At 32.0% G+C, this 66,836-nt stretch overlaps 2 protein-coding genes across 3 annotated transcripts in view; one reads left to right on the top strand and one right to left on the bottom strand.

The window, feature by feature from the left end:
* The first annotated feature begins 38,613 nt into the window (after window positions 1-38,613).
* Window positions 38,614-61,988, top strand: LOC111027897 (flocculation protein FLO11). The gene is made up of 10 exons (XM_022306395.1): window positions 38,614-38,847; window positions 55,851-56,079; window positions 56,186-57,313; window positions 57,477-58,056; window positions 59,158-59,429; window positions 59,868-59,981; window positions 60,250-60,526; window positions 60,718-60,962; window positions 61,378-61,580; window positions 61,750-61,988. The coding sequence occupies exons 2-10, from the start codon at window positions 55,927-55,929 to the stop codon at window positions 61,940-61,942; spliced, it is 3,165 nt and encodes a 1,054-aa protein (XP_022162087.1). The 5' UTR covers window positions 38,614-38,847; window positions 55,851-55,926; the 3' UTR covers window positions 61,943-61,988.
* A 3,049-nt stretch (window positions 61,989-65,037) lies between these two features.
* The window catches only part of LOC111027901 (probable proline--tRNA ligase, mitochondrial), a 2,843-nt gene continuing 1,044 nt past the window's right edge, over window positions 65,038-66,836 (bottom strand). The window contains exons 3-5 of one of the 2 annotated variants that reach the window (XM_022306400.1): window positions 66,239-66,312; window positions 65,916-66,174; window positions 65,038-65,854 (exon numbers count right to left, since the gene is read on the bottom strand). In XM_022306400.1, the coding sequence (XP_022162092.1) occupies window positions 65,157-65,854; window positions 65,916-66,174; window positions 66,239-66,312 (1,031 nt within the window). In that variant the 3' untranslated portion in view covers window positions 65,038-65,156. The remainder of the gene's footprint in view (window positions 65,855-65,915; window positions 66,175-66,238; window positions 66,313-66,836) is intronic. The other variant, XM_022306398.1, reaches the window with a different exon arrangement.

The following is a 66,836-nucleotide window of genomic DNA, read 5'->3' as shown; positions in this document are numbered from 1 at the left end:
ATTCGCACGTGTAACGTGTGTGTGTGTGTGTGTGTGTGTGTGTGTGTGTGTGTGTGTGTGTGTGTGTGTGTGTGTGTGCGTGCGCGCGCGCGCGCGTGTGCGTGCGTGTGTTAAGAAATAGGTTATCCAATGAATTGTATTATTAAATAAATAAGAAACGGTATGGTATTACTATACCTGTCCTGTATTGTACCTTTATAATACTTATTCGAACATCATGGCGAGTCTTGCAAGCCACGCCGTGTACCTATTATTCGTAATAAGCGGTCGGCTTAGGCCCTAAACAATAAAATATTATATTATTTCAATAATAAAATGTATAAACTATGATTTGAACAATTTAATGCATGTATATATTATACTATATTACCCGATTGCCGTGCTCCTACTTTGATGGTACGGAAAGTATACGTATACGTCCCATACGGAATAATAAACTTATAAACACCAATATATATATACATATATATTATATCAGGTGATTTATTTAACATAAAACAACCATTATTTCAAAACTATTAACGATTTGCATAGTTTTAAAAATGTAAGAGCTAGTAAAATAACGTTTGTTTATTTTTAATTTTGTATCATTATCATTATGGACAAATGTTTACTTTTTACTTTTGCAATTTTAATTTCATATTCCTTGGCAGAATATTATTTGGAGTACTTATAGGTATTTTTATGTGAGTATAAAAATTAAATTTCGGACGACTTGTTAAATAGTTGACGAGTTATAAGTATTGAAAATCTACAAGAGCCGAGTATTGGATGGGCAAGGGTATCCTCATCTAAACTGTGAAAACTTATAGCTCATAAACTAATCGTTCAACATTTATGCGCATCGATTCATTACAAAAAACATGCTGCATGTTTTCAGTAAAAAAGTTAAGACTTAAAAACTACAACGATAAAATATAATAAAACATTACATTTTGTTTTACAACTTTAAATGATGTGAAAAAATATTGTGAAAAAAGTAAATAGTTTTTGAAATAATGAATGTAATTCTTATTTAATAAAATAATCACCGGGTATAATATTAACTATTGTGTAGCAGTGAAGTTAGGTGCATCAAATATTGGAAAATGACCAAATTACCAAATTACTTTGTGTACCTATAATGTCATAGATGAAGATTCTTCTACGCACTTTCTATAATTCATTTTTCGAATAATTGAACTCGCATGCCGTTTACGCTAAAAATTTAAAGAAAATGAGGAAGTGGAATATTTGTTTTCAGTCAAAACGATATTCACCATCAAAAAATTATTTAAAGTACTTTTCTATGCAGAAAATATGCATTAAGTCACAAATTATTTAATTTTTTCCAATTGTTTTTTAATGTCCAAGAGTGGTTGTTGTCAAATTATTATTGCAACCTACATTTTAAGCCCCACATTATTTGTTTATGAAAAGTATAGACTTTAGCCCCCCGAAGGTTACAATTATATGAAAATCAATGATAAATAAACTTAAATAAAAAATATTAATACAAAATAATAATAATGAAAAAATACAAGATAGTACTGCAGATACTAGAAACTGGTATTAAGCAGATAATAAAAATAGTTCTGCGCTGGCAATCCGTATCATCCTCAATGAAATGTGGTGATTAGCAGAACAGTTTGTCCTACTTCTTAGTTTGCGGGGAACAAAAAGAAGAATGTTATGGCGTGAAAAAAAAGAAGGAACTTTAAAATTAATCCAACGGGATAAGGAGACGCTAAGAGACAATTTAATCTAAAAGTAATTTGCCGAGAAACCTTAACTTTGCTAGAAATGTCCAATCGGCTAGAGAGGACATTGTTTCAGAGAAACAAGAACAGCAAAATAATCATGTGGCATATAACCTATTTTATTAAGATAGTGTACCCAAACGACAAGATTTGTCTGTTTGCACAGCTGTTCATGCTCTAAAAGATGACTGTTCTGGGCCGATATAGCTCCTACAACTCGGCGGTTGGCTATACCGACTCGAGGTGTATATAGGACGTACGGTTACCCAAGATTGAGTACAGGACTAGCTTAATTTTTTATGAGTACATATATTTCATATATTATTTATTTAAATAAGGCGAGCGCCCAAGGTTATATATTGACTGCATACGAACTGAGTCCCAGTATAACCTTTTATGACGAATTGAGTCCCGGGTTGTTTTAGGGTGTAAACCAATTGAGTCCAGTGAAATTGTAGGTATAATACTAATTGAGTCCATGTTTTAATACTAACAGAGTCCCGTTAAAAAATTATAATATAAAATAATTATTATATTAATATTTTAATTAATATATTATATCCAATATATATTTTTCGTTTGATACAATATATATTGATGGGACTTTTAAAAGCTGCTCCCCAATACAGTTTACTCAACTATTTACTATCTACGGAATGAGAAATAATAACTACATACCATTGGTATTTTGTGTACTTTTGGACAAAGCTTCAATAATATAATATGTAAATATAGGTATATTAACAACTAAATGATCTAAAATGGTCGCACAATAAATCCAATGACAAACAAATACAAAAATGACCTGGGCCGCGTAGCGTCCACGCTGCGTGACTACACAACCACTCCACTCCACACTCAAACCTCGCAGTCGTGGCTGGAAGTCTCTCCAAAATCAAGCAGTACACTTGGACGGCACACGGCGTTTTTGTTGCTGGCTACGGGATGTATTCACACGGCAAAAGGGTACACCAAAACCAAAAGTATCCAAACAATGGCACGTAGGCCGCACACAACTCGGGGCGGCGAGGGACGAGGAGTTTCGTCCAACTCGACCGCAAAAAAACAACAGTCAACAGCTGATGAAGGGGCCCGAGCTCGACCGTATTTGATTTGCTAATGGCGAGCGACAGCGGCGACAAGTGGGGGATGGAGGATGCCATAGAGCTTCGTCGCCGGTAGCGCGGCGAGAAGAACCGGTTTTGAGCTTGGGCGGCGCGACAACTGTTCCGTGTTCGAACAATGACTACGGAGTGGATCCCTCGATACAGATGCACATTCCTGCAAAACAAAGCTTATAGTGACTACGAGGACTCCAGTGATCGATGGCGACTTCATCGGTGCCTCGGATGATTTATATAATTGTGGGCTCAAATACACGGGCCCGACAAGAACCAAGAGTTTTTAGTGCCTATTGAGATTATAGTATAGAAGCGTACCGTCTACAGACCTCCCCCCTCCCCACCGGTATTTCAGTTTTTAAAGCGAGCACTGCAAGTGAGGAGTGATTTTGGGTTGAAACGATGTTTTCGAAAACCGTTTCGCCATCAGCGAATGCTATCGTCGCAGCTGCGGGTTCCCTATTTCTATCGTTTTTCACACGTTTTACGCACTTTATTTTACGCCTTTTTGGACCGACCGTATTGGCTAAAAGCTCGCACCGCCATGTAGATTTATGAGTGCTGCAGTATTGCCTATTCGGTTATTACTGATTGAAAAATCGCACCGCCGCCGCCGCTCGTATATCAGCACGTTTGTACCGCTACTCGCGTATAATATAGAACAGTCGTTCGGTGGCGCACAATACGAACGAATATAAATCATGTGAGCGAACGTTTAAATTAAAAAACAAAATAAAAAATACGCTAGAAAAAAGCGAGTTGCCGGCAAAAAGGTGAAAAAAAACGAGTTCGTACGCGACGAATATTGTAATACCGTATCATTGTCTAAGAAAGAAAATTTATCTATTTTATAAAACACACGCTCGCAATGACATCTATTATACGCACCGTATATACTATATAATATTACTAAACCTATATAGTGGTGGAGGGGGGGGGGATTTTAATTTAATGACGCAAGTTTACGTGTATATAATTTAATATAGATACGTGTGTACTGCAGTATTGCGGATTTCATACGTAGAGAGCACTAAATTTCTGCTGCTGTCGGTTACAATTTTTGAATTTTATTTTCCAGTAGAATTTAAATTTGGTTGTACACAATAAATTATTGTGCTTCGAGCATAATGAATGATATTATTATAGAAAAATAATATCAATATTATCTAATCGAAAAATATGCTACCGAATTACCCGAGAACTATAAAAAAAACTATAACTATAACCTCATCTTATAAAATATTAGGTACGTACGAAATTTAAACATGACTTTTTATAACGATGTGAAATATAAATAAATCTATTTCGCGAGTTTTCTCGAATTTCTGCAGTTTATAATTTGTTAATTTTTTTTAAATTTTATTTTATTTAGAGATAATTTGTACTCAGCTGTACTATATTGTATTGTAGGTAGGCATAATATACAAACATATAGTACCTACTTATTTATGTATCTACCTTTATGTATATTTTATTATAATATTTTTTTATTGATCTAAAGCCAATGTCGAACTATGGCCATAATCCGTCTGCAGGGGAGTAGGGTTGGTTGAGAACATATGTGTTTGTATGTGTGGCAAGGATTTTGTTGCTAAAAATCCTTGGTGATCACTGATCACCCATCTGAGAGCTAGGAACACCGACCGGTGCGTACACTCAGAGCGCGTACTCAACTGAGGGCCAAGTTCAGGTAGCCCACCCACTTTATCCAATCCACTCCAAAACTGTGCCAAAAAATAGCAAATAATTAGCAAGTAGTAGAAAGTTGGTTTTCAATATTAGCAAGTCAAGTTGCTATTAGCAAAATTAAATGTGCACCGGGTGGGCCAAGTTCAGGTAGCCCACCCACTTATCCTATACACTCCAAAACTATGCCAAAAAATAGCAAATATTTAGCAAGTATAATAGCAAGTTTTCAATATTAGCAAGTCATTATTACTTGAAAAAGTACACAATCGTCAAACATAGAGACTTTGATAAGTGAACATTAAATAAGTTAATAAGTCGGGCGCAGTTTACAAAAAAAAGGTCATTTGGGCACAGTTTACGTATGCCCCATATTTAATTTTATTGAAAATATGTTCTATCTTTAAACCTATACGTTATGCTCAAACCCTCTATACAATTTAATATACTATATATAACCATATAAGTAAAGAGTTTAATTATAGTTATAGTGTATTAATTACATTACTATAATTACATCATAGTAATAGGTTAAAATATAAAATATTATACTTATATATTCACGTATATATAATAGATTTTAAGTTATTAACATTAAGTCATACGTAGAGGTGATAGTATTTGAAATATTATATAATATGTAAATGAAACAGTTGAGTGTAATGAGAGTAATACGCGTGATATTCTACTAGTAATAAGTGTATAGTATTTTATAAATATTATAAAACTATGAATTTAGTGTAAAAATAATTTTAAGTGATATTATACAGTTCTTGGGTAGTGAAAAGAATATCAATATCGAGAATCTTGATATCATCATCATATCATTATCATCATTCTCGTCTTTACAACATAATAACTATCGTGATACGGAAATGGATATTACATATTATTATCCTTATCTATACATGACATAATTGTTTTCCATAACTACTATTGTGAGAACGTCGGAGTCGTTCTAAGGGAGTAAAAAAAAAAATACATTTTTTTTTCTATATTTTTGTTCATTGAAACGACCTCAAGGTCTTTGTCAATGCTAGCTCATCACAAGTGGGTAGTAGGGAAATCATGTGATCTATTTATCTATGTACATATATCACTATATGCATGATACTACCCCAGTACCCCCCTTCTCCAAGAGGAGACATGTACGGTCTTCACTCCCAGTGGAGTGGGACCTAGTTGGAAACCGGATGACGCAATCGGACGACAGCACGGGAAATTGGTGACTGCGTAGAATCACACACATTTTTTTGCACTTTGCTATGAATTGAACCGATAACTGTGTGAGTCGTAGTCAACTGCGTGACCACTGCGCCACTCCGGCCCCAAATAAATAAATAATATATCATTTCATATATGAATATATAATGAGGTTGACGTCGACGACGCGGTGGTAAAGTGTTATCCACATCCGATAGTCAAATATTAATCGAGTTATCATCGTATTTCCTATATCTATGTATACTGTTGGTTAATAAACAGATACATATATAGTTAGAAGATAATGTAAACATATATACTAGATACACACATTTAGTGGTGAACTATTGAAATTTTTCATAGAATTTTTTTTTTTTTTTGAAAATAATTCCTAAACCTAACCTAACCCCTAATAAAAACCATTGCACGGCCGCTCACGGAACGATATGGCCGCCTACCGTCAACTCAATAAGGATTCAATTTAATTTTAATTTATTTATATATATATATATATATGTATTTAACTAGCATGTGTACAATTATTTATATATATTCCATATATTACATATTTTTAAATTTGTATATTTACATTTACAAATGTAATTTTGTACCACCATAACAACAAAACAAACATTACGAACATTACTGATAATAACCATCCGAAAAATAAGAGGTGAAAATGTCACCTCTTATTTTTCGAATGGTTACAATTGTAATAATTATTAATAATATTATTAGTAATATTTGTTTTGTTGTTATGCTGGTTAATACTCGTATCTGATTGATTGGTATTATTAGTATTCACATCAGCAATTATCGGGGTACTTTGCAAACTTGTCCCGATCAGTGTATTTATTGCCTTCCATGCGTTATTATCGTTCGTATAATTCGTAGCATCTTTCAATCCCTATAAAAAAAAAAAAAACATAAAAACATTGAATATTAGATTTAAGAATTTAAAAACGGAGAGGTTCAACCGGGGAGGCAATTTATTTTACTATAAATATAGAGGGAGAAAAGAAAACAGTTTTTGCTATGTGTGTAAGTTTAAGTAGTTTAAATAAAGGGTTTTAAGTTTTTACGTCGTTACTTATATTTGGTGTCACCTTATACGTTTGAGTAGGATCTGAAATCGATTAATTTATGATCGTTGAGTACAAAGGTACTGTAATGGTATGGAACACCATTACAGTTTTTATATTTTTATAATTATAATATTACGAATAGTTATTGTATACTATACAAATATCATAATTGCGCGTGTCATCTTTTATCCATTCTGTAATATCACGGAGTAAAGCTATATATAATATATATGTATAACTATTTTGTATAGTAAACAAAATTTATAATAATCGTATAATCTTATATAATAATAATTCAGGTTACCATGTTCCTAATATTTGTTGTTAGCCAGTTAAATAAGGTTGTTTGAGCAATAATATTATTAACATATTTTTTAATGAGTGTATATTATTTTATATATATTTTTTTTTTCAATCAACATTTTCGAAGGACTTATAAGGTAAGGGTAATGAATAGGACTTGATACACAACGTTATTATTTGAATATATATACATATATATTTTATTTACAATTTAAAGCTTTAAACAAATTTTTATCTTCGTGTTAATAGAAGTTAATAGAAATCGTAGCAATGTGATTTAAATTTCATACTAAGGTGTTAAGAAACTGAGCATATCACTCATTCTCTAAAAGGTGTGATGCGGAGTAATATGTTATATAGTATACTATACACTCAATATATAGCATGTTTTCATGATATTTTAGAAATGATCAACACATATTACGTAATATAACGCTTAAAGTTTAATATTATTATTAACGGAATAGTTAATATATATCACGTTAAGATACGAGATTTAATTTGAGGGGGTGCATATAATTATCCAACAGACATACCTGTATATCGAACCTACACAGACTGAGAGAAAAATGGTATGTAATTTTTTTATTTTGTTTTGTTTCATGATAGGAAATAATTCTATCCCCATAATTAATGGTTTCTAACTACTTTCATAGTTGGAATAATTGACGGGTGACACCACTCCAGACATTTCAACGTGTTTCCTCCTGATTTTCCTAATCATGAATTCATCGTCAGAGAGTCGGGAGATAAGAAACTCCATAATATTCGATCTATAAACGTGTAATGGTAAACTATTTAATGGCTAAGAGGAGGGAACTATATCGTTGTAATAATTATCCCTTAAACTATATCAGGGAGTGGTATGTCAACGAATCGATGTGTGTATGAAAAAATGTGCACACGTACGCATACCGCTCCTGATAAGAGGTGGATTAATATCTATCGTGAGGAAATTAACCCTTTCACTGATATGTACTAAAATCTCATGCACACTCCATGTGCCGTGATATTGTGAATTCAATAATACATCACAGTTTGAGAACCCCTAGGAGGTTGGAAATAAATAATACATAATATCTCCTTGAATATTAGTGATAACGATATTCTGAACACACCGTTGAATTCAATAGTACATAAGATTACATAACAATCGATAATAATTTTCCCGCTTTTTTCTTTATACTTTAAATTTGATTGCCCGCGTATTTGCGGACATAGCGGTGAAAGGAAATAAAGAAATACATTTAAAACTGGGTCCTGCCTCTTCGATATTAACAGATTATCATTTTATTCGCGATACTCGGAGATTACTTGATGTTCAACTGGCTTTCACGCTAGCCGATGCACTTGTATATTCAAATAAGCGGTGAGGTTATTTATGTAATAAATGCTCCTTCACCCACCCTCAATATCCATTCGAATATATAATTTTTTTAGAAATATACCCATTAATTAACTATGTATCAAATAAGCTTATAATAAATAATTGCTTTAAAACATAATCTATTTGTTAATTAATTCATAAGTATTTAACATAATTTATTATATAGTTGAAATTTATTTATATATTTATAATTTATAACTTCTATTAATCCACATTATCTTAATAATCATCCTATTGTATACTTTTAATACCTTTAACATTGTTAAAAAAATAATATATTACGATATTTTTATATTTAGTTGATATACGATCCATAACATGGATTGTAAAATCGATTAAATTGTTTTAATTATATTTATATTATATTATATCTCGTGTATATAGTAAAACATATTTTATTTGAAATACTTCTTAGTATTTATACGATATGTTGGAAATAAAGGTCTAATATTGTTAAGTTAATATTATTTTATCAAGTATGAATGTTCTTCCTAAGTTGGAAGTGTAATATTTAGTATTTTCTATAACTTCTAATTGAAAATATTATAATAGTGAGTAGGTATTTACAATTATCGGACGGTGTTATTAATTCAATATGTCGACGAATCGACGTGTGTATGAAAAAATGCATACACGTACTCATACCGCTCCTGATAAGAGGTGCATTAATATCTATCGTCAAGAAATTAATAAAGAAATTAATTTAAAGGTGGACCCTACCTCTTCGATATTAGTAGATTATCATTTTATTCGCGATACTCGGAGATTACTTGATGTTCAACTGGCTGTCACGCTAGCCGATGAACTTGTATATTCAAATAAGCGACCTGTTCACGCGAACGTCGGCGTAAACTAGTGCACTAATAAACAATACGATATTATCGTGAATATATGCGTACCGTGGACCTGTATTATAATCTTATTATAAATTATAACATTGTTGCATTAAATGCATTTTACTGTCACAGTTTCAGGATTCCGTCGAAAACACGGTAATTAATAACATATAAAATAGAGAAAACCTAACCACAACAAGCGTTTATTAAAGTGTAACTATAATAATAATAATAATATAGTGTGGGAAAATCGAAATCCGTCGTGCTCACGCTCACTTACCTGTGGATAATTGTTACCTGTCTCGCGAAGAAAACTGCGACAAATCGAACGTATTTCTTTGGGTAGAAGCACATGCTTTCATTAGTTCTCCGTGTTCATTAAACACTAGTTGGGGTCGAATTCACTTTCGTATCACGAAAAGTAAAGTGCGCTGCAAAATGTTTACGATTGCGCCTCCCAAGCCGAAAAAATAACTTCGTTCTAGTGGCGAACAAAATAACACGGATCGTTATTTTTGACACAACTACTGTTGTGGTACCGTACTAAGCTGGGACACAAAAACCAAATAAAGACACCAGTCGAATGACCAAAAAAATATTGTTACCACAAAAACCTAGGGCTGCCCCTAATTAACTTTTGGGGGCTCATAATATTTGATATTTTTACTATCTCAGAGCATCATCGACTATTGTTTACTATCGACTCCTCGTAAAACAAACCTCGGCATTAAGAGGCAGTGTTAACTAATGCTGTTTATCACTTTAAAAATACTCCTCTGGATTATGGCTTTATTTTGTTAATTTTTCACGACGGATTTTCGAAGAAAATATTATAAAATATATACAATGTTATATTCACCTGAAAAAAAGTTAATGTTTTTTCATCTTAAAATTAAAACCATTTCTAAGATATTGCTGAGTACGTTGAAAAACCACTCTAAAATATTAATATTTCATAATTTTTTTTTTTTAATCAAGTCGTAAAACATTAAAAAGTATTTTTTTCAACTCTCAAATTCTGTTACTACTAAATTTATTAACATAACTACGCTGTTTTGTCCTGAATTTCACTAAAAAAAAATATATTATTAAATCATAAACGAATGCACATCATCGGACATATTTTGACATCCAGACAGATTTAGGACTAAAGTAATTTATTTTTATCATAATTATGTCGTCGAGTTGGTGGTACGAATTTAGACATTGCAGCTCTTACCAGTTGTAAGATCGATGTACACATACCATATATTATAGTTACATCGCACTGCTTTGAGCCTAGAACTCTGTTTATATTTGATTTAAAATTCCAAAATGACCGTTCATATTATAAGAGGTACTCGGCATAATGGAGTTTCGATGTCATCTATATACTAGTTCTCAAAAGGTATAAGTACACGTCCGTTGTTATACTTAAATTAAAAAAAAAAATCTATTTTAATTGAACAGATTGAAGTATCAAACTATTGTCAGTAATTATATTAGTTTACTTTGATATTATTGCAACGAAAAAATAACGTTTACTATTGCTTTTTATGTAATACAATAACGGATCCTCTTATGTGTATTATTATTGTTACACGCGCGCTTGTAAGTTTATATCATTACGACGTACACTAATCATAAGTAATAATTGTAATTGATAAATGTACACTTATTTACCGTTTTTGTAGCATATCCACTCCCTTCATTCAGAATTCAGATCCTTCAATAATTTCGCGGATTTATACATCCTTACTAGGTATTATATATCATTAAGTACTATTTGACATATGTTATTCAGAGTATTTGTAGGTATGTAGTATATTGTTATATTTTTGTTATAATATAATATTCAAGTCTGATAACTTTGTTTGTAATCTTATTGTCCTTAATCTTTATAGTATATAATACATTTTTTTTTAAAATCTTATAATGGAGACTGTGTGTGAAAAAACAACGTTTTTTAATTGTCTTCGCGACAGAAGAGAAATTATCAGTAATAAACGGTTTTGGTACTATAACTACGTATGTATCATATGTATACAGCATACCTAATAAAATAATATCTTTGCGCATGCGGAACATAAGTGCCGGAGTATTTTTGTTCCGCTTTTAAATGATTTATTTTTCTTTTGATTAATTTACACTGAACCGTAGATGAAAGTAATAATGTTATCTTAGTAATTAGTTGTTAGATATAGGCACCCACACTCAATTGACATTTATACCGACACAATATACTTCGTGCATTACGTAATAGGTACGTGTCTAAACGCCAAACTTTCTTCATATGCCTTCACCTATTTATAGTTTTGTCCAGAAATAGAGCGAGTTACCAGCAGAACTCCAACTTTAAGTCTGAATTTGACATTTGTAATGAAACATGAGGGGTGATCTCTCGGCGCAATCCTGATTCCTGGCACTGGGAATCGATAATGTTCATATATATTAGATTATTAGGAAATGTTTATCCAGCCCCTCACAAAACATAAATAACTATATTTGTAACGGAATTTATTTATTTTATTTAGCACGTAATTAGCATGCATTTTCACCACCAGATATACGAAATTCGCAAGTCTCACCTCCCGCGCATCTATATACCTATGTATAAATCAGGTTCCCGTTTTGTTGGGGGCTCAAAAACAAAAAACTGATTACAATTTACAAACACTTCGGTGCGAATACATTATAACAGCGTGATAACTATTAATCGTATATTAAAATTTTAAAATGTTTGAAGTGGTGGTGGGGTGAGAGTGACGGCAGAAAAATACAATACATACGTGGACACGTCTGCACTGAATATTATAGACGACACAGTAGTGGGCACAATACAATTATATGCACATTGTACAACTTACACGTGAAGAATAATTATTGTAATCTATGTTGTAATTTGTACATAAATATACATTGTGCGCGTTCTGCACGGTAATTACTAATTATACGTAGTAAGTAATATAAATTAAAGTTTAATAAATATCAATTTTACGCGATAATTAATAGTGGTAATAACTGTACATTTATAGGTATGGTACGTGTGGTTATACAATTCGACAGTCGTTGAGCATTAGCGCGACGCATCAATATCAATTCCGCGCCGTTTCGGGATTATGTCAGAAAGCTGTGCACACAAATGGCATAGACACTATTCTGCAACAGCGTTGTAATAATATATTATAATAATAATAATAGTATGTAATATGACGTATTGCGCTCGTGGAATATTTGTTTTTGTTTAACGCATAACACTCGTTGTGACGACTGTGTGTACAATAATAACTATAGGCAGGTAAACGAAATAATAAATACGAATTAAATCACGAGCGGATGGGAGTCGACGCACGGAAAATAAAAATAAAAGTGGGCCGTCGCGGGATGCCTGGCAGATGTGAAACATCGACGCTATTTTGTACAGTAAATACGCTTGAAAATTTGAAAGGATGGTTTAGTAAAGGAAATAAACGGGGCATGATCAAAAACAAAATATTCAGACTTTTTTAAGAAAAAATAATACTTTAAGGCGCATTATATGTCGCCATGCCAACAGGTGGGGTGTCGCCCACCGCATGAGATGTTTCGCATAAAATACTCGTCACCCAATTACGTATTATAATTATTATTACCATTGACCAGTGGGAAACATGCGCTGTTGACAATACTATCATTATTATACGTAGCTGATGGGGGAAATAAAGCCTACAACAATATTAGATGTTTTTATTTCACGTTTTCTGTCACCCCAGCCCGCGGTTATAATTGTTCGAAACATTAACATCGTGGTACCTACATTCTAGGGCCGGTACACGGTTCTAGGTATATATAATTAAAACACGGTTTCATTCAGCGGTTACGTGCAGCGGTTACGTTTGCGCACCACATGTGCACTCGCGGTCGTACATTATTATACTGCGCATAGGCCTCCGCGCAGCTATAAATGGTTATAAAACATCAGCTTTGAAAGAAAATGAGTTAAAAATACGTCGCGACCCTTCGACCGAAATATATATATAACCCCCCCCCCCCAAATACGTCCCCGCACTCCCACCAACCGTCTCCGACTTGACGAAATACGCATTCCGTGTCTGCTGCAGTTTATTTTCGCCGATTGCCTCGATGGGGTGAATCATAGATTTTCTGGGACCATATTATACCCACCATCCCCTGCACCCACAGCGGCCCACATCAAAATTCCATTCCAAACTTAAATTCAGCTTTTCGTTTGAGCGCTTTGTTTGCAGTTCTCGTAGTATCTGCGATATCAAACTTTTGCCGAGTGGTTGGTATACATAATTATTTCTGCATATTATGGATTTCGTTGACGGATTTCATTTAGTTTTGATGAATTTTCGCAGTGTACAAACCTCAAGTGTATATACAACGGTATATGTATAGAGTGGTTGACTTTGATGCATTCAGTATCTTTGAAACGCACAATTAATGCACAACACTGTGTCACCAAATGGCTGACATCTTTGATCTGTAGGTATGCGTACACATCGTGAATAGGATAAAAATTACACTACCTACCTGTACGATTGAATTGGAAAAAACACATCCTTAACGAAATGGCAAATACAATAAACATAATAATTATTATATTTTATTAATAAAAAATGTAAAAAACGGATACCCATATACTAATAATTAGTGCTAGGATTTTGGTGACTTTTGCATTTTTTTTCTCTCCAAGTGTTATACAATTCTAACCAAAAACTTAATTTGTTTCGTAGTATAACAATTTAAAATATGTAATTTTTATTTTGCATTTTTTGTGTTAAATGCATTTTATTGTATTTTTAAGGTCATTTTTACGTAATATTACGAATATTACGTTCATTTTGTGTATTTAAACTAATTTTTGTTTATTTTAAGCTTTTTTAATATGCGTTGTAAAGGTAATCCCAGTTATTAGTACCTATAGGCAATTACCTGCTCCAGTCCATTGATAGTAAAAAGTAACATAATTAATTATCGATTTATCCGATAAAATTAAATATCGAACGAACCCATAACTATTTAGGTATACAATAGTAGCTTTAGTAGTGAATTCGACACGTACCTATGTGGTTCTACCGATCTTAACTGTACAAAATGCTAAAAATTAAGTTAACAGTAGGAAGCCGTTTACATAGTTTTGTGAGCGAGTTTAGTGCCGATATTTTTTCTACGGACGGTATGGTGCTTTTTTGTAAAGTTTGTAATGTTTCAGACTGCAGTTGCCTCCGAAAAGAAATTTACAATTCAACAACACATCAGTCGAGATAAGCTCATGAAATTCAACGAAAACTGAATGAAGTGAAACAAAATTATCAAGTACTTTTATCTAATTTAACAAATAATATAGTGATCAATCGTCATTTAATTTAGAGCTTTGTGAAACATTATTAGCAGCTAATATTCCACTTGCTAGATTAAATAACACAAATTTTAGAAATTTTTTAGAAAAAAATATAAAATTTAAAATCCTAGACGAGTCTACTTCCTAGTGTCTATTGCGTAAAAAATATGTTGAAAAATGCTATTTAAATACAATACGAAATATTAGACACTATGTAGGCGATAAAAAAATTTGGGTTAGTGTAGATGAAAGGAAAAATATTTTTGTTGTATTCTGATGTCTTGGAAAAACAAATCATTCAACCTTTGCAAAAGCTTTCGATAAAGTCATGTTTACATCATGGCCTGAAGGAATAAAACACGATAATGTGCTCATTTTTGTATCTAATGCTGCCCCATATAATATGGTGAAAGCAGGAAGAGCCATTTGCACTCAGTATTCAAAAATGGTGCATGTTACCTGTGTGGCGCTTGCAATTCATAGTGTTGCGGAAGAAATAAGATCACATTTTCAAGATGTCAATAAACTTATTATAAGCAGAAAATTAATTTTTAAAAAATCACCATATCGTACACAAATGTTTTAAACTCTTGCTCCAGGAATTCCATTGCCACCCGAACCCGTAATCAAGAGATGGGGAACTTGGTAAATGCTGAAAATTATTATTGTGAGAATTTTTCTTATGTAAAAAAAGTTTTCCTTGAATTAAATCATAATGATTCGACTACTATAAAAGAAGCAAAAGAACTTAAGTATAAATCAAGTTTAGAGGCTAATCTAATTTATATAAAATCTGATTTTGGTTTCATTCCTTCAGAAATAAAAAACTGGAGGCTTCTAGAATCTATTAATAAAATAAAACAAATTGAGACTACATTGTCCCTTGCTCCTAATGTAATCGGAGAAACAATATCAAACAAACTAAGAAATGTTTTGATGAAAAATAATGGGTTCAAAGTTTAAAAAATATAGCTGCTATTCTGGACTGTGAAAATACATCAAGTAGAGATGGTATTCCGGAAGACCCATCTTTAAATGATATGGTTCATTTCAAATACGCCCTTGGTACTTCTGTGGACGTTGAACTAAGTTTTTCTTCATAAAAAAACATTTTATCTGACCACCGTCGCAGCTTCCTGTTTGAAAATCTTAAGAATCATCTAATTGTGCAATGCAATAATATGCGTAGGTACAGGTGAAAAAAAATATGATATATTTTTCATTAAATTATTTTAATTTATGCTTTTATTGATTTTTCAGAATAATTATGTCAGGAAGCGGTTACATTCGCAAGTCTATTATGTTCATAATTAATAATTACTAATAATATTTATTTTTAAAATACATTTTTTTTCACTCATTTTCGTACATTTTCCGGTCATTTTTTAAGTTCATTTCTTAGAATTTTCAGATCATTTTTGCATTTTTTTTTAGTACATTTTTGTGTATTTTTTAGGTCATTAAAATCCTGGCTCTACAAATAATATTATTATAGTTATGCGTTGCTACTGTATGGGCTTAATTTGTGAAAAAAAAAACAATTAATTTTGATTGCTGCTCGGTTAAAACGGAAATAAAATAATGGGTAATTTTTCGGGTTTTAGATCTCACCTTTTATATTCTGGTTTTGATCGGGTTAGGGTGCTCTATGAATTATGTCGGTTTATAAAGGTTTTATACGGATTACGTCCCGTAATATATTATATGAAGGTTACAAGGCTCGCAATTTTTTTCAATGATAATTACTACAATACTGTTTTTTTTCATTCGATTCAAATGTTTTATTTTTTGATTTATATTTCCTCTTACATATTGTGCAATGTCTTTTCTCCTTTAAACAACGACGACGGCGAAACACCGTTACCGTTTTTTTTTTTCAATTCGTTTTTACACGTTGTCAGGTCAGTCTCCGACTGCAAGCTATGTACCTACGTCGTAATGTGTGGACATGGAATAATTCTTTTTTCTCAACAATATCATTATCTGCAAAGCTATAAATTTATATATTTTACTAGAATTTCATTCTGAACAGTTCATATTAGAGTTGTAAATACGAAATATTAAGGAAGTGTGTTCGCTCAAACAGTTCGAAATTATTGTGGTTACTTAACTATTTTTTTTTTATTTATTGCATATTCGAGGAAAATATATTTAGGGTTTTGTCCTAAAAAATATGTCAAATCGGTCCAGCCATTCTCAAGTGATGCGGGGCAGCATTTCATTTTTGTCGTACAAATGAAATAGAAAATAAAACATTTAGGCCCCTAATTTTTTGTCTTTTGGTCAGATCGAAAATGTCAATAGCGCAAAACATGCCCCCGACAACTCAAATCGTTTCGCGAAAAATCGAGTAAAAATCTGTAATTGTTGAGTATATTAATCTCAAATATACCAACATTAATTTATATAATATATTCACTGTGTATACAGCAACATTTTCCAAAACTGCAGTAACAACTTTAATACAACCTCAAAAATGTGAAGGCAATATATTAATTATAGTACAATCCAATTACTAAAATGTTTGTAGACTCAAAGTAAATGCTTATTATACTAGCTATGTTACATGCGTATTATGTACCATACGGCGTTGGTGTGTATACATATAGGTCAGTCGGATGTACAAAGTAAACGTTTTATAATGATTAATATAATAATAATATTTTACTTTGTCAGATGTTTATAACATAATAATTATTATTATACGTATAACTATAGAATACAATATATGTATCCCAGTTGAAAATGTTCTAGTTCGTACGACTGCACAGCCGTAAGTTTAACAAACAATTTTTCAAAATTTGTTCATGTACCTTAAAGCGGTGTTTCACATATTTTATACGGTGCGCACTGTGCTCGTATACCGTAAAACCGTGCGCAGGCTTAAGTCTCAGGGGCAGTCGACATTAATAGGGTTGTACATTTTATAGATTTCCAGCAACTCACGCGGACGGTTATTTATTTGGTCTACTAATTCGTATTCCAGTACAGAACGTAATCATGTAATCAGGTACATATAATATAGGTATACGCTTAAGACATGTGATGGGGCTGTGCGGGTGCGTTGTGTGACTAAAATATAACGAACGCCAAAGGTTTAGACGCGATATAATACAATATGATGGTTATAAATCGTGTAAATTGATGTGTTTCAAAACGTCCGACTACTCCGTAAGACAAATGTTGGTAAAACAACGCAAAGGCCGAGATGTCCGAGATCAGCGAAAATGTATAACCAAATATTATGACATTCGATCGAACTGCAGGCGACCGATAAATTATTGACTAGTTGTAATAATACGTAATAAATCGAGAACGAAAAACAAATAACGTTCTCTTTGGTGCGTACCTAAACGATATATTTTGTCTTTATTTTGTGTGATAATTAGCGTTGAATAAGCTTATGAGCGAATATTTATTACAACCTACCGCTGCAGCGTACCCGCGATCGGCCTTAACACCATTGTTCGGCACCTACGCCCTATCTCAGAACGTTGCTGTTGCAGGTAATGAAAACCAGAGCGTGACGTTACCGCGTATACGGTTTGTCGTGAGATGTCCGCAATAAGTAGGTATAATATGATGACATGATATTATATAAATTACTGGATATAATAAAGTGACAAATCGCAATTTATTCCGCGGCAGCGGGAAAGCGCGCGATTAGATACAGTCGCCGTTACAGGTTTATGGGTGGTATCTGCTGGTACGAGTGGTCTAAAACGGATTGTCTATACCGGCGAAAAATATAACAATCTACAGCATAATAATAATAATAATAATAATATGTGCTTTGATGGCGATCGACATAATCCGAAACGACGGACGATGATTGTAGACATGTCATCGTTTTTGTCCGCCTTCGCTATTTTGCATTTCCTGCAATTATAGCTGTCGACCAATGCAACGCTATTCAATATTATAATATTTTAGATTTATCTTTGCGCCAGTGTTAGGCAAAACAATCTCCGCGGCTAACCGATGATTAGAGTTTTTGAAAAAGATTGCATAGCGTTTTAACATTATTTCGTAACATTAAAAATATACTGTACGCATTAGATTAATTTAAATATTTTGTTTTTAATTAATATAATATAAAAAAAATAATATTTTTATTTATGCAAATATAGGTAAGCAATACACAAAATACAACAGACAGTAGAGTTCAGTTTATAAACTAGATATGCACATGTTATTAAGTCTATTATTGTCAGAAAAAAATAAAAAATATAACAGAAGTAATACAACATATAACGTATCACATTATAGGCGTACGTATAGGAAACTCATTATTTAAAATGATAAATTTCAATAAATATACCTTCGGCGAATTTTTCAACTCCAAAAGATTGAGATGATTGATGTATATAATATTATAAACAATTTGACTATTTAATGAATTAACTGGTATTCCCCATGATTTAAAGTTCAATCATTATTCATAATCCACGATTAATTGAAATATAATAAATTTGTCTTTCGCATTACATTAACTCGTTAAATATATAGATATTGACAACAACAATTCATTGAATATAAATGTTTAATGAAATTTGTGACTTTAAAATTAAAGGTATTATAATAATATAATATCCGTATAAACATTTTCTGTTGAGTTTTTCTTGACCAAATATTGCTCATCGACGATATTCTTTATTTTCGATCGGAATAATAAAAAAAATATGAAAAATTCATCCTTTTTATACTGTATTTTTTTATATTTGTATGTCATTGACAATATTAGTTTATACGTTTCACTGCAGAAGTTTTTATACAAAACGAAAATTATGTAAAACTCAACGGGTTGCCCATTTCAATACGATATGCTACCTGCAGCTTTCAGCTGTATACAAATTTAGTAAATATATACTTCAGCTATATAATTTAATACCTAATATATAAAATATATTTTTTTAGCTTTTATAAGTCCTTAATTTTACTTCACTCGTAGTTTTGAAGAAAAAACATGTACTTAATTTGGCTTAGGTACTTATTTATATATTCTATAAATGTCTATTATGTATATACATATTTTATCGCAGTGATCATTTATATGTATTATCTTTTTAAACGCTCCCGAAACCCCATTTATTTTTAATATTATATAATATTCTGAAAATGTTTATGCAAATATTGGATATCGAAGATCGAACAATCGTTTATTATTGATGAGAATTCGAAGTTTCGATGAGCAGATTAGAACGGCAACATTTCGAGGGGTATATGCTCTGAGTATACATATTATAATATAAACCACATGCACCTCTCAACTTTCCTTACTACCTTAACTGGAAATGCTCATAAATAATAAACCATTTGTTCAAAATCCCTTATACTAAAGTATACATCTACATTTTCAGAAAACATAAAATTAAAATAATGTTAAACTGCAGTCGACTCAAAATTAAAGAACCGCGTTATGAGGAACAATAATAAAAATAAAGTGTTCAGGGTATACAATAATAGTATAATAGAGATACTTAACATTATACAGTAAAAATATTTAACAAAAATTGACTGAGTGGGTGGACATTTTACAACACTAAGCCAGTTAATACTTTAAATAATAATATTATACCTATCTTAATGGGAAAGAAATAAAATAAAAATAGCTATATGTATTTATTAGTAATTGGTAGCACACCACTTGACAGCTAAATACAATAATTTTCATTTACACTAGCTTCATAAATATTAAATTGGTACAACAAAATAGTTATGTGTAACTGTATTTTCAACATTTATTTAAGTTATTTGTTATTTTGTATCATTAGGATTTCTTTTTTTTTAAATAGGCATGTACGATACCGTGTCACTCTTCACAATATTTAACCGTTTTTGATTATTTTATATTTTATTGCCACAAACATTAAATAATAATAATTTATTGTTGATCATAATATTTTAAGTAAACGATGACGGTGTCGTATGGACGATGATTATTCTGTTGAACACATTTATCAGAAATCGTTTAAGACTTATCACAGAAGAAGCAAAGAGTGATTGATTACAGTCTACAGTTCAAAAAGTTCAATTTCCAGTTACTGGAAAATTAATTAATTCGTATAATTTTACTATACAATCAAAAAGCCTTAGTGTCTTCCTAGTCGGATTGATTTTACAATTTAATTTGCTTATAGCAATATTTGTTTCTCACTGTTTATGACTTATAAGTTATAACTGATAACACATCTTTCACGATTAAACGAAAAACCCAAGTGTGGCGAGTCGTTTGACTATGCCGGATAATTGCCACTTGTCTTCCAATATTAAACTTGGCGAGCCGGCGAGGTATAAATAATAAACTTTTATTAACTTCGTTCTTTATTATTATTCCATTGTCCATCCCGTAGCGGTGTTCGTGATTTTTGAATACAGTTGTAAGCCACTGTATACAACGCCAATTTAAACGTATTTTTACATTCTCAGAACTCACCAGACTTATTATATTTTGCCCGACTAAACACTTGTTATTGTACAATCAGAGTGACATTTTATTATTGTGCTTTGTTAAAACACAAGTAGGTGCAGCACACAAACCACTCACATTTTAACTCACGAAATTATTCTAAAAGTTCTATTAACCATTGTTGTGAAAATAAGTGGAAATACACTGTGCTTTGAACACTCAGCCTCGGCTGTAATATATTATATTACACCTGTTGTGCGCTCCTCGGTTGTAACTTTTAATACAAAATACATATTATTTTCTTTACGTAAAATATCATAATAAGGAAAATCCTAGAAAATATTTAATCACTTTTTATCGCTACAATCTTTTAGGTTAAGTGACAGAATTTAATTCTGAAGCTAATTTCATATTCCTAAGCAGAATATTTTTTCTGGGAATTTCAATATAATATAAAAATCGAGTTTTAAATGAGTAGTTTTTAGTTATAACTTTATGAGAAGGTATTTAAAGTTTAGATTAGTAAAAGTAAACCAATATTTTTGGAGCACCCTTGTTTCGCTAATCTCTGTTCATCTAAAACTTTAAAAGTTATAAGTTATAACCAACTAATTCCTCGCTCAAAATTTGATATAATCAGAAACATTTTTGCTTTTGATTATCATTTATCAAATTGAAAGTATAGGTGTGCTGTGACTCAAAAAAATTAGTAAAATTACGAATAGCAATATAAAATAGAAAAAATTTTGAATTTTCTTAAAAATAATGTTTTATAATGACACAATAATGACATGTGTTGGACATGAAATAATTTCGATGAAATGAGTGTTTACCTATATTAAAGGAATCACCCGAGAGCAACAAAATATATTTTCTTTTTCAAATGAGAGATTTTTTTTCGAACAAAGAAACCACATTGCGCGCACATATTATTATCGATCGATCCATGTGTATATGATAATAATATATAAGTGGTGGTGAGGAGGCGTAAAGACAGAAAGAGTGGACGAAAAAACAGACACAACGCGGTGTGCATGATGATGGTCTTGTACGAAAAACGAGAAAATGCAATAATAATAATAAAAATAATAATAACACCACTATATACGTATAATATAAAAGTCTAAGCACACATACAGGAGGCTTTGTTTATGGCACATAATGACACACTGCAGCAGCAAAATACTTACGTACAATAGGTGTATATATTATATTCATTTATAATATCATATTGTACGGCGTGTGATAGAATAAAAAAAAAGTAACACGAGTCTTGATAGCCCGTTATATTTTCGTAAGACTTTTTTTTTTTTTGTTTTTTTTTTTATGACATCTTGTTTTACGTGTTGTGATGTAGTTTTGTGCGTTGTTTCACAAGCGATCGCACGACGATTTTGGATACCGTCCACTATATTTTGTTCTGAGCGGTTGTTGTTCTTTTTAGTTTTTTTTTTCCTCCATTAAGCTTTCACGGCCGACCATATGCCATGCAGTTCGTTTGACCCGCATTCTTCTGCGTGTAGCCCGATGACCTTGAGCCCGGAAACACAGTTTTTCCCCTCACCAACTCGATACCGCACAATACTATCATCGTATCATTTTAATATTTTACAATACATCTCATTTTATTATGATTTCGTGTTTTGCCGAAGGCATAATTTATACATGTCATTGTTACGAATAAGGTATAATATCTTTCACAAATCCGCTTAAAACATCCGTTTCGTTGGGGATTATTAGTTTTGTCGATAGTATTGTATTATATATTAATATATCATACTCCTCAATATACATTGTACATACATACATCTCTATGTAAATCGAAAACCTAAGTTTATTTATTGCACCCCAAAAATACTGCTCAACTCTGCGGCCGCCGACATATACGATTCGATCGAATTTGACTTCCGTGTACCCTCCAGTCAACATAATATACGTCGAACACAATATACGATTGGCACGTATGAAGGTGTCTAATCTGACAGAGCTTTCAATAACGAGTACAATCATGGTATATACCACTATAGTGTCATATAGTGATGTTAAGTTTCAACAATTTAATTTCGATAAATTGCTGGACGAACTTTTCTAAAAATCCAAAATTTAGTAATTTAAAATCGAAATCAACCTACAGCAATGTCACGCAGAGATACAGAACTCAAGTGATTTCCAGAATTTGAAAATATACATCTAACAATATTATGTTTTTGTACTTTTATTGAATATTTCGGAGAAATGTAACATTTTTTCAGACATTTATTTTTCGACATTTTCTTCTAACATCTACGTGTTCAGTTCAAACCGAAATATAAATTGAGGTGAATAATATATTAACTTATAAAGGTACCATTTATACCAATGAACGTGTTTTAATCGAATGTATAATCGACGCGTCATTGTTATTTGTTAGGAATGAAAAGTTTTTTGGCTCAAATAATAATTACAATATTGTAAAAATGTCAATTAGTTTTCACTGGTCACGTGACAAATTTTAAGTGTGGTTTAGAATTTTCAGACACTGGCGTAATTTTGGCGTCGTGCGTGATGGTCATTGTTCATCAGTCATCACACATCACTCAACACACTATTAAATGACGTTACATTATTAATTATTAATTTTTAGAGGCAATAATTTATCATCTTGTAAAACTGTAACAAAAGAAGCAGTGTTGTTTCTTTCAGAAATTCAGAATATATATTAGGTAAGCGAAATATTTTTTAAAAAATGTATGACAATATTACATATTTACATATAGTATGTTAACTAAACAGAGTGTGTTTATCAAATGGTAGAAACCAAATATCTGACGCGACAGTAACTAATAATTTAAAAACAAATTTACTTTTAGATTAAGTTATTAACTAAACATTTTAATTATGTGCTTATGTAAGTTAATGAGTAATGACAATGTCCATAATCGAACTATCGAAATTAATATAAAATATGCGCTATTATTATTCTACTACTGTCAAGTCGTTATAACGAATCAACAAACCCCAAGATAGGGTCTGATTTAAACGTGTCACCTAACCTGGCTCTATATTTTTATGGAACACACAAAATAGCACATCATATTATGTCGGTTGCTTGTTTTTCGGCTAACCTTATAATTGAATCACATTTATGAACAATATTTTTATCGGTTGTATGGATTTAAACAGTCCAAACTAATTATAATCCTGACATACCTATGTATTTACAATACATTTTTGGAAATAATATTTCAATTAATCGATATTTACCTATTTTTCGAAGCGTTAACCGATAAAAATATAACTTATTTATAAAATGAAAAGTCGTTAAGAAAAAAAAAAATAATAAATAAGAATAATAATGGCGAAGACGAAATGGGCAATGATGGGGGATAGAGAGGAAATAACCAATTTCCGTCACTGAAACAGAAAATAAAAGTAATGTTGTAGAAAACACTATCCAGTGCCTTTTGTGACGATTCGAAAAGTATTAAATTATTACATTAAGTATAGGTGGGGTACTGTTTAATAATTTTACATAATAATTAATTACATGAAATGAAAATTATAATCTACTTGTTATACCCAAGTGCTATTGGCTATTGACTCCAGGCTTATTAAATAAATGAACTTATTTTTACTCAATAATATGTAAATATGTTTAATTTTCACTAAATTTGTAAGTGTGTTTAACACTAAAGGGTAGTTTAAAAAACATATTTTAGCTGCACCAATGTGACCAAATTATAAGAGGATGCCATACCCACACATATTGTGTTGTTGGCATTTTGCAGACATATACGACAAAGTAAAGTTGTATTCAACATACAAATTTTGTTTTCTTAGCTTTAACATTAGAGCAAATTGACCTATTAAAAACTACAAAGTAAGAACGTTTCTGAGTTGAACGTTGGTTTTTTTGTGATATTAAAATTTGTGTGTGAGCAATGAGTACCTATGTAAAATATTACAATACGGAATATAATATTATGAATAAATGCGCTTTAAGTCGCTTAAAAATTAAAACATCGTAAAAAACCCACGTACCTATACAAATATTCTTTCCTTTAAATTTAATAACATAGGTATTGATATCTGGTAAATTGACACTACCTAATGTTAAAGCTAACAACAACCATTATTAAAGGTATTATAATACGGTAACCATACATTTTTAAGATTTTTGTACTGGGTACTTAAAGAGTGTCCTGTGGAGATACAAACATCTGTTTAACAAATAACTACCCCCCCTCCCTTTCCACTCCTGGAAATCAGTAAATATTTTTCTGAAAATTTCGACGTATAAAAATCATAATTTAGTAATTTTTGAGTTATTTAACTTTGTGTACTATGGATAATAGCTCCAAGATGATGGGTTTTGAGGATATAATAGGAGCTACTTGAAAATGTTAGTAATCAATATTTACATATCAATATTTATAATTTATATACTAATATAGTACGTATAATAAATACTAGATTTAATATTATATATTTTTTAAACTTTTGAAAAACTATTTTAATGAAATATTATTCTTAGTATTAAACATTTTAATAACTTATAAACTTAAAAACAAGTAAAAACTAGTTGGAATTTTGAATTTGTTTCATCAGCAACAGCATTTAAAAAAAATTGTACCTTCTAAAAAAATTTACATTAAAAGGAGGGGTCCATATTTTAAAAACAGAAGTTTGTATAGCAACAAGACACCTATTAAGTAACAACAAAAAATCTCATGAATTTGAAAATATGGTCATGAATTATACTTGATTATTCCACAAAATAGAATTTGAAAAAAAAAATCGGTGTTAGCACGTTTGGTAAATTACTCTGTATGTTTATAATATATAAGAAATTGTTATTTGTGTAAAATTTAAATATTTTTAAGATACAAAATACAATACTACAAACATTAATACATAGGTATAACTTTCCCGGTACAGTGGTAAGTTATTATTGTTACAAAAAAAAAACTAAACTTCATATAAACTGCATATAAATCATATAGTATTTCCAGTCATTGTCTCTCAGAACAATAACCAATACTCCATAAAACATGATAGGTTAGTAATTGAACCCTCTATAGACTATATAATGACTATCAGAGTATCAGACCATCCATCTCTGAACAACAAGCATCTAGATACTCTACAAACGATTCCATAAAAAAACTATATCGTCGTTCTATTCTTCTCGTATCAAATTTATCCTCTCTCGACCTAGCAGATACAACCCGTCGGCGAAAAAGAAAACCTATATCTAATCATTATTCGTACTAAAAAAAAAAAACAATTCTTGGACTTGGATATGTAGAACGTAGATATATAGCGATGTATAATAATGTTATCGTCGCTCATGTTTATGTATGTATTATATTTATGGTGTAATATCAATGGATATTTTCTCTGATAAAATTTAATTATATTACATTACATATAACTAATATAGATTGTAAATGGAGTAAATCAAAAAATAATAGAATAATAGAGAGGTAATTAAAAATTGTAATAATTTTAAAATTATCAAATGAATAATGGCAAATTATTCGTCAGGTTAGTTATGGTCGTTATGGACATTGACGGTATACAAGTCCATTTTATGAGAACATCTTTTTGTCAGGTGCTATACTTTTGGAGACACCCCACCACCCTCCTGCTGCACGCCACTGATGGACAAACGATACCGGTATGTTATAACTCAGTTAAAAATAAGTCTGATAGGTCAGTTTTATAAATGAATATTTTAGAAGACACGATTGTAATGATATAACTCATATTAGGCCCATGTACATCCTCGAGACCTTGAATACTAATTGTTTCACCTATTTATTCGTCTGTTTGATTATTGTCGATTCAAAACGCTTTTATAACACGCACAATGACAATAATATGTAGATTTAAATCCAATCGGTAATTCATCAAAATAATATTGACTCAATAAAACAACTATAATGTGCTCAATTCGTTTACTGTATAAAACAATTAATATCATTGTCATATATTACTATAGGTAGTCTTTACTGTCGAGCAAGTATAATTATATTTTTTTAATGATCAACCAAAAGCATATTATTATTAATATAGTTACGTACATGTACGTACAATACGCGGTGATGGAAACAAACAAAATATATTTGTGCTTTGAACTTTTAGTCGTTAGTTTGCATTTGGTTTATGTATTATGTACCTAGTTTTATATTTCAACTTGAGTCGTTGTACTCGATTCGTCTAATAATACTCGTACCTATGCTTATGGGAGTGTAATTTTTCTATAGTTTCTCTTTTCTCGTTTCAAAACTTTATTGCGACGGCTATTGTAAATAGAAAAAAATTTTGTGTGATCTAAAACGTGTAGGAACATTATTTTCTTTTAGCATTTGTTGGCCTGCTGCAGAATTTCTTATATAAAAGGTTTTCACCCTCAAAAAAAAAAAAAAAACTTTAAAAGAGAAGTCGTAATGTCTGGTCACAAATCGTAAAAGGCGTGGTCGTACGACATAAAAATCATTGGGGAACCATTCTGGTGGACCTTCCGTCCTCCATATACGAACCCACTGAATTTATCTGGTCAGGGATAAGAGTATTATACAGTTTTATTATACCACATACTCGGATATAAATTTTTGGTAAATTTCCATCAACCCATTTACGATTTACATGTTTATATACTTTATGCGATTGCGGGTCCGTTGACATTAAACGCTTGTGGCGTTAGAATATTTCGGTGACAAAAAAAAAGCATTGAAACGATTTTGAATTTATTATAACAATATTACAGCGTGCGTATGAAAATAAATAAGGTACGTCTTCTATTTTTATATTTTATTCAAATTCATTTTAATACACATAAAGTGATGAAAGTGTTTTTATTTGCTTTTGTCATTTATCTTGATGTGTCATCAGGGAGATGTGAGGTCTTAAACAGAGTTCATGTTTATATTGTTCTATATAAGGATGTTCACTCTTCAGTCGTGTTCAACAGCAGTAGCAATTCTCGTACAAATAACAAGTAGGTAAGGTAAACTTCCTGCTTCCTGCATATGGCTTCTGTTTATAGGTGATCGCACGCAATGTGTATAATTTATAACTTTATAAGGCTAAAACAAAATATTATAATCAATAATATTTATGACATACAGCCCCCTAGTCAAATCTGATGGTTCAAATTTTCATGACCTGCGAAACAATAATAACACTTTCATATAAACGGTATTCGATAAATAAATTCTTTGGTATTATGCGTGACAAAAATGTTGGGGATTATACGCAAGGCTTAAACGCAATTAAAGTTATTATAATATATGCATGAAATTATAGCTGTAGACGATTTAATTAATTTACAGTTTACTATCAACCAAAGTGAACCAAACAATACATTATAAGCACTCCTGGGCTCAAAGTGTAAACGAAAAATATCTTTACTCTTTATATATATTTTAAATTAAAAATAGGATTTGTGTAATAGTCATGGAAATATTATAAAGTCACTTAAGGGACCTCGAAACAACTGACATAATATTATACATAGTAAAATAAAGGAATAAAGCCGTACGTCAGGACAGAAACCAAAGAAGACATATTTTTTTCTAGTTATCGTATTTTATTGCGTTAAATAAAATATATTTTCTGTTTGGAATGAAAAACGCAGAAAATATTTTACAAATACAATAAAGCGACATACTATTTAATAATATATTGTTAAAATATGAGATCCGTCTACCGTTTAAACGTTTATTATGAATGAAGAGAAAGAAAATTCTATCTACTTTTTATAAAGTTTAATAATTCTGTACACAATAAATTATTACTTACACGCGTCTCATATGATTTCGATCTGTTAATGTAAACATTAATAACTTAGGACATATAAATATGTTAGATAAAAACGTATCAATATGCCATTTAGATTTGTTCTAACTTCTAACTCTCACTGTCGGAAAAGTCAATGTAAAGTGACAACGTTGCTAATTTAGATAAATATAAATGTTTTTCGATAACGTTATTAGGTACGATATAAAACATCGATGTGTGTCGTTGTTGTTACAGTGAGTAATATTACTTTAGTAATCAAGTTTTTTGATTTATTTTTACTTTTAATTATGTCTTTGATCCCCAAGGCTAACACATAACTTACTAATGTAACTAATTATGTAAGTAAACCGCTGCTACGGTCGTTGTGTGACTCCCAATAACATAATATTCTATGAAACGTATTATATTCGTATGACGGAAGTACAGGACTTATAATATTTATCCTCGGCGATCGAATATCGGAGGGAGACAAGATGACTGATTTTGTGAACTCTGCAGAAGCCACGTGTCATGTACGCCCGTCAGGGTTTTGCGGTGGTGCATCTGGCTCATATTCTATCTGGTAAAATAAACGTGACACAAGTAGACTTCAGACGAGAGAAAAAGACGCCCATCATTGATTTTAAACAGACCACATATTATTGTTAAGTTTTTTTTTTTTGGACCCACAAAATATTATAATAATTATTTATAATATAGTGCGTATATCATCGTTCACACACGTCGCACTGTTCCCTGCTTCAATATATTTATAAAAATAATATAACCTAACCGGCCGGCTACCGCTTCAAGAGTGTTCGCTCCCCCGCTGACTGCTGTATAAGACAGAAACAGATTTCGTACACACAACGAAAGGACGCGTATTTATGGTGCCCACACACACACGACACACTCACTCAAGCCGTCAAGGACTCGTAGCCGTTATCCTTTCGTTGCACGAGTGCTATCTGCTCGAGTTTTAAATATAAAACAGCGGAGTGTGACAGCAGTGTGTTATTGTTACGAGTTTACAACAGGGTGTGTTATTTTCTATACATGCGTACATACAGATTATAATAGCATAATAATATGAACGACATCGGGTACAGTTAACAGGGTTCGTCGTGAATAATATGGACGGCTTGCTTGGATTATTATATTACGTAATAATAACAATAATAATAATAATGATAATAAACACGATATTATATTATGGTGTAGGCATACCGCCTGTGTATAATATTATAGAAGATCGTTTTTAACCTGTAGGAAAAAAAAATTATCATTTCATAATATATGATACACTAACAAGTGAACACGATACATCACTGTTGTTTTTGTACCTGCATGTATTATTATAAAAAACATTTGATTTTTTTTCAAACTTTAATTATATGCGCATCGGACCTGCATTCTTTCTGCTCTAGACGTAATATGTTTGTCCGCAATCGTGTGAAAACTATAAGTTATTTCAAGAATTGTAATAGTCGTGATGGTTACCTCAATAATTATACATGCATGTTTGTTATAATTATTTATCAATTGGAAATCATTAATATCTACAGCTAGACATTCATAAAAAAAAATTATTTTAAATCTACCTAGGTATAAATGGTCTGCATATAAATGGCTGCATACGAATTACGTCCCAAAATACGAAATAAAAATCGTGATATCCGAATTGCGTTCGTGGTTTTTGCACAACATATCCGAGTCCACAATATTCTCCCGAAATATACATACGAGTTGCATCCCGGTTAATAATTGATTAATTGGATAATATTATACATAATATGTTCCTTCCAACTTTTACAGAATTTTTGAACAAAGTCAAGACGTGTTATATTTTTGTTTTTAAACTGAGTCATAGTTTTTTTTAATAAATTCTTGAAATATAATGTCGACTTTAAAAAATGGTGAGGTTAAAAATTGTAATTGTATATTGTATAGTGTAATTAATTTAAAAAAATTAATTTCCAACTGTATTTACAGATAATATATCCATAACCGAAGTTATCTACGAGTTTATCACCTAACATTATACTTAGTCGCTGAAAAACTCGTGGACACAATAATTCGTACATGTCACGAGAAAACCGCGGACGCAACTCGGATAAAATATAATTTAGGGATGCAATTCGAATGCGCCGATATAAATAAATCAAATTGAAGTGTCTGGGTCCTGCCCGATTTTCACAGGTAGGCAGAGGACTTAGCAAAGAGTGATTTAGATTATTTTTTATCCTAGAATTCATCCTCTATAGGGTAATAGATACACACTACACATAGGCGTTGTGTCCATAAAATACGAAAATTAAATATTTTCATTTATTTTTGGTTGAAATCTGTTAAAAAATAATACCTATACTTATACCTATAGTTACTATTATAATTAATTTGGTTGGCAACGATAAGTCTCGTTATATCCATAATATCATACTGTTCGTTTATTATTCTCTTTTATTTCCCGGAAAATGTAGAAAAGACATATAGCAGATATCATATTATCATAAATATTTCTAAGTATATTTTTCTAAAATAAATATGTGATGCTACATACCCATAACACATTGTACAAAGTTAGTACCTACTTATACTATACCCGTCTACCTGTTGGGACCTTATGTAATTTTTCTTTTTTAAACTCGCACCTATGATTATTATGGTGCAATATAGAAGTATAATTTATACCTAATTTAAAAAAATTAGTCTATATTTCAAATTCGTTTTTAATTTAGCTAAAACATAAATAGCTATAGTTATTATATTATTTACTGCGCAGAACAACAGATTTAAGTATATAGGTACTAAACAACAAATTATGTAAATTAATGTTGTTACTTCTGATTGATTTGATTTTATATCTATTTAACAGTGTTATCTTGAAAATATTTTTTTGATAAAAACTTGTGACCTAACCTCAGATTTGTGTAAGCCATTTATTATTTTTAAATGCAATGAATTATAGACTTCAGTATTGTAATAACATATTTCAACGCAATCATTAATAGTTTGAGGTTAATCTCAATCGTAGATTTTTAATTAGTAAAGTTATAATTACTAATATAAATTATGATGTAGAGTAGGTAAATTTTTTGTAAGCTTTGTTTAACACTGACAATCTACTTTTTACCAACAATATAAATGGCACGTAGTAGAACTGCAGAAGTATAATGTTTCTTACAAGTTACAAAAAGTTATCGTATTACGAATAGCCCCTTACAAAGATTTAACAAATTACTTGCAACCATTTAACATTATTTCTGTTTGTTGAAAATACTTTTTTAACTATGACTATAAAGCAAATAACTAATTGGATTTACTTGCAAGAAGCATAATTTGACGCACGACAGATTAATACGTTCTGTAGATTCTCCACCACTTTTACTCTAACACAAATTTAACACTGCAAACTTATTTTATGTTCAACGATTCTTTATTTTTAGACACATACCTAAACAAATATTACGGCAAAAATAAATGTATTCTACAGAGTTGCAAACTTCTCACTTTCAAGAATACAAAATTATAAATTTTCTGTCCAACTATTTGTTCGTTTTAATCAGTTTACGCGTATTTTGAAAATAAATAAAATATACTCCTACTCATATAATACTATACCTACACTGGTAGAAAACATAATCATGTCGTTAAGCGAAGACAAAAAATATATCGTGTCCACGCCGTCATGATAATAAAATTACTTTTCACATATCAGCCATTAGGGTAGTGTATTTGTGTATATATATCTATATGGCTATATAAATACCTACATCAAAGTATATATACATTCGTGCAAAGTTGCTATAATGTTTCTGCTCGTCAAAATGAATGTAGAACAACAAATAAATACATTAACTTTATAGATACTGAGTGCATTTAAATATTTAAATACCTACCTATCTTGTGTTCGTGTCTGTACTCTGTAGATATATTTTGTAAATAAATGTAGTAATATTTTACCTATTTTAACTTTATTAGAATAAATGACAGTATTGGAGTTATTAAAAATATCGTCAAATTAAAAAATGTAATTAAATAATTTATCACGTATTGAAATGAAATAGTGAGTTTCAAATATACGTTCCAAACCAGTATGATACATAATAAAAACACATACTGCAGGTACAGTTATTATTCTGATGACGTCAGAAAATAAATAATGTATCTATACCCATATATTTTATTTTAACAATTAAAGAATTTTAATTCCCTATCACAGTTTTAATTTTAATAACAATAATATCACAAAGTATCTTTTGTAAAATATTCATATTTTATTTTTAATTACAATTAAATAACTTATAATTTACATTACTTTAGGAATACTTTCAAGAAAATACCTTTCTGACAAAAATGTTTAATGTTATTGAAGTGCAATTTATTATTGGTCGGAAACTCGGAAATTACTGCAGTCAGAAAGGATTCCATTTCTGATAGATGTTTTTGCAGTTTTGACGATTTAATATGAGAAATAACGAGAAATTACAAAAAACTGCACGGAAGTCAAGTGCTCTTGGATGTTACATTAATTACTAAATAACGTCTTCAGTCGCAATATCTAAATAATTATTATATAATGTAATAGTAGATTGTGAGCGACCAGACAGAAAAAAATTGTAATCAATGTCCCAACATTCCAATTAGATGAGCTACAGTTTACAATAATTGGTGTAGGTAGTAGATAAGTCGTATCAGTTAATATTAAATATTATATTTATTTGTCCCATATTAAGTCGTTACGTTATTTTTTAAGGTATGAAATATAATAATTATCAATTATATAAACAACAGTAGTCAATAAGTCGTATGTTAGCGATTACTGAGTCATAATAATTGATACAAGGTACGATTTAATAATGTTTTGGCAAAACTAAAAAGTATCGAACATTTTTGAGTTTTAAATAATATATATGTATTAGAATCAATGTTATAGGTATAATATTATTATATTGACGTATTGACGAAAACAAAAAATATAATTTTTGGTGAAAATTATGTTCTATAATGTTTGGACTATTTGTTCATACATTATTGAAATTTGAAATTATTATGAAATTAAATAGTATTACACTGAACAATATGATAATTATACACACAGTATAGACCCCTTATATGACATACATATTTTTATTTTATAATGATCGTACCACGTACATCAATATTTCACAATCAATCAATTTATTTTGCGCTCATAAGTTTATAGTGTCTATACATAATGATTATAGTGATTAAAGGGAATTCAAAATATTTTAGCCTATAGGTATTGGTAAAAATAATTTTATTACCTAGGTTAATTATATATTATGTAGGTACTATAGTCATTCATGAATAATTAATTTATCGACGATAAAATAAAAAAATAGTCTTACGTTTGTTTTAGAATTTACCTACACCAACTTTAAAATGGGTTAAAATTTAAAAAATGTCTAATAAATAATAATATATTACTATATAGATGTATTTCGCACAGTGTGTGTCTTGAAGCAGTAATTTATACTATGAAAATGACTAATGATATAATTAATATTTCTTTTGAGTGCGTTATTTCTATCCGAAACAATTTATTATCTCTCGCGTTGTAAAACGAAATTACTAATACTCGGTACATATTAAGTCATAAAGATGACGTGATTCGAAAACTTAAACATTAAAACAAAATACAAATTTTAACAAACCCATTGTATATATTTCACTTGTGACTAATATTATGTTTTCTTTGTGTATAAACACATGTATGTAAAATATTTCGTTTTTCACGAGCTTAAATTAAGTATCGCGCCATCGCGGAAGAAGATTGCCACCGTATCGAATATATAGGTATATGATACATATTGTATCATATATAGTTATAAATTACATACATAGTATACGCCGTACACATCTACAACAGATGTTGAGATGGTAGAACCAAGTTTGGATCGTTAAATTAATCATGTATATACGAATATGATAGTCATTTACTATTCGAAACCAATGCATACAAACAAAATGTATAATATACATGCGATGTTTTATTACTATTTAGAAAATTTTTTTTAGAAATGTGATCTGAAAGCAATTTATTTATCCCTTTCACCGAATGAAAGATGGATGCACGCGATGCGCGATGTGTAAAATTTAGTAGGTATACTCGTACAGTCGTACATAGGTATACCGTATGTATGAATACGTTATACACATATATATATATACACATACGATACGGACAACAATTCACTTCTACCAGTTTAACTTTCATTCAACAGTCAACACACTGACCCCTAAACCCGCATTACTGCCAATGAAATTCATTACTTTCGGTTGCCCTTATGGTTAAATTTAAGCACCAAACTAGTACTGTCATTTACCCAGTTCATACTAAACGTTTTATAACATTGAGCACGTATTTTTTCAAACTATAAGCAATTCCATTATATTCAAAAAATATTTTATTAAGTTCAAGGAATAAATTTCATTGATGAATTAATTTTCAGTATTATATACTTACCACAAAACCGAAATACATAGCTATCTATTAATTATTATTATTAATATTAAATAATATTACTATACACTTCAAATTAATTACTAATTACTATTGATTGTCTTAGTAAAATTCAGTCAGTGTTTAATACTTATTATAGAATATAGTATTATATGTATTACAAAATATAAAATATGTTAAAATATTGTTGAAAGTACCTATATTATAATTAGAACAAATGTACGATCAATTAACAAAACAATAATTTATAAAACTATTAAATTAAACTTATTTTTATAGGTTGAAATAATCTGTTCCTGTGTATAATTAAACGTATAAAATATTTACAGTATAGTCAATGGAGTCAATTATCCATGAATAAGGCATTCAATAAATAGGTACTCAAAAATTCATTTTAAAATAATGGGTTTAATTATGTTTAAAGTGTACCTATTGCTTATTACTTTATAAGTTATTAATATATTTTTAAATCGTATCCCTAAATAATATTATATATATTTAGTATTTAACATATTTTACCATTGAATTTCTTATTATATACCTACTACGATCTATATTAAATAGTTAACGATTTTATAAATAGATATGAAAAATTCTCCAAAACAAATTAATGCAGCCATAAGGCGTAACTATTTTAAAATTTAGAGGTGAAACATCCCCGATCATGTGACAAAAGAAAAAATTAATACACCGATATGACTTTAAATCGTTAAAAAAAATCATCTCATTACCTAATTTGCATCGATTATAGCTTCAGTGGACGGTGAATGTTTTACGGTTGGTATTTGTTCTGACGATATTTTAATAGTCACTGTTTTTTTGATCACTTATAGTACAATAAAAACTATATTATATAAATTAGTCATGCTGTATAAAAACCATTGATAGCGACAAAAAATAAAAAGTATAGTAATAACTTAATAATACTTATATAGTAATAGTGCCTACGCAAATTATACTCATACAGACGCACACAACAAACACCTAATAGAGTTCAGAAAAACTAAGAATATACATACTGCTTACAGGTAACTCTACATGGACGAATAAGCAAGTAAACTTAATAATTAGCACACCACTTTTTGAACACGTTTATTTGTACTGATAAAATAGTATAATGTATTTTATTTATATCATGTTGAAGTACTATGAGGTACATAAAGATATGAGGTAAGTATTTAAGCTGTTAAAGGCAATTTTTTTTAAATATCTACGATCAATATCATAATAAAAACTGCAATAATTATGTTATTTAATATTATATAGGTTCTTATAATATGTGTCTATTTTTCCACATAGTAGGTACAAATTCACATAAATTACGAGCTCGATTTGCTTTATCTCAAGCTCTTATTTAGTTTTATGTGGTTAAAAATATTTTAATAATGCAAAATATAAATAAATAACAACAATGCAGTATAAGTACATACCTAAGGTCATTTTATCTGGACGCAGACAAGAAATTAATGTTTTTAATTATTATTTTTATGGCGAATCAAATGAGGTTTTCTAAAGTTTAAATTTTTCGACTTAAAATATAATAGTTGTGATTTTCTTGTTATACGTAGATATGGTGTTGAGTTGTGTTTCAATTGTTTTAATTAATTTAACAATGGATTAACAAAAATTGTTTGTGTTGGGAAGCGTTGTGTCATTCGCGACAGCTTTACTTACTTATGTGTTATGTAAAATGAATTAATAAGCTTTTTAATTTTTTTATTGGAATACTGATTACTGATAGATGTGTTCAAATGAGAATGAAAATGTTGTCTCAAACGAAAACAAGTGAACAACCCAATTAAAAAGTTCACCAAATAATATAGAAAAATTCACTCAAATGGTAAAAAATAAGCTTAAAATGACTACGTTCAATGTTTTAAAACTAAATGTTGTTGATTTGTATTGATTAAAATTACTTATTGAAATAATATGTATTTAAGAGTATTTTTTTCGAGAAGCCGTATAAATAATTCTAAGTACATAATTATAGAACTTATATATATATTAAGCGCTGGAGTGAGCAGGATTTCAATACTATTTTGTAGTATATTAATATATTGTACATGTACATCAGTATACACTCTGCAGTACGCATAATATATAATACTGTGACTGTGGAATTCAAAATCTTCTTCAAAAGTTCAAACTCTTACCTTAACCAATACGACCCAAATTTTTTTGGTCACGGTTTTATTATCATACTCGTGTTAGACAATTTTAATATAAAAATGATACACCATAAGTGAATAACAATAATAAGTAGGTAATAACATTATTATGTTAAACCTGCAATATAGGTACAGTAAAGACGTTTAGTGTGTGCATTTTACTCATTTAATGCTCATATTATATTATTTAGGTATATATTGTGAGACGAAAAAATAGTACCACCAAATCATAATACGTACAATTTTGATTCTAGTGTTCGGGCGGTATCTTTCGGGGAGGGCTCGTGAACTCGTCCGTCAAGAATTCGGTTACCGCGGTTGACAGTATCGTCCGTGAGGTAATTGATTTTTGGAAAATGTATTATTTATTTTTCCGTCCAGGGAAAACGCCAGCCGTTTTCTCCATGTCCGCCGCGTCGTCTGAATCTCGTTTAAAATAACAGTCAACTTGAAGATTCTCGGTGAAACCGTTTTCGCGAGTGTCGGTATAAATATTGTGAGTGTACCAGTGCGACGATGCTCCGGAAAAAAAGGAAATTCGGAGAATATTGAGTAAATAATAAATGTAAAATGCATGGGTGTACCTAAATGCGAGCCAGTCATCGTCATCGCCGCAGCTGTTCCGGACCGAAGAAACGCGCCGCCCGCTACATCCGAAAATTACGTTTCTGGCGACGCGTCGAGGTAAGCTGATGCACCAGAAGTCGTCTATTCTAATATAGTAATATTATTGTTCGTGGGAATGGGCGGCAGTCTCGTATACGACGTCATTACGACCGTTAGGATTTATAATAATATTTATTTATTACACGCCGTAATGACTACTATTGTGCAGTATTATTTTGCAAACTTACTTCGAATTATCCGACACGTGTAAATGGGAAATTTCACCGCGAACCGAACGGCAACAGAATTACCTACAGCACTGCGGTTAAACAATCATTATAATATTTAAAATTTTAATGATACCTCAAGGTTTGTGCAAACCGGTTTGTGCGTGAGGCGTCACACGGACCGCTAGATGGCGACTGAACCGCCATGCAACAAAAACAGCTGGTGCGTCGCGGCAGGACCGTTCACGTTTCGCCTGTTCGCCAGTCTCGGTCAGTACGCGGTCGCACTTATCACGGTCGGTTGTGTAGTTGACGGTCGTCGCCCCAACGTGTTTTGTTATTGTTTTAGCGATTTCGCGCGTTTTAACGACAATAATCATAATACGTACGCGTAGTCGCAGACGGTTTTGTGTATCGTCGTCCCCCTGTTTCTCACTCTCTAACAAATCGATTTTCGTCGAACACCCGAGGATTCGACGTCCGACAAGAGTTATACACGAGTGAGTACCTACTTCCGTGTTATAATACTCGTCAATTTTGAGTTTTGGTAAAAATAATAAATGACCGAATTCCGACGGCGTAGGCAATCGGTGGGTGGGAGGTGGTGCCAAATGGGTTTAGGGGACGTCACGGGCAGACGTCGTTTTACTATTTCTCACCGGACGGTTTGGCGTGCCACCCGCACGTTGTTCCCGCCACCGCCACTCGTCTGCCGGTAGGGCGGCGGTGGCGCGCAAAACCCGTTTGACCGCATTCTGGTGCCGCCGCCGCCGTTTCTACACACGAGAAACCATTGGAAAAAAGTGTACGCATGATAATGAAAATTAATACCGATCATAAAAAATAATCATAACGATACCTACGATACGTCCTGTATGGCATTGTACTATTTTAATGTTATAATCATGATGTACATGCAAATACACCGCCCGTTAATCGGATGATTCGATTAGACGTTTTTTTCCAACCCCTCTTCCCAACCTAGTTTTTCCAACACGGTATCCCCAACCCTTGGTGGTGGATTACTCGGTCTCTCACGCTGTGTTATAATGATATTATTGTATGTTATATTATTATATTTAATACCTATATGGCTCTAAAGGTAGGTGTAGCCGTGTTCCTATTACCTATTATCATATTACTATAATACGTCTATGCGTACCGCCCGGCGTTTGTATGTGTGTAATAACTAATAAAATAATAATAATAATATTGTATGGAGGTGTGTTACACGGCGTGTTATACTGTTTACGGTTTATTGTTGTTGTTGTCGTTATATTATTATTGCCGACGAGACGGTGCACACACACATTATCGGCACGTTAAATGGGAGTACACCGCCCTAGATGGGAGAGGTAAGACGATTTTTGTTAGAGATAACGATGTAACGTGTGAGCATGAGCATTGTTGTGGGTGTGCATCCGTCGGGCGTTGTGAGAATTTTTAAAAAATTCGGTTTTCAAACAATTAAGATGTGTTTGTCCGATATAGTGTTTTACAGAGTTGTCGTTTGAGCCGATATATTGTGACCGTCGCCTCTAGACTGATGGGCGGTGTTGATAATAATAAATAATATATTAAAGTCGTGTACTCGAGTGTACAGTTATTATTGAACTTATAATGAATAGTGATAAAAGTCCTCTAACAATATTGTACTGGAATAGTATTTGAACATCTTGTAATATTGTGCCCAATGATGGTTACACGTGCTCTTCTTAGTTCATGGCAATGCAGCGTCGTTGGTTTATAGTTAGAACCCCAGTTTGTACCACATAGAATAAAAGGCAGTTTTCATACGTTTATGATTATTACCCACAAATTAGATGTTTTTTTATTTTCTATATTTAGGTAGATAATTCAATTAAACTATTAATAGAAATCAATGGGGTATCGATGAAAGTATTAAATTGGTTAATCAAATTAAAAATAATGTACTCGAATATTACCGTTTTCATAGTGTTAAACATAATTTGTGTAGGTATCTACTTTATACTTACACCACACCTATACATTTTACTAAGCTCATTACTAAAATCAATAATCTATTCATATAATATATACTTATACTTAATGCGTGTGTAGTGTGTATATTAACTTTGATATTAAATAGTTTATTATTTACACAAAACACATAATTTTGCATTATTTTGAATTGGGATTTGTAATATTTTAATACAATTTTCTAATAATACGATTGATAATATCATGTGATAAAAATGTTATAATGCGTTATAGTTGCATGGTTATTAGAAATTTGGAACATATAAATAGGTAATAACGTAAATAAATAATAAATAATGACAATATAAAATATAATACATATATTGGTACTTATTCATGTTTGACATCTGTCATAACTCATAATATATAATCTAAAGTGTATAATATATATTAAGACAATACTTGCATTATACGGTATTTTCCAGAATATTTTCGATGTTTTTTAGTATTCTTTTAAAATGTTTAATTCAACAAATTGAAAGATTCGTAAGTTTGGTATTTTATTTTATTGTATTTTTATAAATATGTAAATTGTTATTTCGTCTGGTGGCATAGGTATTTCTGGTTTACTGGGCACCCTAGATTTTTGTTTTCAATCTTATGCACTTTTGCACGTTGAAACGATGGTGGTAACAAAAATTGGCCCAGATCATTATTTTAAAAGTTACAGCCGTGTGACGATCACAGATCGGCGGCATTACTATACTTGTCAAACCATCGGTTCGGTTACTCGTCTGTTTGTTCATCTCTAAATTCGCCAAATCCCCCCCTCCCGACCACAATGGGTTCTCGCTCATAGGTGGACTAATCTAGTTACTTAAATATTCCTTGATTCACATTGAGATCGTATATTTCTAAAAATAGAATTTAAAAACTATTGCGTTTATAATTAACGATTTTAGGGAAAAGTTGGTATTTATGTTATATCTACCGATTTAGGTAGTTTACTTCTTATTTTTAAATTGTTGTCCGTTGACACTTAGAACGCATGATAAAAAATATTGTTTACTCAATGACTATGATATGCACTTAAGAGTTAAGCTTAAAAGTCAATATTTGTTAAGTGTCATAAGTGTTATTTTCATATTTTATGACAAGACATTGTTGCAGAGTGCAGACACTTGCAGACTGCGGTGCACTAATAGTTAGTACGTTATATACGTGTATCATGTGTATAATGCATGTTTGTCAGACAAATAGAATGATGTAGGTATAACAATGGTATCCCACGTTGTATAGTAAGTACCTACCTGGCTACCTATGTCCTATATCTACATTAAATATTAATAATAGCATGAACGAAAACGAATAGTTGATATTCATAATGGTTCATATTGTATAAAAAATACTAAGAAATAGTGTACCTAATAATTAATTATGTATACTCCGGAAGAGACATCTCTATCATTAGTAAAACATTATTAGTATTTATTACTGTAGTTGATTGGATATGTTGTAGTATTGTTTATATTATAGCATACAGCCATAAAATACTTTATCTAAAATGCTGTTATCTATACATAAAATATTGTATTATGTTCTGTACTAAATCTACAATAAGGTTCGTATTATCGAATAAAACTGTAATGTAACTATATTGTATTATAAATACGTACTATACATTTGTATATATATTTTTATTTTTATGATAGTGATATTATACGTATATCATTTGCATTTAATAATATTATGATTAATCAGCATGGTTAGAGATGTTTGATTGTGTTAAATGTTGAGTAAACCTCTCCACTGATAAAACTTTTACTTTGATTTTAACTTTTTAATACTTTTATAAAATTAATAATTAGATGGATGTGCATTCAGTACTTTTTAACTAGTTTTTAAATAAGGACATCGAGTGCATGATGCATGCCTATACATGGACTTGAGTGACTATAACTTAACTCCACACTATTTATAACACTCTCTATAGCGAACAGTGAAAGATGTCGAATGCCGACAAATGACAATCAATAATTTTTTTTAAAAATGGGTTGATAGGTACTTGTGCACTAGTTTATTTTTATCCATGAAGGGTTGACTCATGTACATTGACCGTAAGTTGTCATATGGCATCACAAGATGTTGACAAGGGCGGTTTTCGTACAAGTATAGTACAAACATAGAACTCTATTTGATTATTGCGTGTATCGATCTCATTCAAAATAATTCATATGTAATAATAATAATCTTCGCATGCGATTTCTCCTTATTTTTTTATCTTGAGAAAATATGAATTTAAATTAGAATAATATAGTAATAACAAGTAAGAGTTACATCGTGCGAACGTTGTGCTCAATATGAGCTGCATGACGTGTGTATGGGGGGAAATTAACACCACGTTCATTTGTTGTGTGTTAATTCGTGTCAGTACTAATATTTTCAATGTATAATTCGTGCAACCTGTACAGGGTGTTCCAAGCGTTTCACGAAGACAATGCGTACACAAACAGCATATACGTGATAGAGCCAATTTTCGTGACACTTGGATCATTGAACCAATTGAAAATCGTGTTAGCTGTTATATACCACAATCCGTAATAATTGTCTAATCATGTTTATTGCGTGCTTTACGCGAGTCTTAACAAGCTACTATTTTATTTTTAAATTACGTATTATTCATGATTTTTTTTTGTCTCGTAAAACATCATTACGAAAGAAGATCGTATTTTACTCTAATTTGTAGTTTTAGAAATTCAAAACACAGTGTTGCAATACTATTTGATATGAAACAGCAAAGATAATCAATATCCGATTTCTTCATTCGAATATTTCCAATTTTTTTTAAGAAAAACTAATTTTATAATTAATTCTTATTTCTTTCGTGGCATTGAAGTTAGGTAAAAATAACTTTTTTGTTTCCATCATACCTAATAAGTTTCTTGTTTTTGTGTTTACAAATTCTAAATTTAAAAGTTTTATAACATTTTAATTCGAATTTTTTTTATCAGTTTATTACTTAAATGTATGCATAAGATATTATATAATTTTATCATTGATTGGCTTAGTGACGAATGGCTGAGAGTGAGATTAGGAGATAGGTATGGAATTGAATGGACTGCGTAAACAATCACTTTAGCGAATTATAGTTCATCCAAACAGATAGATTTATAGTAGGTAAAGTGTACACTGTACAGTGTACACGTATTATTATTTATTAAGTACACACTACACAGCATTTAGGCAAACAGAAATAGTCTCGGAAATAGTTTATACTTTATTATCTAGATACATGCTTAAATTTATAATTTATATTGTTACTTGTTTACATGACTGTCTTTGTGTATGATATAATTTTGATGCCTTACATGGATACATTTTTTTTTGTTAATAAACGAAATAAATTAATAATTATTTTTAAAACAAATAATTATATTATAATAGTTATAATAATACGTTACAATTATTTTTTCTTATTTAACAAAAATTATAAGTATACATACTCGTATTTACGTAGGTATATTTTTTATATTCTTACGTCTTGAATTTAATTCTATATTGTCTCCATGTTGATATTGTGGTGTGTACATTTATTGGACGTACGCGATGTATCTATATGTAGTATTATATTAACATACTGTTTACACCTTTACGGTTACTTGTATTAATGAATATTTTTATCAGGTTTCAAATAATTCTTTATTTACCAAGTCAATTATTATTCAGAACCTGCACTCGTACATTCTTATTTTAATTTGCTGCTCAACAACTGGTTGGTGTAATGTCCTAACTTTTTTTTGTTTAATTGTTAACTTTAAAGACTAGTTATAGGTTTATAATATAGATTTACAATATTAGTAAGCTATTGTGTTAACTACTTGTGTAGTTTGTTTTATTTGCGTAGTGGCACTGTATAATTGCACAGCTACTATACGTTAACTTAACTACCTATAGGTTATATTATATGTTGATTATTATTCTTATACTAATCGAGATCGTTAAATAATCGTAAAACGTATTTCTAATCTATTGGTTTTTTTCCCTGATCGTAATTTTTATACAGTTCATGCTATGCACATTTTCTGACTGACCGGGTATATCGACTCGGCTATTTCCAATTCTGGTTACTACCATGTGAATCGTAAACAACGCATGGTATTTAAACTGAAAGCGTCTAATCACCCGACTAAAACCTAACCGTAAATATTCGGAGAAGCCATATATTGACGATAGGTTTACTAAATGTGTAGTGAATACAGTGTTTTGGGTGTGCATGTGTCTAGAAAGGGCTTTTTTTCTCATGTTACGGTAGGACCCGCGGGATGGTCTGGCGAGGAGACGGCGGTGGCAGCGGCTTTCACCCCAAATGTGCGCGTTCAAGTCTTTTCGTCCCCTTTTAATACGAATCGTACTCGGAGGGTGAATCGTTTTTTCCTTTGTTGCCGCGGCGACGGCGCAGACGAACGCAATACGCAACACTGCACTACTGCAGCTTTGGTCTCCGTTAGTTCAGCGTATAATGATTTAATAAAGTATAATATATCGCTTACGCAGCACAAGAACAATACGATATAATTGAGTGTAAACCGTGTATACTTTATGGTTTCTCTCTCTTGTTTATATATATATATATGTATATTATATACTTGTTTGAGGAAAATTACAATAATGTGTGTGTGTTCGTATTGTGTATTTGTGTGTGTAATTATATTTACACACATATACATCGCATCTCACGATCGATGCCGAACGAAGATGTTAAGATTGATTTTCGTTTCGATTTTCGCTTTTATTTCTGTTGTTGTTTTCTATTCACAATGTATACATCAGATTTTAGTTAGTGTAGAGAAAAACGAATAGGTAACGATATTTTTTTTTATACTATGCTAAACAAATAACGACCTGTCCATCGAAATGCTGGGGGATACACTGAAAAAATGTACATAACATATTATAGATACACCTGTAACAGATCATTATATATACATCATGTTATATATAGGTATTGTTCACCGTGACAATCCGGAATAATGGTCCTTTTAGAGATTTACAGTGTTTGCTGGATGTATACATGTACATGTATATATATACTTCACGAATGGTACCGGTTTATAATATGTATAACGGAACATTCTCGTTCACTGGGTTAACCCGGCGCGTTGCTGCAGCTATAATATTACGTACAAGTCATATACCGACTCCGATGTCGCCGCCACCGCCACACTGGTGTGTGTGTGTTTGTGTGGGTCTGGATTGTAGAAGTTCCTAACTAGCGTTTATGTATAGTTGTTATATTATATAGTATAACACTATATTATTATTCTATACGGTCTTTCTATGTATGTGTGTAAAATAGTCAATCGTACAAAAGTTGGCGGGGAGAGGAGGTGAAAACGTTTTTATAAAACGTTAGCAATATATAATATTATGTACATTATCATGGTATTATGCATGTATAAATACTGTACATAATAGACTAGTCGAAACGTTTGTGATACTCGTACGCTATTATATTTTTTATTAGATCGCATCGTATAAAATAACGTGACAACGGTTCCCGGAACGATTCTTGGAAACGTATGCTAGGCATACGTTGTAGCTGGCTGCATAGGCGCATATATTATATTTATTAATTGTTACTATACTTCTTTATATTTTATATTTAACGAAACAACGAAACCGCATTCTTCCGTCGCGACGACCTACATAACACGGGAGCTTAAAAACTTTATCATCCGCTCGACTACCTGAGCACGATATTATTCTTTTCATCGTTCAACTGTATCATATGTTAATACGTACTAAATGCTTAAATGCTCTTGGCGACAATTCGTCATCGTCGATACGTGACGTTTTCGACGTTTTTTTAGGAAACTTTTGGTCATTAACGAGCAACAGCTGTACAACAAGTTTAGTTGAGTTCATTATAATATATTATGACGTAGGTATAATCGCGTTTTCCGGAAACCGTCTTCGAGCTTTTGGTCCGGTATTATGGCATTATGTATACAGGTGGACTTCAAACATTAACGTGAAGCGAAGATATTTAAATACGCGCGTGTACCCAAACTGTGCAGGTAAAGTTTAACTATAGGTCATTAGTCTGCTTTGGTAAAGTTATGCTTGTGTTATATACGAGTTTGGCTCGTTTAAAGTATACGATGAGATATTTTAACAGCCCAAACTTCGCGTACTACTTAGAATCAAATAACGTTCACGAATGACGTATACCCACGTTATCTAGGTGTTAAAAGTTTCATCATACGTTTACGTTAATAATATACCTACAAAGAAAAATGTATTCTAATACAACTTAATATTTGTGGTCTGTGGTCTTTTTGGTCTTGTATAGCCAGACACGAATTAATTTAAAGTAAAACGCCCATTGGTGTAAACTGTTAAGTTATATACCAGTGATTATTATATTAGACACGCGATTATGCGTTATGAGATAAGTGTCATCTCGATATTATTTACTGTATTATTGACTAAGTGTAGGCGAAAAAATGGGTTTGGCGAACGATATAATGAGTGACATTGAATACGCGTATATAGCGTTTATTATTGGTATTAATTTCTTATACTCCATAATTGGCAAAACTCAGTTTCTCGGGAAATGTCATCGATTTTAGAATCAGTATTGCGTAATAATTATTGTTTAAAAATAACAGTAATTAAATTATGTACAGTTTAATTTCATTTTTTCTTATCTCGTTTCGTCGAAATAAAAAACATTTAGTGAGAGAAGAATAAATAATATATACATTTATATATATTAGTATGTACGTATTTGTATGTATCTACACATAACACGAGTGGACTTGCATAAATATGTTTATATTGCAGTAAGTGCCTTATTATTTTCTGAACCCAACTCGTTTTTACATTTTACTTTCTTCATTTTTACTTGACCTCAATATTTGCTCCATCCACTAAAGAAACTTAGGTAGGAAGGTACTCACTTTCAATAGCATTATTAATTCTAAAATAGTAAAATGTATAATTACATTTTAAATCTCATGTATTCCTACTAACGTAGCATTATTTATACGAACTTAAAAAAAACAACAATTAATCTAACAATGATTGTTTTTATTATTTACCTATGTATAGTTGGGCGAGTACATTATTTACATATACAGCGAGCTTTCATTTTTATGTTCGCAATATCGTAACATGCTAAATCGAATAACTCATCTAATTATAAAAGTGAAAACTCCAATTTTCTGGACATAACTCGTTTTCTGAAGTGTCCGTTTGAATTAATCAAAGGAAAGTAAACCGCGACAATTCGATGACCATAAATCGGGACCGGATAATGATAATCATTAAAGATTTTGCAAACACGAAAATGTACTATTACAGTTTTACCTTCAACCATGGTATACCCACAAAACTTGAACATGTGTGTAACGGGAAACACGAAGGTGGCTAAATTAATTGTAACTTGGTTAGAGGTCCACAACCAGTCACCAGTCAAGGAAACTCGCCACCATCCGTACGCCCGGTCACTTTCGTCGGCTTTCTAACAATTGTATTGTGGATGACAAGATTTTCATTGAAAAAATCGGGGGCTTCAAACTGGTTTTCTAACGCAAAAGCAAAACAATGGACTAATACGTGTCTTGTCTCTCGTGTCTCGCATGTGAAAATGTCTGTGTAGAAATTATTAAAATTAATTATAGCTCATCGCGAATACTCATTACTCACATTATATTTTTCGTTAGTTTTATTGTTTTTGCTCGGCGAATTCGAAACTAAGTTTAGAGTTATTTTTTGGAAATTTTTACTGAAAGTTTATTTTGATGAATTAGACTAGCAAGATTTCTGCAATACGCCTACCCTATAAATGTTTATAATACCATGAGAAACAAAAATTATTAATATCTACACTATTATTATACGTCTTGATTAATTTTTTTGTCGAGACTTGCGTGTATAATTGTGGTGAATTAAATGATGAAATCTGCATTGTATTTGTAGTTTAATTTTTATTTAAATTAATAAGAACATTCGTAATTCGTTCAATTGTTTTCAATTAAAATATAATGATAGACTAATTTATTAACTATTGGACTCAAAAGTGCTTAAGTACCTATAAGGTCTTGTCATTTGAATATTCTATTAAATCAATTGTACTGTATATACAAATTATATGTATGAATAATAATATAGACAATATAGTTATAGTTATAACTCTCATAAGTAATAATGTATTAACAAAGAACAGTCCATTGTTGTTCAATTAAATCCCAACGAAATACGGGCAGACGCTTGTGTATGTGATGTTCAATAGACATATAATATTAGCTGCTGGCACCTTGTGTAGTGCAATTCAATGATCCCAAAATTTTTATATTTCATCTGATCTTTTTCCCCGTGTGTAATGTTAGTATTTGCTTTATGTATATATATAGAGTTGGTATGCATTTAGTAACTTCTGAAAGAGAAATTCAATTTGAAGTCGTTGAACTTGTAACCAGTAACCATATATGTATAATAATATTTATATTTTGTTGTATACCTACCAATTGATGCGAGTTTGGCCCCCCTGGTCGTCCATGTTTATAGATGTTTTTTTTTTTTTAATAACAATTAACCAATTATAATTTTTGTATGTTTTGATAGCGTATTACAATAGAATTAAAAATTTAAATAACGTTGACATGTTGTAGCATGGTGTTTTACGAATGGTTCGTTTATTTCTAACGACACGAGCTGTGCATTCCATGTCTGTATTATAGCCGACAGGCGTCAATAATTATTTATTGTGTCTCTGATTGTGACATTATTCTGTTATCTTCTTAATAAATTATGACGTAGACTCTAAGCATGAAAATAAAGTATTTTATATGATAACAAGTTGACCGACATAATTGTATATTTCGTTGAATCGTTTTCCTCACATTAATCTATTATACTTCGTTATCGTTATTGCAGTTAATAGTTATAATGAAACATACCGATTGGCTGTGACCGTAGATTGCCTTTTAGTGTAACCAATTCCAGAGTAGATTCACCTGAGGTACCCATATTTACGTTAAAAAGAGTTAAAAAACAGCTTGTCTTATTCTTTCATTCAACTATTCAAAATCGTTTTTGACAGTGCATTACATCTCATCCCTCCCCAAACCTATTATCACGATGTTGATATTGTTATTGTTATCATTAATATTATCCGTTCGTATCGGAAACGGTAGTCGGACGTAATTTTGTGTGCTTTCCTCCTTCGACAAGGAATTATTATTACCTGCGGTTGGGTTTTATAATTCCTTGTATTAGTATTATAAATTATTACACTATTATTAATTATGTTATAACTGTATAGGAGGTAATAATAATTGTATGCACCCACAGATTTAGAAATGAATCACTGCATGCGGTGCCCACTGCCCGTGGTCGTATTTAGGTGGTTCTACACTACGACCACCTGTTCGAGTGTAGACAATAATAAATTATAAGATGTCGTGTTACTCGATTCGTTGCAGCAGTGGCGGATACCACCTATCCTTAACTACACGGCTATACCTCCATAACATTATATGCGACAGGATTTTTGTGGTTTTACGCGTATACTCGTCACACTACAGGCGCGCGTTCGATACAAGACGTGTCGTCGTTATCGGTGCGGACTCGAGACCACAATAACTTACAAAATTTAGTATACGCGATACGCCTCACCGTCTTCCTTGAAATATTATCTCTTTTAAAGTGTTCGTCGCCGTTCCCACGGCCGCCGCCATGTCTCCTCCGTATATATGATTTATGTAATAACCACGTTATGATATACATATTAAAATCTATAGTAATACAGCATTAATATAGCTTACTAAATTATTGTATGGTACTCTTCTCGCGCGCTGTCTTTACGAGGGTGTTGTATATTATTATGTACCCACTCTTTGTACAATTGAATTTGGAAAGTATGTAATGTATCGTTGACCATTAAATATATTGCTTACCGCCGTCGTCGAGTTAATTTTTATACTTGGAGGTAAAAAAACAAAAAAAAACTCTACCTAATACTATAATCGCCGCCGTGTCGAATGAAACGAAAATCGCGTCGGCGTCGGCTACACTGTAATAATAATAATATACTCGGTGGCTGTAATAATAATTGTACCTAACGATGCGCCAGCGAGTGTGTGTGTGTGTGTGTAACTGTGTGAGAACTGTGTAAGACCGGACTGATCCGCATGACCGGCCAGACACATTTTCGGGATAATCGTCGCCGCGTAATCTTAATCAATTGCAGATGATCATCATAGACGGATTTCCACGATAATGACGCAATGTGAGGCGTTTCGCGTGCAGTTTTTCTCGGGTCCGGTACACTATATGTATATAATATAATGCGTTTATCTGCGGAAAACGTTTTACGCGATCCGCTGTAATGCTGCTGCGAAATAACGCTCGCACACGTAATATTTGACACGGTCGTTTCGGAATTCGTTGTCATCGCGTGCAGCGTTTTTCGCCGGCTGTAATGCAATACAATATATATTATTATTATACGTGTCGGTCGCGTGCATAAAACACTGAAACACTCCGATCTCCCCTCTGCATACAATACGACTACAACTGATGTGCGGTACAACAGATAATAGGAACTCGCAATTAAATCGCATCCGGCGTAGGCACGTATATAATGTACAATATATAATGGCAGTGTGCAGTTATGTGTGGTGCGTATCAATTATACGTCGTTAAATGTTTATCAGGTATATGTGCCTATTATAAGCGAGAGACGCCGTCGCGGGCGAACCGGATTGCTTTATTTTTCAAAAGTCCGCGGAATCTTGATAAGCTATTTTTTTTAATAAACATTTTTTTTTGTCGCCGTCGATCGCGTTCGCAAAACCGTTACGCCCGTAGGTCGCGATCGTCGCCGCGTTCGTTATTGGCACACGTTCAGAGACTTACCGCTACAATGTACAATTATTGCGACAGTAATTGTAATTATTGCATCGGTGATGACGGTCGCGCGCGTACGAGAAAACGCTTCGGAAATCGCTCAAACCGACGTCGTCGTCGGAATTTATGATCCGCACGGGCTTAAATCCAATTAACGTTCTCTGCAGCTAGGCCATTACGCGACGACGACGTTATTAAACGGTTTCGTTCGCGTATACTATTAATTACACTGCAGCTATATAAGACGCGTGTGTGCGTTACTACAGTTTCTCACTGTTGGTCACCTAGTAAGTGGTTACGTAAAACGTATCGAGTTTGGACATAGTACATTAATACCAACCGATTTTGATCATATTATAATATTTTAGACGGCGCACTTAATACTTAATTTATAGGTGTATGTATATAATATATTTAATACGGAAATGTATCCTAATCACCCGTGGAGTTATTTTAATGCATATCTAACCCAACTCGATCCCACCTTGTAATCTCGTTGTAACCGTATAATGTATTATTATTGTATTATTATAGGCATACACGCGTCTGATATCAGACGTGTTATAATAATGGTAGTCGATTTTTAACGTGATTTTATAATAACGACGATTAGTCAACAGTTCAACACCACACAATTAATCGGTTTTTTTTTGTTTTTAATTTTGTTTAATGTCGGTATTCGTATTATAATATATAATACTTGAATTTAGACGATTACATTTTACGACAGTCGGGCCTTCGATAAATGAGGAAAACATATATGTATATTGTACCTATATATACTAGTATACTTTCATTATTTTAATACATCGTGATAAACAACTGTTTAGAATAACTTGTATTTAAATGTTCCCCTTCACAGCCTTATATTGCAGGTTATCGCAGCAATGCAGCAGTATTTTGCAGTGGTTCATACAAAATATATACAATAAGTAATAGTGTAATCACGTGTGATTTTGTGTTTTTATTATTTGTGCAGATTTATTTAAGCTGTTGATTATAGTAGTTTTGTAATACATATTTACAGTGGGAATCTAAAAAAAAACCTAACATAAAATATTCATAAAAATCGATTTAAATGTTTTGTTGAAATTGGTATAGTGTTCCAAATGTATAGGTCGAATTAATTATGTTATAATAGCGGTCTACTCGTTCGAGTATAGTCGTTGAAGGTTCCCCGCGAGACATTAATGTCTAACCATGAACGGCCACTATGTAATAACACTAATAACTAATAATATATAATACATTAAACAGTTGTTGATGATTCAAGGTCCTTTTGATTTCTCGTTTCTTTGTGTTTCGATCGATTTTCATCCTCGTTTCGTGAACTCTCGTATATGCAGTTAGTGATTGTAATAATTACACGTTTTACTTCGATCTACAATAATTTTCAGAGAAATATTTTTGAGGGATAGTTGGTCGAGCCAGGATCGGACATGCGACGACATGTGGCAACACGGCACGACATAGTGTTATGTCGGTTTCATAACATGTGAAACATCGGGCGGTCAGGCTATAATAATAATAATAATAATAATATTATAGTATACGCGTTTCATACACTTTGCGTCTGGAATAACAAACACCGCGAGGGGGACAATTGTTTTTACATTGCTATTATTCGATTGTCGGCAATGACGGCGAACCCGTGATCGATCTCGTCCAAAAACGCTCGTCACGTCACCCGTCCGGATTTCAAATTCTCCCCTCGCGTCTCCGGGGCTGCGACACACCCACGATATCGGATTTTTAGTTGACGGTCGGTCTGTGCGCGAGTTTAATATATCATTATATATGTGTTCGGTGTACCTATGTATATTATATTTCCATGTCCCACAACGTAGGTAATTGCAGTCTGCGGGCCTTGCGGTTTGCTGCGGACACGCGGATCGGTACCGAAGCAAAAAAAAAAAAAAAATTAAACAAATTGTCTTCCCCGATTATTATGCTGCAGAGTCGATGGATTTCAAGCTAATTCGTTACCGGGTTTTTGTGCTCGTGGTCGTGTCTCGATCTCGGCAAATCCTGAATAGCCAATTTTTTTGTCTCTATTGCGCCTCGATCGTGTTTTGTGTATTGTAATGTTTAATATTATTATATCCTACGTATAGGATCTATCAATATATTATATATACGACGACAGTCGGTCCCGCCGGTGCAGTGCTTCTCCACAAGGTTACTCGTACAACTGTTGGGCCGTGACACGACCGGCTGCTGCAGACGCGGCGGCACGGCTAGCGCTCGAACGTCAACGGTCTTTATTTGATTATAAAATAACGCAATATCACATTGTATTATATTTCAGCGACTACGATTTATCCGAATCGCGTGTCTGTTGCCGTCATTAAACTTGCGTTATGATATTATTTTTCAACAATCGAACGAGCCCGTCGAATTTTACATACTGTAATGAGTACCTAAATTATAATTTATAGCAGATCCGCTGTCGGTAGTGGAGCGGGGAGAGATACGTCATTAACGTTGACGGAGCATAGAGTCTCTCTATATAAGTTTCCTTCGGTCGTCATCAGTGCACACGCCATTACCATTATACACATAGCTAAGTTAGCCTACTCGATGCCGACTTTTTAATTCACTCGTTTTGCCCTTTCGATTCTGCGAGACCGTTCGCTGCCGCCGCCACTCAAATGTCAATCGTGAACCGGAATTTTTTTTTATATCTAACATGGTCCTTTCCCCCTCGTTAAATTTACGTACAATATAAAATACACGTGCAACATTACACGCGGATATCGTTTTATTTTTAGCGGATCGACTTTCTCGGCATCTCGAGAAACGCCGTCGTCGTCTGGAATATTTATCTTAATATAATATAAAATATATATTATATTTTATACATCATATTATAACGTGTGAGTGTATAATACATACACTACAATAAAACGCTCGAGTGAGTGCGTTGGATTTGTCGACCGTCCGTGTTCTCGAAAAATTGTAAATAAAGAAAACGAATTATATTAGTTCATGATATTTTTATTATTTTATTATATACTTCAAATATATATATATATATATATAAGCGTGCGTAGGATATTATATTCAAGGCGAAATCTGCCTGCCATGCCGGGGCGCTCTATTTAACTTCTGCATTTAGCTGCTGCTGCTACTAATACATTTTTATATGATTTTTATTGAACTCAATGACTAGGCGTTATTTTAAAAGCACTCATTTTTCCATCGTCATTTATAGAAGACGTCATCACTCGCCCCGTACCAATAACAATCATCGTTTGTGCTCATTTTTAATTGTCCCACACGTTAGTCACGAAACGTTAGCATTTTAAAATGGCAGAGGCATACCTTTATAAACGTATAATAAAGTTTCAACTAGACGAGTTAATTCGATTAAAATAATATTTGCACTCTTTGAATGACTTTTCTTACTAATTTTAGAAACGTTGCCATGAAAATCAACAAAATATAATATGATGCAATATTACTTCCTTTTTCGGTTTTATAAGGTCTAACGCTATGAGAAGGTATAATAGGTAAGAGGATTGTACATTTTCAAATAATAGTGTTTTCAAGTGTTTATTCTGATAATAAATGTAAAAGTATTCATATAATTCTAAAAAAAACTCTCACTATAAGATACTAAGCATATTATACTTTAAAAACGTGTAGGTATCAAAATGTATGTATCAGCTGTCGAGATTTATGTGTTGATATAATATAAATGTTAAAATACAATCACATTCTGTAAATATAGTACCTATAGGTACAACTTCAAGCTACAGATTGGTTAAATTGTACCATTCTTTTGTACGTTTATAATGAAATATTCTTTTCTATTTTATTTTGATCCTTGTAGCTTATATTATTTATAAATATTTTGCTCTCTCATTATAATACTTGTTAGCTGAAATGTTAAAACGTATTTTCATTTATCACTATTTTTTTTTACCGCTATATGGTTGGTTAACCTATATTACATTAATATTATTTTCTATAGATGTAGGTAATGACTATTTATAATAATAACAATTTAAACAAAGTCTTGTATTGTACTAATCATCATAGAGTCATTCAATTGAAGAGATTAAAACAATATAATAATATATATATATAGGTAAAATAAGAACCTTAGAAAATGCAGTAATTGAGTAAAATGTAAAATATTAGAATAACTAAAAAACCATTAAACCCCATACTATTCACCTTAATATCACTTAAAATGTTTACTTTTAAAATTTTACTTTCTATTATTTATTTCAGGGTATTTTAATATTATTCTATAGAAACCTACACGAAATAATATACTTTTTAGTTTTTTGTCTTATAAAAACGAGTTATGGGTGTGTTGATATTAATATTCTGGTTTTAGTGATAAAGTCATTTTTGTTTATTTATAGACAAATTAATATAACAGTATTATACATTTATACTGTATGTTAAGAATAATTTATAATATTACTTATAATATAATTATTTACCTAATAATATTATGTATATTATAAAGTGGTTCTTGAGACTTCGTTATTTTCAATACACGGTATTATCAACACTAAATAATATATATACATAATACATATCATATTTGAGTATATGTATAATAATATTATCCGCAACTAAAATATTATGTAATAGTCCTGTTAATTTTACTAAATGTTTTTCATTTTTGCAGGATTATGGCAAATAAAAAATTTGAAAAAATTGTATGTATTGTCGTCATTTGCCTTAAAACCAATTGATGAAGCAGAATGTCGCCGGAAAATGTGTGTCCAAGATTCAAACAGAATGCTTGGAAAAAAGAACTGTGCTCCAACTGTTTTCGTCCGAAAGAGGAGCATCCCGAGAAGCCCAAACGGGTACTTATTGACTACAAACCACTACCGGAGATATCTCCAGCACAGGTAAACGCGGTTCCTCGCCAAATATACACTAATGCAGCAATAAGTGTTTGTACATGTATTTTTGTATCTAAACCTACACAATGTAATATATATTTTTTCTCCGCAGAGTATATTGAAGGTAAATGGTTCGTGCGACAAATCCCGAAATGTGTCGTTTTCGAACGTCGAAATGGAAGTCATCGGATATGGCGGTGAAGAGTACTCGACGGACGAAGAATATTCGTCGGACGAGGAAAACGGTTCTGAATTCGTTGACTCTGGTGACGACGAAGAGCTTAAAAGACTGACCGAAGCAAACACGAACCTAAACAGCAAACCCGAAATAGTGCCCGAAAAGGTCGTCGTCGGTGGTAATGTGGCAAAAACTCCAACCTTACCGATAACGGCGGCGACGAACATCAAGTCCCCCGTAAAAAAACCAATAGCTCAAAATAAGTCACCGCCGCTGGTCACAGTTCAGCCGTTTAGCTCGGAACCGCCCAAATCACTTGTGTTCAACTTCCTAAAGAACAAAGAGATTGCAGCGGCTGCTACTGCCGCGGTCACCTCCGCAGCAGCCACAGCACCCTGCGAGGAGGCGCAAAAAATCGAGAAAAAAGATACTGAAAATATTCAACTGAGAAAGACTGAGACAACAAAAAAACCGACTTTATCTAGAAGCTCGCTGGTGGCCAATTCCAATGAACCGTATTTAAACATAAGACGGTGCAGTTTACCGACGGAAGAGGAAGAGGCGAAACCAACGGCGCCGCTGCCTCCACCAACGTTAACATTGACAAATACTGAAATTCCAAGAGCGAAACTCATCCATCAGCCGGAAACGATAGCACCCGTTGAAATATCAAGAAGTGCAGACGAAACCACCGAAGTCATATCGTCGACGAGAGAGTCTGACTCTGACACGGCGGGTAGTGGTACGGCACCGTACAAGACAAGAAGTAATGTACCTCGAATGGGCACCATGCACTTCAAACTGAAGTTGGCCGTGGCTTCGTCCCAGAAACCCGAACCGTTGAAACTGATCGGTAGTGGGACTCCTGTTGAACCTCCACCAGATTCGTCGTTGTTGACCAGCAGAGAAATGGCCGGCGAGCCCGACGGGAAAGCGGACTCCGACGAGCCCGGCGATCCGACGACAACCCCAGTGAACCGATCGTTCCTCCACAACTTCAAAGACAATTCTTCGCCATTGCGAGACACCTCTACTACACCTCCTAGGACGCCCAACAAAAAGGTCAGTATGATAGATCTATATGATTATCCCAATTTTTAATTGTGTTATTTTTATTTTTTAATTGTTCCCATTATTAATTTGATTCCAACATATTTTATAGTTCCTTGTTCGTTTTTTTTATTTTTAAATATTATTTTACGTTTCATAAACAATTCTGTTTCAGACTTCGATAACCAGCAACAGCCCTCCTGAATGTCCCAGGAGTATCAAACGCCAAGCCCCAAAACCGCCTCCGCCTCCGCCGTCGTTGACATCGGCCAAGTGCGCTGATCTCGTTTACCACAGTGCCAACAGTTCGTTTTCCGATGACGAGTTCAGACCCGATGACGTGACCATCACGAACCGCAAGCTGTTGGCTGAATACTGCGAACAGATTGAAAAAGAACAGTCTCAACACTGTGGAAATTGGGAACGACCATCGGCAACGACCACTGTCGCCTGCAATGGGGATCCGGTGCGCGAATCTTCCACACTTCCGTTACCTGGAAAACGGCCCGCCTGCGAAAAGAAAAAGTACGGTAAGGCCACCAAGGTGGGTCTTAAGATCAAGAAATTCCTGAGGATACCCAGTCGGGAATCAACGGTCGCCACGCCGCAGGTAACGACTACCAGGCCCAAGTTGGAAATCATTCATCCGCTGGACATCAACAAGTCGGGCGTGGAAATCATACATAACTACGCAGTTGACGGACTGGTGTATGCAAAAGAGTCGTCGGCCAAAGCACCGTCCAACCATCATCCAGGTTAGCGTGATTTGCTATTTTACCTTTTTTTTTTATCTGCATCCGGTCTTCAAATCGGATGTTTGTCATTCGTATCTAATCAATTAACGTGTTTTGATCAAATACCGCACGTCATTAATTATTCAGAAATCCCGTTGTACTATTCATTTCTACCTACACTACTATCATCATCACCACATATTAATTTAAGTTATCTGCCGGTTATCACCTGACCTTTTCCGCGATTATATTCGTGCATAAATATTTTTATCCATTTCCGTTCATTAAATTTTTAATCAAAGAATAATATATTTAAAAAAATATGTATTGCACATTATATCCACTTAATCTATTTTCTTAAGTAGGAAAACGCTATTTTTTTATTCATAATATATAATAATATATATTATTATTATTTAGTTTAATAAGAGATTTTTTCAAATCAATAAACGTTGTAAATGAATCATATTTTATGAATAAAAAGAATCATTCTCTTCTAACTTATCAAATATACATTCGCAAAAACTATGCCTACGCCCTGCAGTATTGCATATATTATAATGGTAAATTATTAACATATGCGTTTTTACTTTTCAGTCCAATAACGCGTATATTATTTTTCTTTAAAAATTGGATATTTCTCAAGACGTAACCTTTACTATTTGGGTCAACACGTCAGCATATACGATATTATGCAAATTCGATTTTCTTTAATTTAATAATAATATTTATTAAATGTCGATGGTTCTTTGAAATACTATATTCAATTTAGGTATTTAGACTTTAAATATTATTCGTTTTAGTATATTATTTACCTACTATTTTCTTCTTATATGGCTATATATATGACAAAATTAAATCAACTTTCCAGTTTTAAATAATCAATTACCGTTGGTTCTTCTTTCGTCATTCTGTTAGTACTTTATGTTCGATTGTTCTGCGTATGCAAAATCATTGGTTGACTTCTTGCTCATAGTTTTCACTATTCATTTACTGATAGTGCTTTAATTTCACTGTGCAGTGTGCCACCCACATTAATAAACATTATTATCTTTTAACAAACTAATTTGTTGTCCCGTTCACTGGACCCGCATATTGATAGTGTTTGAAATAACGTTTCAGTACGACCTACAAAACCACCTCCGCCGCCAAGAAGTCTTCCGCCCGTCGCAAAGCTGCCGTTAAAGTCCGTCCCGTCCACGGAAATCACAGATTACCCCGACGCTCCGAAAACATGTGACTCCAGCGCGTCCGACGAAGCTTACGAACCGGTAAATTTTTCGGCACCAGAGTGTGACCATAGTTCGCCGGAAATGGCGCGACTGACATCCATGCAGTATTACGGTAGCGAGACTGAGTCGGAGATATATCCAACCATCCAGTTTGGTGACGACGTAAGTTACGATAGTATCTTATTATTCTAATATTATACAGGTTGATTCATCGAGCATGCTCACCACTATTTTTTATTTGAATTCCAATTCTTAGAATTTTTTCGAAGGTCGTATACCTATTCAAGAGCAATGTTTTCATTGATTTAGATTTTTAGGTACACTATATTTTAAGGAATGTCCAGTTGCAAAACAAACTCATTTTAAATTAAAATAAATAATTATTACAGAAAATTACTAATAAGATTTTTTTTATGATTTTTTTTGATATGATATCTAAATCGAAATTCAAACGAGTAGTTCTTGAATTATTAGAATGGGAATTTCATGATTGATAACAGTTCTTAAAAATATAAAATATTTATTTTCTTTTGACTTTTACTAAAAAAAAAAAAATACCTAAACAAATACCAATCATTTAAATTTAAAATATTTTTTTAGTTCGGAGCCGAAGACAGTATTAGGAACACTCAACCGGGACACAAAAGTCTCGAAGAGAGTTACGACGCCGTCGTCATCGCCAATCATGAAGCCCTGACCAAACTCTTGGATCAGGTAATAACTGCATTGTAATAAACTAATAACAGTAATACGGGATGTGTCGTGAGGATCTTCCTACGTATAAGTAATTAAAGTATTAATTGTAAGCGTAAAACTGCTCTGTAGTCAACTCTTCGCGATGTAACACCATCAACCATCATATACATTTATATATTACGCCGGTATATTACAATTTTATATTTCATACATTGCACATGACTGAACTTTAGGTGTCATTTTATAAAATATACTAATCTGCGGTTGTTTTTTTTTATATATGCAGGCGACGAGCTGTCCGAAAGTGCCCAAAGAGTTGATGGCGTTGAAGACGAAGAACTTGGAATGGTCTAGTTTCCGAGTGGACTCGACGAGCCGATTGCAAAAAGCCGGTTGCGCATTCTACAACGGCAAATGGTACGACGTGCCGGTGGTGTTGAGCATTTCTAGCGAACCTGTTGAGCTGAACAACGTACTGAACAACCATTTCACCATGACCAAAGTGACAGAGTTCGTGACGCGCGTGGAGAAAGAATACTGTCCAGGCGCCGAAAACGAAGAAGGTGTGTATATATTTAATACGTAATATATGTCGCGATGTGAAGGGAGGGGGGGGGTGTTTATATATTTGCATATTAAGTCGATCCATCGTAGAGGTGTCTCATGTCTGTTGGATCGCGTTAGTTTAAATATTTATATTTATTGTAACAATTATTATAAAAACCTCAAACGACGATATATATATATATTGCAGCTTACGTGACGCTGTGGAATGCCCATCGCGTGGAGGCCGTGGAATCGTATTGCAAGGAATACAACGCCAAGTACGCGGACATCACCAAGGAAGCCGGTCTCATCCTAGTGGAAACTGTGAATCTGTTGATCGGCCTGCAGGCGTCGGACGTGGACCGGTACAGCCTGGAATCGTTCGTGGTAACCAGAAACTGTTTTGGTGCCGACCCGACCGTGGCCGTGGTTCAACTGGAAACAGATTTACAGGTACCCACCAAGACAAATAAAACAAAGTAGATATTGTTTAGCTGTGTGTAACTGTACACCGCAAATAGGAATTCCGTATTAAATCTATTTAATGGTGCGATGGACATCAAGGGTGTAGCTAGAAATTTCATGGTGGAGGGGGGGAGGTCAACAGAATAAATTCCTATTTACAACACCATACCCCTCTCCCCCAAAAACCCTGAATTATTAGTTACTATACTCGATTGTTGGCTTATTGATGACGAATCGAGGGTGGTATACTGGTATGGTGAGCTACCTGAGGGGGTCCTTCCACTCAGTCACACATACCTGTTGAGGAGTATATATACAACGTACGACGTTCCAACTTCTTCTATGTTATTAAAATTGTTTCTAATTTCTATTGCTTAATATTGTAATCTCCGCTGTTTTTCAGGAAGCGGAGGATACGCTCTGTGAGATCATGCTCAAGGTGCTCAGGCTGTTGGCGCCCACGTGGGAGATGACCGTGTGTCTGTCGCAGGTGTTGCGGCAGGGCCGGCCCAACTCGTTGTCCAAGTGCAAGGCGCTGCTCGAGTTCTGGCTGTGGGGTCCGACCGGAGTGACCGTGTCGCCCGACCGACCGCTGTCGCTGAAAAGGTAACCATCACCATCACCACCACCTCCGTACGACCACCTCCACAACCACAACCACAACCACAACCTAACCCTATCCACCGACCTTTAACCACTATATCACCACCTCCACACACGCACCACATCACACCTATTAGATATCGAGTGCTACGCCCCGGATTATTGTTACCAGATGGTTGGACCTGGAACGCGCCAACGTCCTGCACGGCCACGTGTGTTCCCGTTCCGCCGACCTGTCCGTCAAGCAGATGTGCTACATGTCGTTTTTGGTGGCCAACGACGATAAACTGTTCTCGGACGCATGGACCGTGCTGGCCGATCGCAAGATGCGGCCGCCGCGCGATCCGACGATCTCTAAATGTTAACGCACAAACATGTTTTGTAGTGTTTTGTTTTTTATTTTTTCCCTCGAATGTCAAACATTTTTTTTCCGTCAAAATCATTCTTTTCTTTACAATTCTATTTTTATTTTTTTTTATGTCTTAACTCCAAGTACGACAGTATGATTATTGTAGTAGCTAACAACTGTAAGTTGCTGTATAATCGTGTCTGTCACTATTATTCTAGGATAAAAATGACACTGTCGAATAAATTATTATTACTAACCAAACTCTTCATTATATTTTACGTGTATACATGTTTGCTCATTAACTGTTATTATTATTCTAATTTAAATAATATATATGTAGCTGCAAAGTGTGAATTTGCAGCTCAATATCTGCCATGTTAAAATATTAAGTATTTAAAATATATTTTTGTTAGTTATAAGATACTTAAAAATAAGATATAAGTATTTATTTGTATAAGAAAAAGAAATGAAACAAAAGAGCTCTCTATTTTGTCAATTATTTTTGTATCAAACGAAAAATTACAAATAAAGTATTTGTGTATTTTTGTGCTAAATCTACTTGATAAGAAATTTACCAACTATATTTTTAAACTTTAAATTATATACTTATTTTTTTACATGTTACACATTGTACCTATTTGTTATATCTAAATTTATTGTCATTTTAACTTTTCATTGATTGTAATAACCAGAGCTTTTGATTTTTATTAAATGTACATTATAGATACCTAAACTATAAAAATATTATAATATTATCAAATTACAGGTAATATAAGTAAAAAAAATAAATTTTAATAAAATGTCAAAGGATAATATAGTATCTATTTATTTTATTATTAGTACTCCATAAGATTAAAAATGATGTGATAAATACAATTTTAAAGAGGTATCCTGATGAATTTTCAAAAGTTGCTATAAAATAAAGTTGTTTGCGCTTGGCTTGAAAGCATAATAGTAGGTACCTATTACTATTAAATATTAATGAACAGATTAATCATTTCATTTCATTTTTAACTGTAATGACCATTCTTATTCTTATATAATATTATTTTCAAATTGTGAATTCTGTACTTGTTTTGTTACCTATAGTAACAATGTACCTAAATAATTCTTACAATTTATTAATATTTTTCAACCATAGAACCACAATATGTTGATCATGGGAAACTTTCATTCTTAACACAAACAAATTGATTAATTTGGTGAAAATAACTAGGAATGGGTTAATGGTTAGAATATAGCCGAAACAAACATGGACATCATTTCTAAAATTAAGATTTTTTGTTGTAAATTGGTAATTGATTCAGTTGAATTGTTTTTAAACATGTTGTAGTTGTTTACTGTGTTGAATATAAAAATATTAATTTGTCCATAGAAGATTCATTAGAACTGGCAAATGTCAAAGGTAGATTTATGTAATTTTAATATTCAAATAAAATATACATTACTCTGATTAAGAACCTAAAGATTTTTTAAATGTAAAACAGGTAATAAAGTGCAATATATATACCCACCTAATAAGTAAATCACGAAGATACAAATTTTGAGGAACACCAAGTCCTTATTAAAATATTTATACCTTGAAGAAAATTAAAATTTGACCCGGTCAGTTTATTTTGTTAAAGACATATAATATAATCAATTTCTACAGTACTAGAATTTTGTTTTACAAATCAGAAACTATTAATTTCAGTTGTACATAACTATGTAAGTAATATATTATATTATTAAACAATATTTTTTCATTTTGACAATATTAGTAAATCATAATGTGTAATTTTGTATTATGAGCCCAGTGGTAGGCAAAAAAAATTAAAAATATAAAATGTTTATTATATTTGATTTGTCAACACAAAAGGGTGTTGGTCTCAGATTTTCCAGGGAAAATGTAGTATGCTAGTGCTGTATGCTAGTGTGTTACCGGCGTAGGAACTTGAGTTCTGAAAAAAGTTTTTGGGGTTTGGTGCTGTTACCTTGTTTGGCCATGAATATAATAATTTTCTGGAATTCAATTCGAGTGAAATGAATATATTAGTGTTTTATTGGATGATACATTTTAAAGTTATTACATATGAGTACAAATATTATATTTAAAAAAAATGGTATGTTAAGGTAATGGTTAGGTAGGTCAATACAGTATTTGTTATACCGGATTGCATAACATTTCTTCTGGCTACCTGGCAGATTCTTGTAGACTAAAATAGTATTAATCATATTCCACCGTTGTCATTTGTTTAGCTTCATGTTTAGAAAATAATAAAATGTATCAAGCTATAGTTAGAGGAATTGAAAAATTCAATGAATGTATACATTTTTATTGAAATAAATCGATTTAAATTACGGATATAATCCTTATAAACTTAAAATCATCGATTAGTCCTGGATTTTTGTCATTTTGTCTAACACCAAATGATTTTCACATGAGATTTACTTCTAAGATTGAACCATTTATCATTAATATTGTGACACAAGTGTTTTCCTGCCACTTTATTGTTAAACTGATATTTAAAAATTGTTCTACTTTAGGTTTTTTTCATTTTTATGCTTTACATTACAAGTTCTTGAAAATTAACATTTACTTGTTAACAAACTTAAAGCATTTAGAAGTGATAAATATAAATCATATATACTATTATAAATGTTACAGTTTCTATTGGTTTAATCAAATTTTTTTTGTTCGACTTACTCTTACAAATCACTTTAAAAAAGACAAAAAGCATAATTTATGACATGAACAATATTTCTAATGTATTGAAATAATTTTCTTTTCTAAAAAACATAGTATACATGTTACTATTAGGTTGACTGTGTCCAATTAACACTGACAAGTTGAACAATTTTAGATATTTTGATGACTTATGAGGTGTTTCTACATACAGCGCACCTTTAATCAATTGGTATTGTTCAAAATATTCACCTAACTTTTTGGTAAAGTACTATGATTGTGTTTCCACAGTAACATGAATATTTAATTCTCATTTGTTTTATTTTAAGACTTGCTCATTATTAATCAGAATAAAATATATCACAATTTCCAATATTAATACATAAAATGGAAGTGTAATATTTATATTAAGTTATATAAACATATAAAATAAAACAAATTGTTTATGCATTTAACAACAAAACATGAAAATATTATGTATTTAAAAAAAAAAATAGACAATTATCACAAGGTATTGCTAAAACTAATTAGTATAGTAATTAGGAATCTTTAAACTAAATAGTAATCAAATTTTGTCTAAACATTGTTGCTTAAAATAATTAATTAAACTACTTAGTTCATAATGTTCTGATTTCTTTGTATTAGCTTCATACAGTTCGTACAGAGAGGGAGTTTCGTTTATTTTTTTTCCCATAACGACCACAAATGGAAATCCTAATTTTTTTGCTTCAATTAATCGCTTGCCTATAGTCATATGGGTTCGATCGTCAACAATAATATCGTCTCCAAATATTTCAGTAAAATGATTGTAAAGAGAGTGTATATTGTTCATAGAAGTGTTTTCCTCAATACTGCCTTCTTTGGCTGGTATTATACAAATAGTAAACGGAGCCAATGGTCGCGGCCATTGGATTATTTCTTGTGTGCTCGAACATTCCACAGATGCACCAATTATTCGGGAAACACCCAAACCATAGCTACACATATATGGAGGTTTCAGAATTCCATCTGTGTCCGAGTATGTGGCAGACAAGGCGTTTGAATAAAATGTGCCGAGTTGAAAAGTGTGGCCTACTTCAATAGCCCTTGTAAACTCAATGTCAGTACTAGAGCATTTGGGACACTGGACCAACTCTGGTGACATTTCTTTGTTCATTCCAAAACCACATTTCTTACACTGTAATAACGTATCGTCTCCAACTTCGGCCGGATAATGAAATTCATGGGATTGATTTCCACCCATCATTCCTGAAGCACCTTCAACTAAAATCAAATCCATAATATTAATGTTTTGCATGATTTTATTTATAATATCTTCCTCTACCTCTTATGTATTTAACACCAATGCGCTTAAATATCTTTTCGTAGGCTTGGCAAACTTTGTTGTATGTAATTGTAGCACTTGTTTGATCTCTATCAAAAGAATACAAATCTTTCATAAGAAACTCTTTGGATCTGATAATGCCCAACTTAGGCCTAATCTCATCTCTGAATTTTGTGCCAACTTGATACAGCATTAAAGGCAATTGCTTGTACGTCTTAGGATCTGAACTAAATAAATCAGTAACGACCTCTTCATGAGTCTGTACAAATATATATTGCAAATCACTAATATATAATATAGTTAATCATATATATATGTATTACCGGACTTAGTAGGAACTCTTTGCTTTTGCGATCATTCACTATGTATAAATCTTCAATGTTTTTGTTTAACCGACCTTAAAACAAATTAATCAAATGTTAGGCAATTGTAAAAAATAAAATACAAAAGTATAATATTTATTTGATAGTGTAAAATCAAATTTAATAAGGGCATTAATACTAATGTCCAATGGTATCAATAGTATACCAATGCAATGTAGTATTAAATACAATTATTTGTTTATGACATTTTTAATCTATTACAAAAAGTATTGACTTGTACAGTAGTGATAAAATTAAATATTTGACTATAACTAATTTAAAGTCAGTATGTTTTAATTTGTTACACTTTGTAGTAATTAAAATCAGGGTAATGTACCTATAATAATCAACAAAAAATAAAAAGTTAAATCATTTCTGTCTTTATTTAAAATTTGAATCATTAACATTGTGAATTAAATATAAATAGTATAGTTTATACATTATCAAGAAAAACATATGTAATATGTTATAAAGTAACTTGATACCAATTCTTTAACGGGACACAGTAAATTAATAAAAATAGAACTAACATCAAAATTTAGAAAGATTATTTTCATTA

This window comes from Myzus persicae, unplaced genomic scaffold, assembly GCF_001856785.1.
Source record: "Myzus persicae strain clone G006 unplaced genomic scaffold, MPER_G0061.0, whole genome shotgun sequence".
Taxonomy (NCBI): Eukaryota; Metazoa; Arthropoda; class Insecta; order Hemiptera; family Aphididae; genus Myzus; species Myzus persicae.
This window is presented reverse-complemented; position numbering and strand designations above follow the sequence as displayed.

Coding starts and splice junctions, on each gene's coding strand:
- LOC111027897 (XM_022306395.1), top strand. CDS start 55,927: ATGTCGCCGGAAAATGTGTGTCCAAGATTCAAACAGAATGCTTGGAAA. Junction 56,080..56,185: donor CGGAGATATCTCCAGCACAG/GTAAACGCGGTT, acceptor TTTTCTCCGCAG/AGTATATTGAAGGTAAATGG. Junction 58,057..59,157: donor ACCGTCCAACCATCATCCAG/GTTAGCGTGATT, acceptor ATAACGTTTCAG/TACGACCTACAAAACCACCT.